The 71,191-nt window shown below is 45.8% G+C and overlaps 4 protein-coding genes across 5 annotated transcripts; all 4 read left to right on the top strand.

The window, feature by feature from the left end:
- Positions 1-18,378: 18,378 nt before the first annotated feature.
- LOC123624189 (leukocyte immunoglobulin-like receptor subfamily B member 3) lies at positions 18,379-40,943 on the top strand. Its single transcript, XM_045531823.1, is given in 22 exon segments — positions 18,379-18,492; positions 18,656-18,691; positions 18,879-19,163; positions 19,311-19,610; positions 19,838-20,134; positions 20,394-20,696; positions 28,482-28,532; positions 28,680-28,812; positions 34,875-35,030; positions 35,179-35,225; positions 35,416-35,700; positions 35,846-36,148; positions 36,376-36,672; positions 36,932-37,234; positions 37,555-37,605; positions 38,542-38,658; positions 38,969-39,044; positions 39,122-39,159; positions 39,406-39,458; positions 40,335-40,493; positions 40,495-40,527; positions 40,529-40,943. Coding segments are annotated over 22 exon segments (3,549 nt in total). The 5' UTR covers positions 18,379-18,458; the 3' UTR covers positions 40,721-40,943.
- Positions 40,944-45,183: 4,240 nt separating this feature from the next.
- On the top strand, positions 45,184-48,375 carry LOC123624677 (leukocyte immunoglobulin-like receptor subfamily A member 5). The gene is given in 6 exon segments (XM_045532749.1): positions 45,184-45,461; positions 45,612-45,735; positions 45,737-45,912; positions 47,592-47,642; positions 47,851-48,042; positions 48,211-48,375. Coding segments are annotated over 6 exon segments (786 nt in total). The 5' UTR covers positions 45,184-45,286; the 3' UTR covers positions 48,279-48,375.
- Positions 48,376-49,741: 1,366 nt separating this feature from the next.
- FCAR (Fc alpha receptor) lies at positions 49,742-57,842 on the top strand. The gene is given in 6 exon segments (XM_045532744.1): positions 49,742-49,827; positions 50,618-50,653; positions 54,326-54,610; positions 55,438-55,725; positions 56,888-57,012; positions 57,014-57,842. Coding segments are annotated over 6 exon segments (861 nt in total). The 5' UTR covers positions 49,742-49,790; the 3' UTR covers positions 57,104-57,842.
- A 5,038-nt stretch (positions 57,843-62,880) lies between these two features.
- Positions 62,881-69,153, top strand: NCR1 (natural cytotoxicity triggering receptor 1). 2 transcript variants are annotated; one of them, XM_045532745.1, is made up of 7 exons: positions 62,881-62,914; positions 63,212-63,496; positions 66,394-66,588; positions 66,790-66,837; positions 67,717-67,767; positions 67,908-68,114; positions 68,449-69,153. In XM_045532745.1, exons 1-7 carry the CDS (start codon positions 62,881-62,883, stop codon positions 68,463-68,465), a joined length of 837 nt encoding a protein of 278 aa, XP_045388701.1. In that variant the 3' UTR covers positions 68,466-69,153. The 2 variants fall into 2 exon arrangements, with proteins under 2 accessions (XP_045388701.1, XP_045388702.1); XM_045532746.1 differs by having other exon boundaries at positions 67,720-67,767.
- The last annotated feature ends 2,038 nt before the right edge of the window (positions 69,154-71,191 follow it).

Genomic DNA, 71,191 nt, shown 5'->3' on the forward strand with positions numbered 1-71,191 from the left:
ATCAAGTTTTCATAACATAAAGTTAACCATTCACCATTTAAAAGGGTACAAGCCAGTGCCATTTAGTACATTCACAATCTTGTGCAACCATCATCTTTGTCTAGTTCCAAGAAGACATCTTTTTCACCCCAAATGAAAACCTCACATTTATTTTATTAACCAGGGTCTCCCCAAAATAGAATCAATAAGATTTCTGTGTGGACACACATGCATGTGTGTGTGTGTGGAGAGAGAGAGAGAGAGAGAGAGAGAGAGAGAGAGAGAGAGAGAGAGAGAGAGAGAGAGAGAGAGGGAGAGAGGGAGAGAGGGAGAGAGAGAGGAGTGAAGAGAGAGAGAAGAGAAGAGAGATATTTGTTTTGTGTTTATGGACACAGGGAAATTCAAAATTTCAGGGGAAGACAGCAGACTGGATACCCAGAAAAGAGCTGATGTTGCAGTTTATGTCTGAAGGGATTCCGTTGCAAGAATTCCCTCTTGCAAATTTTTTGCTAGTAGATCACTAGGGGTAATAGTGAGTGGTGTTACTTCCATCTCTACCCTTTAATTCCTGGAATTAATTAATTAAATTCCATGAATTCTAGCTATGGGGAAATAGCAGTATATATTGGATGCTGATTCAGGTGCACATAGTCTTCTGGAGAACCTTGCCCCAGCTCTCCAAGGTATAGCCACCTGAGTCTTCAAAATTCCATTCCACTGTTCTACTGAGCATGTTGCTTCAGGGTGAAGGGTAAGACCAGGGATTCACAAGCCTGGGCCCATTGGTGCACTTTGTTTGCTGTCAAGTGTGTTCCTTGGTGAGAGGTGTGGAATGCTATGATGCTGGATAAATCTTTCTGTAAGTCCATGGATGGTAGTTTTGGCAGAAGCAATGTGTTCAAAGAAGGCAAATATATATCTAGAGTAAGTTTCAAATTCAGTAAAAGTAAAATATTACTTCTTCTATGATGAAACTGTCCCACCGTAATCAGCCTGCAAACAGGTACCTGGCTTATTACCCTGGGGAAGGGGGACATATAGGTGCTCAGTGCTGATCCCTGTAGCTGGGAGACTGGACCCTCTGTAGGGGCTGTAGCCAGGTGCGCCTTGGTGAGGGGAAGTCCATGTTGCTGAGCCCAAGCATAACCTCCATCCCTGCCACCATGGCCACTTTGTTCATGAGCCCATTGGATGATGGAAGAGATGTGTGGGGATGGAGGCTTACTGGTATCCACAGAACAGGCATCCTATCCACTTTACCCCCCAAATCTTCCTCTGTTTAGACTATCCCTTCGTGAGCATTCACAAGGGACAAAAATACCTTTATGTTTTTACCCATTCTTAAATGTCCATAAATATGCCTCTTCCTCAGACTTTCTTATTATCAATTTTTCATTCATGTTCTTTCCAAGTCCCTGCCCATTCAGTCACACCATTGGCCACAGCACATGAATCAGTATATAATCACATGCCTGGCCATTGCTCCTTCAAAGCAAAATGAACAACCACATGTATGGTTCAAAGTTCCACCCACTGGCAGGATATCACTTTACCACTGTCCTTCATGGATGTCCCAGAAAGAGGCTGGAGTGCTGTAGCAGATGTCCACTTTTGTGCTGTGCCTGCATATCCTGAAGAACCATCTGCAAATCAGGCTTGAGTCTTCTCCCCCTCTGTTAAGTGGTCATAGACACTTTCTATCAGGCCACAGGTGCAGGTGGAGAGGAAGAAATCTGTGTAGCAAGAGTAGACACCATGGTCATTTGGGCCACTCCTTCATGTAACTTATTTGTGCCTTAAAGGGGTGCTTCAGCATGATCTTCCATGTAACACTTGTATTTGATGATGACGTGTTGTTCTACATGCTCCACTTTATGGTTTGGTGGGTCAGGTAACAACCACTTCACGTTTCATGGTAACTTAGAGGCCCATGGTTAAGCGTTCAGTCTCTACTAAAGCTCAGCAGCAGACCAAGAGCTGCTTTACATAAGGAGACTAGTTATCTGTGGTGGCTGGTATGGTTGTGCTCCAAATCCTAAGTGCCTATGCTGAAATTCATCTACAGAAGCTGCCAAAGGCTTCAGCCAGCATCACCCTCTGCCTCTGACACCATCAGCACCATCATATCTTCTGGGTCTTATGGGCTGGGTGGCAGAGCAGCTTGCACAGCAGTGTGGATCTGTTGCAGAGCCTTCCCCTGTTAGGGGACCCATTCAAACTTTTTGGGTCACTTTGTAAATGGGCTTAAGTAGCAACATAAAATGAGCAATATGTTGCCTTCAAAATCCAAAGAGGCTCACTATGCATTATGCCTCTTTTTTTGGTTGTAGGAAGGACCAGATGCAGAAACCTGTCTTTTACCTAGGAGGAAATTTCTCTTCATGCTCCACACCACTGGTCCCCTAAAATTTTTACTCAATTGGAAGGCTCCCAAATTTTTGTGGGATTTATTTCTCACCCACTTACATGCAAATGTCTTATCAAGAAATCTAGGGTAGTTTCCACTTCTTGCTCACTAGATCCAAGCAGCCTGAATTTATAGATGTAATGGGCCAATGTGATGTCTTATGAAATAGCATGATGATCAAGACCCCTATGAACTAAATTACAACGTAGGGCTGAAGAGTTCATGTTACCCTGAGGCAGAACATAAGGCGTATTTCTGGCCATGCCAGCTGAAATAAAACTGTTTCTGGTGGGTCTTTATTAACAATGATGGAGAAAAAAGCATTTGCCAGATCAAGCTGCATACTGAATACCGTATTATAAAAATTTGCACAAAAATGAAATCACACCTGCTACAGCAGCTGAAATCATAATCTACACATGGTCAAGTTTACAATAACCTAATGCCATTATCTAAGATACATTTGTCTTTTGGCTAAATGAGAGAGTTAAATGGGGATGTGCTGGAAAGAACCACCTCTGCATCTTTCAAGCACTTGATGATTGTCCTCATTTCTGCAATTTTCCAGGAATGAATTATTGATTTTTCTTTAGTATTTTTCTAGGTAGAAGAAGTTATAACAGCTTCCACTTGGCATGTTCCACCATGATAACCCTCACTCCATAGGTCAGAAAACCCCTGTGGGAATTTTGATAGCTGTTGAGTATGTCTATTCCAATTACACATTCCAGAAATGGGGATATAGCAGCAGCATGGGTTTAGGGACCAAATGAATCCACTCAGAGAGAGACTTAAGCTTATACTCCATTGGCTTAAGTCTATGAATTGGCTGAGGGACTGCGACTCTCTGATTTGTATGATTCACGTTAGACTTTTGTTCACCGGACCTAAAAATTTTCTTCTTATATAGATCAAGTAAGAATTTAGAGGGTTTCCTATCTATTTCACTTCCTGGAACACCATGATCAACTAGTCCACACTGTAGGTCTGCATGACTCAGACTATTCTGTTTGCTACTTTGACTCTGCTGTCCATTATGGTAGCCACACCCACCTTGTCTTTGGTGGCTGAGTTCTGCCACTTGACCCCTGCCACTCTGGGATTCCATTGCTCCCAGTACATTTCAGTTTCCCAATTTGGTGGCATCAGTTCGCACTCCATGTTCTGGCCTAAGGAGAATGGCCTGAAAGAGCAACCATAGAGCTCTTAAAAAATGCTGGTGCTCCTCTTACAGACAGTATTCCCAAAAGGTGTATCGTTGGGATTCCTGATGTGTGGGTAAGTAGGTCTTAAATGATAAATCCACTCTAACACTCAAATTCCCCCTAAGCCTTCAAATCCTTTTCTTTACAGTAAACCAAAGCAGGTTTCAAATTTGAGTTCATTTACCGTGGGCCACCTTTTGCTCCACGTTTCAGCCAATCGACCAGGCAAGACGTTAGAACCATTTCTAGCTTCTTGAGTTGCAACATTAAATGCACAGTCTCTGCTTAGGAGGCCTATATCAATAAACTTTGCCTGACTCAAATTTATGTTCCTTCCACCATTATCCCACAGCCTTAGTATCCATTCCTACATGTGTTCCCCAGATCTCTGTGTGTATGAATTTTTTTAAATTAAGTAGTTCTTTAGAAATGTGGCATATGTCCTCATGGACCATGCTTTGTACGTGACCTTTAGGGGCTTGTTGGGTCTTGAATCTAGTTAAAGATTTAGAGGATAAGAGGGGTGATGAAGGAGGGCCTTGAGGAGAATCAGCATTGTCCTGCATAGCAACTGCCTCAGGGAAGGCCATTACTGTATCTTCAGATGATGCAGAGTCAATCTCAAATGGGGGACGAGAGGATGCTTCTCTTGGCAAAGAAGACTCATCAGAATTTAGGGGCTCAATGTCCTCAGCTTCATCAGAATCTTCCCACACATCCCCATTTTAACTTTCAAATCTGACTCCTCCCTAATCAATGTCCTCACTTGAACAGCAAACACCTGTGTGGCTGGAAATTTGATTTCTATTGAAACTCAGCCACTCCAAGGATGGGATTCTGGGTTTGATTTTCAGGAATCTCAGGCCAGTAGCCACAGATGATAAGAGTCTTTTTCAGAGAAGACATAAAAACCTCAGGTCATTTATGTTGCACTTGGACTGAGAATTCAGATCTCTGAGCTCGTCCTTTACTTTCCCCCACTTTGTCCAATCTCAGCCAGGCTCATTACACTCATTAGTTTGAAAAAAAAATGTTTGAATGTAATTAGTGTTTGATTACAAGGATACACTTGTGATATTTTGGATATCCCTATTACCACGTCATGCTATAAACTATCAGTGCTCTCTTTACTACCAGATGTAGAGTCATTAGTGTCTTTACATCTAATAATATTAGATAGCCAATTCCAAAAACATCAGATCCAATTCAGAAAACTTATTCTTGGGATTCTATTCCTCTGGAATCATTCCTGGGACCAAAATATGTGTTTGTAAGTGTTCTCCAGAGAAACAGAACCAACAGGGTGTGTATGTAAGTGCATATCTGCATCTGTGTATCTATCTATATATCTATTTAGGAGTTGGCTTTCATGATTGTGGGTGCTTGGTGAGTTCACAGTATGCATGACAGGGAGTCTCAGGTAAGAGTTACAGTTTCAGTCCAAAGGCAGTCTGCTAATACAATCCCTTCTTGCTTGGGGAAGATCACCGGATCTTTTTTTTTCCTCACAAGAAACTTACTGCATGTTCTATTTATTTGGTGCTGTATAGTGTACATCTTTCTTGGCTATATGTTGACTCAATGAGGCAGGTTGTTTGAAACTGTTTCTCCTTTACCTGATACATCTCATAAATCAAGAATCATGTTTGACACACACCAGATACTCAATGTGTGCATATGGAGATAGTGAATAAAAGGTTCTTCACTTCCAGCAAGTTCATTTCTAACACTGAGACAATTCATTCCTTCTTTTCTTCTCCTTTTTCAGGCTGTCTTTTATGAAAAATTCTCAGAATTGAAAAATAATAATTTGAGGGAGGGAGAACTCTGAGGCTGGCAAAAAACAAAGCTCAGCCTTATTCCCACCGTCCTTCTTTCATTGCTTAGATGTCAGGATCCTTGTCTGACGTGTTATTTCAACATTGGCTTCTCCAGGCATCTTAGCTATATATATTCTCCTGCTTGTTTCTCTGTATCTAAATCTCTCTCCCTGTATCTGTTTTTTTTTTCTGTTTCTCTTTCTGTCTATGTCTCTATCTCCCCATCACTTTCTGTCTCTGTATCTCTCTCTGTCTTGCTGTCTTTGTTTTTCTCCATTAATCACTACCAATAGCTACTAATAGCTTTCAGTAATTTGAACATTTCACCCATGTTTTTCTGAGATCATCTCAAATCCCCATGCAAACACTGTCAAAGTACTTAGAGATGAAATGATAATTACTTTCTTGCAAGGAGATGACATCATGGTGTCCCAAACTTTTATCTCTGAGACAAGATGCCCCTTTTTCACAGATACTCTGACCTTGGCCATGGCAGCTACTGCTCCACAAGAAATCACATTTGGTAAGTGGACCTCCTTTCTAGGTAGACTGACATATTCTTAGCAAATAGGATGTTTGTCACAAAATAAATATGGGGTGAACATATAATTCTTGTTTCCCTTTAGAGTAAAACCGAACATAAAATAAAAACATGAAGCAGGGATATTTTCTGAGAGTTCTTGAGACATAGTATCACCTCAACTTCCTGTTTTAGGGTGTCTGACATCTTTTGTCTACCTTCTCTGCTGTAGCCCCATCTGAAACACTCTCTCCAATTGGAAACACCAAACCTCGCAGACTTTATTTTCCTACTTGTAAGAGTGTTGCGAGGGTGTTCATCTCTTGCATTATACTTACACACCTGTTGCCTAATGGGAACTGCTACATAGGACCTTTACAAGATCTGTGGTGACAACATGTTGGGTAGCGTGCTGTGCTTTGCTTGATGATGCCAGTATATCTCTGAAAACTTTATGTGATGAGTGCAAAACCATACACCTCCGTCTCCTTTTTTATGCGTTCTGGGAGCAAAATGTACTTTATTGCACCAATAATTTTATGTGTATAGAAAAATTTCTGGAATCAGTGTGAAGAAGGTAAACACTATCTTTCATTTAAAGAAATAGAAATCTTCTTTTTATAAAAAGTGACCGAGTTTTCAAGGCTTAGAGAGCAGAAATAATCAGGGACTACGAATGTGTTAAGGTCGAAATGCAACTCTGAATCTTAACCAGATTTGAAAGTGCTTTGATAATCCCCAAACCTTTACTCCTGCTCAAGATCCAATGGGATCTCAATCTAAAGCTTCCTAAATCTGGGTTCCACTCCGTCCTTCAGCAGTGGACAGGTGGTCTGTTCTGACTGCTAAGATCCCAGCCACAAGAGCTGTGAGGTGAGGATTTTCCTGTCACGAGCCCAGAAAGTAAGATGTGCTTCATTTAGTCCCTAATTGTGCCTCCATAAAAATCACTTGTTATAAAAAGGGAGAGAGATCTATTTTTCCATGAATGATTTCAGTTCTTAAAGGGCACATGAGACACATCATCATTTGTGATCTAGGATTCACAAATATTTTCTCACCGTCATTATTTACCATAATTTTGTCGTTCTCACTCCTGCTCAATTGCTTTAGTTTAGTATAATTTAAATTAATTTGTCTGTTTTCTAATGATTTCACAGGCCACACCCTCTTTTCATTATTTGAATTTGTTGATCAATTTCGATTCTAAATTTGCTATTATTTTTCTATTTGTTGTCATAAAATATTTCTTTCCAAGAAAATTTTGAACAGGTTTGTGTGCATGTACTACATGAAATATATGTTCTTTTCTCACTCTCCCACTCTTCTCCCTGTCGTCTGTAACACTGGGTCCAAACTGTTATTGATTACTGCATATTCTTCCAGAAATGGTTTTGATTTTCTAAACCATCTATTTCTCATAATCTGTACTTTACCAGGATTCTAATATTTCCCACAATTTAATACCAGTTAAATCCAATTATAATTTAATAACTTGTTAATTATTTAAAAAGTAAAATATTATTGTAAAAACAAAATTTAAAAGTTCTTATTTTGATGAATCCTTATTTAAAGTCTTTGGAAAATATCTAAATTTTAGGTGATTATAAAATTTTGTGTCGTATTAAATGTGACTTAAAACTATATCTTTTACTTCACAGCATCACGTAAATGTAGAAGGATTCTACACTCCCCCCACATTAATTATTTCCATTATGGGAAACCATAATTAATTAATTTATTTTTGTCTAGACCTGAAAATACAAAGCTGCAATAAGAAGAATCATTATGCAAAGTGAAGCTATGACTTTAAATTAAACATTTAGCAAATAAATGTATTTTAAATAAAAATGTGTGTCTGTTAAAATTTATTTTGGATTTTCATGATAATCTCTGAGAAAAACATATATTTGTGGATATTTTTTCCTGATAAATGCTTGTTTACTTAATTTTCCTGCTTAGAATACATATCCTTTTTTACTTAACTTTAGAATGGTCATTTAAAAGCTTAATGACAACTTTCATTTTTCTACTTGGTGTGTTATATATTTTCCAATATTCTGAGTTTCACATTTTTGTCTATAATGTTATCGAAGTTTTACTATTTCAAATGTGGTAATGTTTTTAAATTATCGTACGGCTCTTTTTTTTTTAAGTTTGTCTGTGTTTAATCAATGAGTAGTATGATTGAGTGCATTTATACACACATAAATACATTTGCAAATAATTGTATTTAACAAACCCACATCACAGTTAATAAGTACAAACCTTATCTTTTCCATAGAAATTGAAAGCATCGGAAATACAAGTTTAGAAGATGAGAATTCAGGAAAATGTATAAGAATTCTACTTGGCAAGTATAGTTTGCCTTACTTTGAGAATTGTTGAAGTTTAATTAAATGAATCAGAAAACCAATCGAAAGGGAAAATTAACAATGGGAATCATAGTGACACTCAAAGAAACCATAGGTATAAGTAAATTATTATCATCAAGATGGTATCTATGTGCTATTTCTTTCATTGATTTACAGGATTTAAAATACATTCTTGAATAAAAGTCCTTTGTTGTTTACAAGTGCTATAAATTCTTTTTGTTTTAATTTCAGGATATTATGAGGGTACAAACGTTTTGGTTACCTTTTATGTCTTTGCCTCACCCAAGTGGGGTTTAGAGGCTTGCCCTTCCCCTCTACAATGCATACCATGTCCATTAGTTGTGCATTTACCACCCGCAACCCACTAATCCCTGGAGAATATTACTACCGTGTAAGCACCGTAGTGTTGATCAGTTAGTGCCAATTTGGTGGCGAATACGTGTGGAGGCTATTGCTCCGTTCTTGTGATACCTCACTGCAGATACCCGCAGTGTTGAGCCCATTATCCATGGCTCTTTTTTCTAAGTATTCACCTCCACTCATTTCAAAAAAATACATATCCTATGTGCTTACCATACTAGATATTAATTTGTATGCTTATACAAGGGCTGTCCAGAAAGTATTCAGCCATGGATGTCTCCATTGTTCATATTACATGGCTGGATACTTTCCAGATAGCCCTCATATGCCTGTATATAAATATGTTTAATGTCTAAATGACATCCAGTGGAAACTGGCTTTAGTTTTTTAACTTTCAAAATATTTTCATAACACATATTTAATAAATGTTCTTTCAACTCCTTTTTGAACTCATTTTTACTCAGATGCTTAGTTTCTAATATTTTTCATCCTTTAAGCCTCTAGCTCTCTATTTTCTTAATTAGTAGGTCAAACCAATCTTCTACCACTGCATCTATTCATTTACCTATCCGCCTATCAAATACTTCACATTATTTTGTAGACTGTTTGTTCTATATCCTTGGTTTACTATATAACCAAGTTGTATCTATAATTTAAAAATATTTGGTAAAGCTACTCCTTCTGTTATAATCAGTTTTATTTCTGTCTTCTTTTTCACCAGTATAAGACATTTGGGAATGTTGACACTTGGTTTTCTGTTATAAAAATACATGTTTATGTACACATATTTTGTTAGTCAAATTATTGAAAATATTTAGAAACTCCATACAGGATAGGGGTTTCTCTGTATTTCTTCAGGTCTTATTTTATATCCTTCATTTTCTTGTAGTATTTCTTTCATAATTTTTTAATTGAGTGGTTGATTTGTGCAATGACACACATTTTCTGAAGTAATCTTTTCATCAGAATTCCAACTATAATGCTGTGTCTAGAAAGAAAAATCTGTATTTTTTACCTAGCATTTCCATATTTTCAAAACTTACAAATATTAATAAAGTTTACTTCATTCTATTTAGCAATTATGCAACTGGATCATGCCCAAAGGTTAAAACAGTGATTTTGTGATTACCAAGATATACGTTCTTGCTTATACTTGTTTTCTTCTTCATTGTATTTACTAGCGATAAATTGCATTTTTTAAATGGTGAATTTTAGCGTTGTGGTCTTCTTTCTGAAAAGTTTTCCTGTGCTGCTAATTATAACCACCATAAAAAGGGTGGCCTTTAACACTGGAAAAATGCATTTAGTAAAGAGGCAGAGCCTCCTTGACACACCATAGGTTTGTCCACTATTGAGTTTGGGAGTGGGAGTTCATAAGTCTCAACTAAACAATAGACACATTTTGTTTATCTGCTTTTGATATTTTATAACATACATATTTAAGTCGTACAACTTGGTAATTATATATCAATATATCTGTAGTGAAATTATCACCATAGTCAAGATAATTAACATATCCATATATTTTATATATTTATAATTTGTGTGTGTGTGGTGGAAATACTAAGGATATACTCTCTTGGCAAATTTCAAGTATACAGTATAGTATTGTTACCAACAGTCACCACAGCATACATTAGATCTCCAGAATTTATTCATCATGGAAAATTAAAAGTTGGTATAGCTTGCCCAATATTTCTTCATTTCCTCCAACCCCAGACCCTGGTAACCACCATTCTACTCTCAGCTTCTACGAGTTTGACTATTTCTCACGTTTATGTGAGATCATAGGTATTTACCTATCACTATTTGGCTCATTTCACTTAGCATAACGTCATCTGGGTCCAATTATGTTATTGCAAATGATAGAATTTCTTTATTTCCAAAAGGTGAGTAATATTTCATGATTTGTATGTACCACATTTTCTTTATCCATTCATCCATGGATGGACATTTATGTTGTTTCTATATCTTGGCTGTTGTGAATAATGGTGCAATGGATATAGAAGTGCAGATATCTTTTTAAGATGTCAAGTTCAGTGTTTTGGATAACTATCCAGAAGTGGAAATACTGTGTCATTTAGTTCAATTTTTAACTTCTTCTTCTTTTTTTTTTTTTTTGAGACAGAGTCTCGCTTTGTTGCCCGGGCTAGAGTGAGTGCCGTGGCGTCAGCCTAGCTCACAGCAACCTCAAACTCCTGGGCTTAAGCGATCATCCTGCCTCAGCCTCCTGAGTAGCTGGGACTACAGGCATGCGCCACCATGCCCAGCTAATTTTTTCTATATATATGTTTAGTTGGCCAGATAATTTCTTTCTATTTTTAGTAGAGATGGGGTCTCGCTCTTGCTCAGGCTCATCTCGAACTCCTGACCTTGAGCAATCCACCCACCTTCGCCTCCCAGAGTGCTAGAATTACAGGCGTGAGCCACCCCACCCGGCCAATTTTTAACTTCTTGAGGAACCTCCATACTGTTTTCCACAATGGCTGCACCAATCTGCATGTCAATCCACAGTGTTCTGGGGTTCCTTATCCTCCACACTTGCTTCTTAACACTTGCCATCTTTTGCTTTTCTAGTACTAGCCATCCTAACAGGAGTGAGGTGATACTTCTCTAATGTACTTCTCTAATGATTAGTGTTGTTAATCACCCTTTTATATACCTGCTGGCCATTTGTATGGAAAAATATCTATTTGGGTCATTTACCCATTTTAACATTGGGCTATTTTATTTATTAAATAATTTATTTTCTTTGCTATTGAGTTGTATGAGTTATTTATTGAATACTGACTTCTTATCAGATATATGGTTTGCAGATAATCTCTCTCATTTCATAGGTTGCATTTTCATTTTCTTGATTGTTTCCTTTGCTGTGTATCTTTTTAGGTTGATGTAGTCTTACTTACTTATTTTTCATTTTGTTGCCTGTTCTTCTGGTGTCATATCCCCAAAAGGGTTATTAAATCCAATGTCAAGGAGTTTTTCCCTATGTTTTCTTCTAGGAGTTTTATGATTTCAGCTCTTGTGTTTAAGTCTTTCATCCCCTTTGAGTTGATTTTTGTTCATGCTGCACAATAAGGGTCCAATTTCATTCTTTTGTATGTGTATATTCAGTTTCCACAACATTATTTATTGAAGAGACTATCTCTTTCCCCATTTTGTATTTTTGACCCTGCAGGCTTCCTTCATTCCTTTTCATTCTGTTTTTCCTTTTTCTCTATTGACTAGGTATTTTTAAATAACCATTTTTCAGGTTTACCAATTCTTTCTTCTACTTGATCAAGTCTGGTGTTGAAGCTTTCCATTGATTTTTTTTTCTTTTTATTTTTATTCCTAGGAATCACCAACAAATTCCCATTGATTTTTGTTGTTGTTCAGTCATTGTATTATTCGTCTCTAGAATTTCTGTTTGGTTCTTCTTTATGGTTTTTCATTTAATTTTTCATTCTGTTTATAAATTGTTTTTCTTCTTTCATTGTGTTGTCCATCTGTGTTTTCTTGCAGGTCAATGGCTTCTTAAAGATGATGATTTTGAAATCATTGTAATGAAATTCACAGATCCTCATTTCTTTGGCATCATCCACTGGAGCTCTATTTTATTTTATTTTACTTTGGAGGTGTTATGTTTTCTTTTATTAATATCATTGTGTTCCTTAAACTCTTATATTGCTGTCTTTGCATTTGATGAGGCAGGCCCCTCTTGTGACAAGCTTCAGAAGAGAAATACCTTCACTAGTCAGCCCAGGTATAGATTTTCAGGGATCTGTCCAGCCTTTTCTGTGGATACTCTGTCCCACTTCTCTTGTTCCCTTTTGTGGGGGAAGTCTTAGGTTTTGTGTGCCTTCTTTCAGCCTGCCAAGTCAGGCCAGGTGCTGAGTGTCTCTTGTTTATTTTTCCCAGGGCAGTGTCTTGAGCTGTTTAAAGTTGTACGATATCTCCAAATCCTGCAGAGTTGAGCTGGGTGCTAATTATCCGTGTGATCTCTGTGGGGGTTGGTGAGTGTCCTTTGCAGAGGCTTAGGCTTGCTGGCTGCAGAGATTCATGTGAGCATCTTGGGAGTGCACACAGAGTGCAGTGGACCATGTCAACCAGTTGTGCGGGATGCAAACAAGGCCATGCCAAAGGTTTATGGGTGGGTCTCTTGGTGGGTTCTACAAATTATTTAGTAGGATCTGCAGCCTGAGATATGTGTGGTGGTTGCTGTGAATTCTTACGTCTTTCCCTGATCATAGGTTCCCCCAGACTATTCAGCCAGGACAATACCCTCAATGATATTGGAGGGGCAATGCTGAAGTAGGCCTCTTTGGCAATTTCCCCTGAGGCTGAAGAAGCTGGAAGTTCCCTCCACTCTTAGTACCCCTTGTGGGAGAAATTGCAGGTGGTGAGGGCTCTCTTGGCACTGAGCTGTGCCACATTGGGAGAAACTGTTCTTCTCACCCTTTTGAAGAATTTATTCTCAGTTTTCTTTTGCTTAAATGTGGTGCTAGAATCTCTTTACTGGACTCCTAGATTCTCACAGAAATATTTCAATTCATAGGTGGTGGTCAAAATTGATGTTTCTGTGATAGTACAAGGGCCAGAACCATCGATTCCACCATCTTAATGATGCCACTCTTTCTGGTTTGAATTTTAATTGTAAATTGTTTTAGAAAAATTAAAAGGTTTTGAAAAACAGTGTAGATTTGAGGGCATGGTAACACAAACATTCATTGAAAATTCAGAACTGACATACGATGACTCATTTGCTTGTGTCTTGCGTTCTCCACTTTGCAGTACTGCCCCGATGGCTGTATCATCAGCGGGGTCCACCCACCAATATACTCACCATTGACCTGCAACCCAAGGGTTTTGGCAGCCACTGATGTTCATTGCTTGTACACTGTCCAATGTGGCGACTGAAATTTTATTTTCATCAGTGTTATACATATAGGGCTTGGATATATTCCTTTGTTTGAATCTATGACAAATATTACTTCATGCTTATAAATGCCTCAGGCTTTGCCATTGGGAACATGTCCTAATAGCCCTTCTGTTCTGGTCACATGAACGCGATGATTTTTGGCCACTCCTGTACTTCATTGTATAATAGGGGGTTTTGAGTTCATCCCCTATACTTCCTTTCCTAATGTGGATTTGGCTATTTCTTCAGGAAAAAAATAAAAATTTTTGATGATATTTTAATATCAAATATTTTCTATCATAAACTCATATATTTTACTATATATAGTCAAAATTATTGAATTATGATAATTGCATATCATCATATACAATATATTATATAATTTGATTATTTCAAATATTTGTAAATGTATGATATAATATATATAGGGTAAAATATATTATTTATAAAACATGGAGTCAAAGAGATTTGCTTAAAATTCAGTGGAAACAATTCCTCTGCTTAGTAAAGCCCTAATACGAGATGAAGTTACTTTCATTTTTTCTAGGTTTTGTCTTTAGGTTTATTAATAATATTTGAATATTTTTGGTTTTATGTATATTTGAGAAAATATGTATATATTTCCAAACCAAAACAACAAATAAGACACAATTCATCCTGTTTCCACTGTACTGCTTTCTCTATCTCTCACAAGTACCCATTTTAAAAGGTTTTATTTTTTTCATTTTAAAATATAAAAATATAGGTGTACACACACACACACATAAGAGCATACCAATATACTATTTATCTCTCGTTCTTAGTTAAATAAACCTAATTGTCCATGACGTTCTTAGTTGTTTTTTTTTTTCCTCGCCCTCCCATAACTGTACGTCCTTCAGGGTTGGCTGTCAGAGAGCTCCCTCATCACATCCACAGCTGCCCAGTGCTCCACTGTGGGACACACAGGGATGCATTCAGGCTCTCTTTGATTGAGGTTGGGTGGGGTCCAGACATTGTGGTGTGACATAGGATAATTTTGCAAGAAATAGCCTTGTACTTACAAAAGACATGTTCTTAATGTTTGTATTCACTTGGAATAATCGGTTGTGTGAGAAAAGGCCTTTTCTGGATGCAATGTGATTAACCTAGTTGTCTTTTTCAGTCTCTAGATTCCTGTCTCATTGAAATAAAATCAAACTACAACATCTCCTCTCAATGGATGGATTGGTTGCTGTTAACGTAAATTGGGGCTTTACCTTTCTCATTCAGACTAGTGCTGGAATCCTTGGAAATTCTTCACTCCTTTGCTTTTACAACTTTTCTTTTCTTACTACACAGATACCGAAACCCAGAGACTTGATTCTCAGCCAGCTGGTCTTAGCTAACAACTTGGTTCTTTGCTCTAAAGGGATCCCTTTTAGAGCAAAGGGTTGCAGCTTTTGGGTTGGAAGGTTTCCTGGACGGGGCTGGATGTAAACTTGTCTTCTACTTACACAGAGTGGCCAGAGGGGTTTCCCTCACCACCACCTGCCTCCTCAGTGGCTTTCAGGCCGTTAAGCTTTGCCCCAGAATCTCTAGGTGGATGGACTTTCATATTAGATCCCCAAAGTGCATTGTTTTCTGCTGTTTCCTCTGCTGGGCCTTGCACCTGGTGGTACATAGCTATATTGTAAGGTACATAACTGGCCCAATGAAAAGCAAAAATAAGAGTATGGACAAAATATATCTGTACTGTTCCTCACTCAATCCAGGCAGGTTGCTATTCTCAGTAATTGCAGTCATATTCTTGTTCATGGATGGTACGTGTTTGGCCCTCATGGTCTGGACCAGCGGCTCCATGGTCCTCGTCCTGCACAGGCACAAGCAGAGAGTCCAGCACATCCGCAGCTGCAGCCTCTCCCCCAGAACTTCCCATGAAACCAGAGCCACACACACCATCCTCATCCTGGTGAGCATGTTTATCTCCTTTCATGCTCTAGCTGCTATTTTGTCATATCGGATAACCCTGATTCACAACCCAAGCCATTGGCTGAGGAGCATCTCTGTCCTGGTGGCTTCAGGCTTCCCGACTTTCAGCCCCTTTGTGTTCATTGTCAATGAGGCCCGAGTCTCACAGTCCTGCTTTGCCTGCTGGACAAGGAACAGAAATACTCTAGGAATGGTCTGTGACGTATAACTTTCCTCCAGAACACTGTATCATTTATCTAATCACTTCTCCCCCAGTATTTGTAAGCATATATTGTGCCAGTTAATGTGCAAGGATTTGGGGATTCAGTATTGAATAAAAATGATAACAACCATGGCTTCATATTGCTTATTAGACTACCAAAAAAGGAGCATGTTGTAAATTATTACCCAAATGTACGGTGGTCCCTCAAAAAAGTAAACAAAGAATTACCATATGATCCAGCAATTTCACTTCTGCTTATATATCCAAGAGAAATCAAAGCAGAGACTTGAACAGCTATTCATACACCTATGTACACAGCAGCATTATTCACAATAACCAAAAAGTATAAACAGCCCAACTGTCCACTGGTGGATGAGTGGATATACCAATGGTGGCATAGACACACGATGAAGTAGTATGGAATCTTAAAATGGGGTGAAATTGTGATAAACACATGCCACCCATGGATAAAACTTGAAGACATTTTGCTAAGTGAAATACGGCAGTCACAAAAGGACACACATTATGTGATTCTAGTTATTTGAAGTACCTAGAATAGTCAGTCCCATGGAGATAAAAGGAGAGAACGTTTGTTACCATGGGCTGGTAGGAGAAAGCATCAGGAGATGGTCTTTAACGGGTACAGAGTTTCAGTTGGAAGATGAATGAGTTTGGACAGGGATGGTAGTGATGACTGCACACCAACATGAATAAAATGTATACTACTGAACTGCACACTTCAAACAGACCCACCTACAGTCACCGGGCTGTTTCCAGAGACCCAGCTGCAGCCACCAGCTGATGTCCTGAACAGTCTTGCAGTCTCCCAGCTGGTCCCCGATGTGTCCTGTGAATCCCCAAGTACCACAGAGACTCTGCTGTAATTATCTGCTCAGCTGACCCTAGAGACCTTCCTAGAGTTCAGCTGCTGACCTTGACGCTGGGCTATATGTATACAACTGGGAGTTGAGCCCTGTTCTCTGGGTCTTGCTTCACTTTGTGCATCAATAAATAGTGTTAAAGCCCGAATATCTGGCAGCCCTGTGCTGGGTCCTGGGTGCACAGGTCACTCGGACCCAGTCTCTGCCTTCACAGTTGTTCAAAACTGAGTGGGGGAAACGAGAGCTACGAAGGAGGTGTCAGTATTATTTTTTCTTTCTAAAAAAAAATATTTAATTAACAATTATTGAATATTTTGAATGTATAGAATATGACGATTTGACATATGTATACAGTACATTGTGCAATGATTAGCACAGTCAAATTCATTAGCACATCCATCACCATCCATGCTGCACATTAGGTCCCTTGAGCTTGTTCACCTTTGGACTTAGAGCTGGTGTCAGTGTTTCCTGATGGAGCGTGTGTATCAGGGATGAATGAGGAGGGGCTCAGGGGAGGTGTGGCTGGGAGAAGGCAGAGAGCTGACCCCACCTAGCCACACCTATACGCACGTGCTCACACATGCACGCACGGGCTCACACACATGCATACACACACACTCACACATGCACACAAACACCCCACATTTGCACTCCATGCACGCTCGCACACGCATATGCATGCAGTCACACAGGACAGGAGAGCCCCAAGTCCACTGTGGGCTGGGATGTGTCTGTTAACTCCATTTATAGGGTCAGAGGCTCTCTCACCACTCAGATTAAAATTAAAATTACCGTGCACACCACTAGGGGGCGAGAGCATCCCGTTTGGCTTAGCTTGTGTGGGTGTCTTTCCAAAAATCGATAGCAAGTCTCTGGAAGGATCCCGCCTGGACAGAGCTGTAAATGGAAACATTTACAAACATCTCATTGTGCTCGATAAATATGTACAATTATTATTTATAAATTCTTTAAAAAATACAAAAATACAATGAAATAACGCAAAAAAGCAGGTATTAATTAAACGTTGTTATATATTAGAAAAAAGAACATGTTATATATTAGAAAAAAGAACATCAAACTGGGAGGTCTCTGTCCTGGCTTCTCTCTGTCAGAGTGGCTGAGAGGTTGGTTCCCGGGGGGGGGGGGGGCAGGGGACGCTGCTGCTAAAAACAGTAAAAGGGGAGGGGAAGCCTGAGAACGGGACTGTTTGGTGGAATGAAAACCCACAGTCCACGGCCAGGAGAGGAGTCATTTTTCTTCCCTCATTGCCCTGTATGTCCCCTTTGTGCCCACGGCCACAAGGCAGCTCAACGAGAACTGCACCGTCAGATGCTCGTGTGTCTCTGCTGGTCGGAGTCTGCCGTGGGCTCGAACCCGCAGCTTCCCTGAGGCATCTCCAGGGCGGTGAGACGACTGCCGTGGTGGGGACCCACGGCGCTGGGCTGAAGGAGGGAAGGAGGCCCCGTGGGGAGGCTCCGAGAGGGACAAGGGGGGCTCATCAGCCTCACCTGGGAGGGGCCAACGTAGAAGGCACTGGGTCTGTTTGCTGCTATGTCCTAAACTTCAGTAACATGAGGACAGATGAGGCAGAAAGTGGCTTGGGGGTCAAGGAGACCCCATTTCTGTCTGAACTGTCTTCAGACACTCTGGTGCCTGCCCCAGCCCCAGCCCTGGGGAAATGAGAACCAGGCTTCTGGGGGGGGGCAGTTCCCCTTCCTGTGGGGCTGCTGATGGGACAACCCCATGACGGGAAGGACCCAGCCTCCCTCTGAGTGGCAACATCCTATGTGTGTCTCTGTCCTGCAGGCACCGTGGTCTCCCCTATCTGCACAGCCGGGGCCGTGGGAGGAGACGCCATGACCCCCACCCTCACGGCCCTGCTCTGCCTCGGTGAGACGGGAAGAGGGGAGGGGAGACCGGGTCTGGGAGGGACCCCACCCCACAGCCAGGCCCTGCTCTAGCAGGAGACCCCAGGGGCTCAGGAGGCTCCCGGGGAGGACAGGGCATGCTCAGCCTTCAGGGGACAAATCTCTCACAGGGAACTCTCTTCTAGGGCTGACTCTGGACCCCAGGACCAGCGCGCAGACAGGTGAGTGTGTCCCCAACATTCCCAGGTCGCTCCTCCTCACTGGGGACAAGGGGTCAGCCCTGGGCAGCTGGGGATGCGGAACAGCAGTTCTGAGCTGACTGATGGGGACGTCTGGAGGGTCCTGGGCTGAGAGCTGGGATCTGAGCGGTGGGGATGTCTTGGGACCCAGCCTCTGATTTCCTTCCAGGGACCCTCCCGAAACCCACCCTCTGGGCTGAGCCAGACTCTCTGATCACTTGGGGGAGCCCTGCTACCATCTGGTGTCAGGGGACCCTGGGTGCCAAGGAGTACCGTCTGGAGAAAGACAGAATATCAGTGCCCTGGGACACACAGAAACCACTGGAGCCTGGGAACAAGGTCAAGTTCAACATCTCATCCATGACAGAGCAGTATGCAGGGCGATATCACTGTTACTATCACAGCCCTTATGGATGGTCAGAGTCCAGTGACCCCCTGGAGCTGGTGGTGACAGGTGAGGAGACAGGGGGATCCCAGCCCCAGCCTCTGCCCTCAAGAAGGGGTCTGCTCTCAGGGGTGTCTCCCTCTCACAGCCCAGCCCTGTGGGGGTGATGTGGGAGGTGTGAGCCCCATTTAACTCGGCTGCCTCCTTCTCTCCTAGTACCCTACGGAAAACCCACCCTCTCAGCCCTGACCAGCCCTGTCGTGACCCCAGGAGAGAATGTGACCCTCCAGTGTGTCTCACAGTTTGTATTTGGCATGTTCATTCTGATTGAGGAAGGAGAACACAAGCTCTCCTGGACCCGGGACTCACAGCGAACCTATGGGCAGTACCAGGCCCTGTTCCCTGTGGGCCCCGTGACCCCCAGCCGCAGGTGGATGTTCAGGTGCTACGGCTATTACAGGAACTCCCCACAGGTGTGGTCGGAACCCAGTGACCCCCTGGAGCTACTGGTTTTAGGTAAAGACATTTCATCCTATCGCATTCATTTTCTGAGACCCCAAAAATATCACTGTGAGCCTTGCTTCCAGGGAAGCGTGAGGTTGGAGGGGTGGTGAGGAAACAAAGGTTCCCGGAGCCACAGACCCAGAGTGTGAGAGACAGTGGGAACTGCAGGGCCAGGACAGGACAGGGGAGGTGTTGGGAGGAACCAGCCCCTGTAGCCCATGGCGTGTCCTTCCCTCCAGGTGTGTCTAGGAAGCCCTCCCTGCTCACCCTGCAGGGCCCTGTCCTGGCCCCTGGACAGACCCTGACCCTCCAGTGTCACTCTGATGTCAGCTATGACAGATTCGCTCTGTCCCAGGAGGGGGGAGATGTCCTCCCCCAGCGCCCTGGCCGGCAGCCCCAGGCTGGGCTGTCTCAGGCCGAATTCCCCCTGGGCCCTGTGAGCGGCTCCCACGGGGGCCGGTACAGATGCTACGGTGGACACAACCTCTCCTCCGAGTGGTCGGCCCCCAGCGACCCCCTGGACATCCTGATCACAGGTGAGGAGCCCAGGGGGGCAGTCAGGGACCCAGACTCTGCACAGGCCCTGCCCGGGGAGCCCCAGGAGGTGATGGCCTGGATGAGGGGTGGGGGTCCCAGGGACCAAGAAGTACAGAGGGAGACAGGGTTGTGAGGAGGGGGAGACTCAGAGATCACAGAGACAGACAAAGACACTGAGGGTCCTCAGAGAGAGGCCCTGGGGAGGTCTCAGCTCAGAACGAGGTGGGGGCTGCCCCCACCCCTCCTTCCTCTCTCTAGGACAGCTCCCTGACAGACCCTCCCTCTCAGTGCACCCGGGCCCCATGGTGGCCTCGGGAGAAAACGTGACCCTGCTGTGTCAGTCATCGAGGAGGACAGACACATTCCTTGTGACCAAGGAGGGGGCAGCCAATCCCCCCCTGCGTCTCAGATCAAACTACACAGCTCAACAGTACCAGTCTGAATTCTCCATGAGTTCTGTGACCTCAGCCCACAGGGGGACCTACAGGTGCTATGGCTCACTCAGCACCTCCCCCTACCTGTTGTCACTGCCCAGTGACCCCCTGGAGCTCGTGGTCTCAGGTGAGGACTCCGACCCCATCCTCTTTGACCTAAAAGGGTCAGCTCAGGCCCCTGCTCCAGGAGAGCTCTGGGACAAGAAATGAGGGGCGAGAAGGGGATGGGCCCCAGGGGAGAGTCCTGCCATGAGAGGTGGAAATAGCACCTCCCACCCCTGGGCACCCACCCCTGAAGTCTCAGTCAGGGTGCAGGGAAGGGAGGGTGGAATGACATGTGGGTGAACCTCAGAGGAAACGTGATGAGACTGAGGGTGGAGGACAGTGCCCCCACCCACCTCCTGATAGCTCCTTCTCAGAATCGGAACCTCCGGGTGTCCCAGCCCCTCCCCCCCAGGTCCTGACCCACTGGGTGATGGAATCAGTTACCCTGATCCCAGAGAATCTTCCAGACTCATCTCAATCCTATTCCCAATATTGAGGAGAGGAGTCTTCTCCCCAGAGGAGGACCAGGGAGAAGGGTGGACATTAAGGGTGGGGTCCACGTGGCTTCTGGGGCTCTGGGGATGAGGCAACTGTGACCTCTGTGGTGGTCAGAGGGGAGGGAGGTGTCCGAGGTCCAGGCAGGAAGGAGGGACCAGAGCTGATGGGTGGAGGGGGTGGGTCTGCCCCCTCCCCATGCCTGAGCAGGACACCCAGGAGCCATGTCAACTCACCAGAGAGCCAGGACCAGGGGAGGGAGCAAAGCAGGTGATTAGTCTAGGAGTCCAGTGGGAGGGACCCTGGGAGGGGGATGGAGTCGGCGTTGGCTCAGCCTCTCCTTGGGAGGAGAAACTTCTGAGACAGCCTTTTCCCCTCCTGCCCTGCGTTCCCCTCTGAATAAGGGGGACCTGCCCGGGAGTGACCTCCAAAGACCCTTCCTTTCTGACCTCCTGGGGCATCTGGGATGTGGCTCATCCTAGACCTGCTCCCGTCTCCAGCCCTCTCTGGGCCTGTCCTGCTTCTCCCAGTAACTGACTTGTCAGGGTTTAAAAACCGAGGAAGACGGGGGAAGGAGCACGTGATTTCTGTTCATTAGTGTTGGAATTTCATCTTAATATGAGGAAGCCACAATACTATGATAGCAGCAAAGATTTATAAAACTCCAATAGTTTAGAATCTCCTGTCTCTCATGTATCACACAACATCTTTTATATTTTCTACTAAGCCCACACCCACACAACTCCGCATGACGCCCAGGCCCCTCACCTGTCTGGGAGGTGTGCAGTGAGCAGGAGGAGGAGAACGGGCCGGGTCCGCAGGGTTTGGTGTCCAGGCCTGACTTGGAGACAGGGAAGATGCTGGGGCTGATGGAGAAGGAGGACAGGCTGGGTCTGTTAGAGGACAACTTGGTACCCCTATTTCTAATTCCCGAGAGACCCCGAGGATGAAGGGTCTCTGATCCCTCTCAGGATAGGAGGCTGCTCAGGTCTGGGTGGGATCTCACTGTGGTGAGGGTGGGGCCCACACCACACACACTCCTTCAGAGAGAGGCTCCCCAGGCTGTGGGTACCGCTGGGCACGGCCCCTCCTGTGTTCACTTGGTGGCCTCTGTGCTCAGTGCACAGATGAGACTAAGGAGGGACCTGCACCTGCCCATTGGGGCAAGTTAGGGAATCACTGTGCAGCACGTCGTGCGTGTAATTCATTTCTACTCCTCATTTTCTGTGCACACTTATCTCATGTTGCTCTCTCTTTTTATGAAATTTATTTTATTATATTTTATTTTAATTTCAATAGATTTACAGGATACAAGTGTTTTTAATTACATGGAAGAAATGTATAATGCTGAAGTCAGGCCTGATAGTGTACATATCACCAGACTAGCATACACTGTAACCAACAGGTATTTTTTTATCCTGTGTCCATTAATCAACCTTCTGATCATGTATACCCATTGCTTAGTTCCCACTTATAAGTGAGAACACGTGGTGCTTGTTTTTCCATTCCCGAGATACTTCACTTAGGATAGTGGTCTCCATTTCCATCCAAGTTGCGCAAAAGATATTATTTTATTCCTTTTCATGGATGAGAAGTATTCCATGGCTTATATACCGTATTTTCTTTAACCACCCATCGACTGATGGGCAATTAGGATGCTTATATTTCTTTGCAATTGTGAACTTTGCTGTGATAAACATTTGGGTGCAGGTGTCTTTTTGATATAATGACTTCTTTTCCCTTGGATGGATACGCAGTAGTGGGATTGCTGGATAGAATGGTAGGTCTATTTTCAGTTCTTTGAAGAATCTCCATACTGTTTTCCATAGAGCTTGCACTAATTTACATTCCCACCAACAGTGTAGAAGTGTTCCCTTTTCAGCACATCCATGCCATCTATTGGTTTTTGGCTTAATAATGACCATTCTGACAGGCGTGATATGATATCACATGGTGGTTTTAATTTGCATTTTCCTGATGACTAGTGATGCTGAGTGTTTGTTCATATATTTGTGGGCCATATGTAAACCTTCTTTTGAAAAAAATCTGTTCATGCATTGCATTGTGCCTACTTTTTGATGGGGTTGTTCGTTTTTTTCCTTCTGATTTCTTTGAGTTCTTTGTAGATTCTGGATATTAGCCCTTTGTTGGATTTATACTTTGAGAATATTGTCTCCCATTCTGTAGGTTGTCCATTTACTCTGTCAATTATTTCCTTTGCTGTGCAGAAACTTTTTTAGTTTAATTAAGCCACATTTATTTATGTTTGTTGTTGCTGTATTTGCTTTGGGACCTTAATTGTAAACTCTTTGCCCAGGCCAATGTCCAGAAGAGTTTTTGCTACATTTCCTCCTAGAAGTTTTATGGTTTTAGATCTTCCGTTCAAGTCTTCAATCCAGCTTGAGTTAATGTTTGTATGTGGTGAGAGATAGGGATCCAGTTTCACTCTTCTGCATGTGCCTATCCAATTTTCCCAAACCACTTCTTGAATTGCTTATCCTTTCCCCAGTGTATGTTTTTGTCTGCTTTGTTCAAGTATCTGCTGGTTGTAGATATACAGTTTTATTTCTAGGTTCTCTATACTGTTCCAGTGACCTTTGTGTCTACCATTATACCAGAACTATGCTTTTTTTATTTCTATAGCCCTGTAGTATAATTTCAAGTCAGATCATGTGATGCCTCCAGATTAGTTCTTGGTCATTAGCATTGCCTTGGATATTCAGTCTCTATTTTATGATTCCATATTAATTTAGGATTGTTTTTCTCTAGTTCTGTGGAAAAGGGTGTTGGTATTTTGATGGGAATTGCATTGAATCTGTAACTAATCACTTTGGGCGGTATGGACATTTTAACACTATTGATTCTTCCAATCCAGAAGCATGGAATTTTTTTCCTTTCTTTGTGTGTGTGTGTCATCTATGATTTCTTTCATCAGTGTTTGGTAGCTCTCCTTGTAGAGATCTTTCATCTCCTTGGTTAAGTGTTTTCTAGGTATTGTTTTTTTGCAGCTATTGTAAAAGATATTGATTTTTTGATTTGATTCTCGGCTTGAATGTTATTAGTGTATTGTAAAGCTACTGATTTGTGTACATTAATTTTGTAATGTAAAACTTTACCGAATTTATCTGTCAATTCCAGGAGTGTTTTGGAGGAGTCTTTTGATTTTTAGACATAATACCATATCATCCACAAAGAGAGATAGTTTGACTTCCTCTTTCCTAATTTGGATGCCTTTTAACTTTTATTTTTCATTATTACGGGTACATAATAGTTGTATATTTTATAGGGTATATGTGATGTTTTGATACAGGCATACGATGCGAATCAATGAAATTGGTAATTACGGTATCCATTACCTCAGGCATTTATCATTTCTTTGTATTTGGAACATTCCAATTCCACCCTTGTAGTTATTTAAGGTAGACGAGAAGGTATTGTTGATTATAGTCACTTTGCTGTGATGTCAAATATTGTTCATTCTAACTATCTCACTATGTTTTTCCACCCCTTAAGCAGACTCACTTTATTTTCCATCCCCACTACCATGCCCATCTTCTGGTAAACATCATTCTACTCTCTGTCTCCATGAGATCAATTATTTGTAATATTTAGCTTGATGCTTTCATCTTGCAGCTTGTAGGATTTTCGCCTTCACTTTGATTTTCACCAGTCTGATGACTATGTGCCTTGGAGATGTCCTATTAGTAATGAATCTTCCAAGAGTTCAATGACCTTTCTGTACCTGGATGTCCAGATTTCTAGCTAGACCCAGGAAGTTTTCCTCCATTATTCTCTCAGGTAGGTTTTCCAGGATTTTCACTTTGGTTTCTTCTCCCTTAGGGATACCTATAATTCTTATATTTAGTCATCTAACATGGTCCCATAATTCTCGCAGACTTTGTACATTCTTCTTAATTCTTTTGTCTTCATTGTTGACTAACTAGGTTAATTCAAAAGGCTTTTCTCAAGTTCTGAAATTCTTTCTTCTGCATCATCTAATCTGTTGTTAAAACTTTCCACTGTATTTTGAATTCCCTAAGTGATTATTTTATTTCCAAAAATTCTGTTATTTTTTAACTATGTATCTCTTTAGTAAGTTTTTCATTTCTGTCCTGAATTTTTGTTGTTGTTGCTTCTTTGTGTTGGTTTTCATCTTTCTCACTGATCCCACTGACCTAATTTGTGGTCCACATTTTGAATTCCATAACCAATACTTCAAACATGGCTTTTAGGTTGGAGTCCATTGCTGGAGAGCTAGTGTGATCCACTGGACGTGCTGAAACAGCCTGCTCTTCCATATTGCCAGAGTTTTTCTCCTGGTTCTTTCTCATCTAAAACCTCTTCCCTCAGCTCCAAACAGATACTGTTGTGGTGCTAGTGTTCTCTGCCAGGGTCTCTGCTGCTCAGCGTAGGAAGGGAGAGTTACCCTATCCTTTGACCTATGTGGCTATATAACCACTGTGGTGTTGCTGGCATATTGGGTTGGTTGAACCTCACACCCCTGGGAGACTATTCACATGCCACTGATGGTGGACTGGGCTGGGTAATCCCCAGTCCCCAGGCTCCTGCATGGTGTGCCTGAGTCCTGGGAGGAGCAGACCAAGGTTGAGCTGGCAAACTTGCTCTCAAGCCTCCCTGGGTCCAGGAGCTGGTTGTGATGGTGAGGGGCGGGGTGGTCTCCTGCCCCAGAAGAACACTCAGGCAAGGGAAGGATGGGTGCACTGTGAGCCTGTGACAGCAGGGCCTTCTTGAGATTAGCAGTGGCAGGGAGCTGTGGGACACACAAGGAACTAACACCTTCCTCTTTTGGCAATGACTGTGGTCTCTGTCCTTCTGGTATACAACAGCACCCAGATTGCAGCTCCCACACTGACCCAGCTGCAGCAGAGATGGGGGAGGCAGCTCAACGCGCTGTTTGTAGGGCTAGCAGACTGGTTGTGGGCTGTGGCTGAAATGCTCCAGGGGGCAGATGTGGTTGTGCCAGGGACTTGCCTCTGAGGATGACAGGCTGCTTGTAGAAGAGACAGGCAGCTTGCAACTTGGGGAGAGGACTCGTAGCCAAACCCTCCCTTATAGGAGGTGGTAGCTTTTGTCTTAGTGGCACACATAAGTGCTTGCTGCTCCTTTTTAGGTAGAGGGAGTGAACCCTAAGCTCCATGGAAGCCTGGGTGTGACAGGCAGGTGGTCTGTCAGAAGCAGGGTAGTGGCTCCCAGGTGCCCTGGGTTAATGGTCCCCTGTGGAACACTCACCAGTCCTGAGCAGGAAGAGCATTTAAGCCATGGCTTACTTTGTGGCAGGGGTGGGGCAGGAAGGAAGGCGGGGAAGGTCCTAAATTATGGGGAGTGTCTCCACTGGGGAAAGCATGGACAACATCACATCACAAGCCAAGGGCACACTGGTGCAGGAGTGTGTGTCATGAGTCAGAACTCCAGGAACACTGCTGCTTTCCTGTGTCTGCCTATTATTTTGTGATTGTCACAGTTTGAGCAGCGATTGGAGAATGTTTGTGTGTGATCCAGGGACAGGGAGGCTGAGGGGCTGTGACTCCCCTGGCTGGATAGAGCCACCTGGCGTGTGTGCAAGCAATATGGCACCTGCCATTTCAGCCTGGTTCCGTGGTGAGGGGAAGTGACCTTACATGGGCCTGCTGCCCAGTGATATGTCCCCAAGAAATTCTCAGTTCACTAGCGTCAGCAGCATCTGCATTTGTCAGGACAGAAAGGCTGTCCCACAGATGGGTAGCTGGCAATCTGCCACAGGTGTGAAGGGAGGAAAAGTCACCACTCCCACCTACCTTTTCTGTCAGGCTCCAAATCCCTTGGGAGTTGGTCTCTGCCAAAATGTCTCTCCTTCTTCTTCAGCTCCACCACTTCTTCCCATGGGACCTCCAGTAAAGACAGGTTCTGGCTTTTTCCCTTAGTATTTCACCTGGGCTCTCCTTTCTCACCTGAAACTTCTTCCTCTATTTGGGACAATCTGGCAACCAATGTCTGTAATCAGTCATCTTGTCACTCTCCCCTGTCTTTTTCTGAAACTTTTAAAGTAATGATTGAATATATAAATTTATAATTTTAATTTAAATGATGTGGATGTACGATTGAAAAGTAAGTCATTCTCCCATTTTCATTGGGACTTAATTTAATTTATACATTTGATTTGGAAAATAGTTTCTTTTTAATAAATCTTTCCTAACCATTTAAAATTGAGGCATAGGAAGGAACTGTAGTGTTTTTGAAATTTTATTTATAAGAATTTTGTACATTCACTCACATTCAAAGAATTGTTAAACTACTTCAATTATTTATAAGAAAGGTCTTTAATTCCTTTACGTTTTTAAAATAAGAGATAGGTATGTATGAGAAAGCTATTGGTTCAAGTATATTCACTTTATTAAATATTAGCTGACAACAGAATTCCTCCGTTCCAATTACTTTTCTATTAATCTCTTCTAATATACTGATAAAATTCATATAAGCCATAAGAAAACATAAATTTCATGTCTTTCCTCTAAATTGCATATTAATACATAACTACATGTTAAATAAATTTGGAAAGTTTGCTTTTTACATGTCTATGTATAATTATATAAATTACATGTGAATATATGTGTACATCTAAACATATTTAGATATATTCATACATATGCTTGATATTTTTGACATAATATGTTTTAACACCATTGTTATTGACCTTCCCACCTAGATTAATTCTTCATAAAAGCAGAAATATTGTTTGATGAGCCTGTGATAACACCACTCCTTAGAAAATATATATTTGTGTATGTGTGGGTCTGTGTGTGTGTATCACATTCTAGCTGTTCCCAAATATATGAAGTATTAATTAACAAGAGATTAAGGGGAGGATGAGTCCCCAGGTGACCTGGCTGAGGTGGGGTAAAGGGGAGGCAGCCCCAGATGTTCACCCCTTTGAGTTCCTGACATTCTGGAGCCCCTGAGGTCCAACCCTGCATCCATGGTGCCTGGGTCCTCAGTCACTAATAAGTGGAAATGTGCACATTCAGGGTAATTTCCTTATGTGGTCCTATCTCCCAGACAGAACAGGGAGCACAAAAGGACCCCGTTATTTCCATATTGGGGACCATTTTTCTTGCTGGTCCTGAGCACATAGGGTCCAGCAAAACTCTCCCAAAATGACTGAGAAGCAAAGTTTGGATCCAAAGAACACAGGAAGGCTGAAACAATTCAACAAGGAGGCGAGAGTGACCCTGCTACAGCAGAGAAAGGGCTTATTGAGAAACTGCATAAAAGTCACATCATGAGACATGAAGGAATATAGAAGGCAGAGCCCAGGGGAGAGGCTGAGCTCAGGTCTCTTCATCCCCTGCCCCTGCCCCTCTGTTTTCATCCTCAGGAGCACCTGAGACCATCAGCCCAACACCAAGTAAGTCAGACCCTACCGGTGGTGAGTGAGGAGAACCTCTCTGTCATGGGCTGGGCACAGAGGGTCAGGCACTGTCCAGGGGAGGACTGTGTCCTGGGGGAACCTCCAGAGATCACAAGTGACTTTGGTCTGCCCTGACTTCTGTGACCTTCTGTCCTCAATCTCCAGCCCCACCCCCCCAGGATTACACAGTGGAGAATCTCATCCGCATGGGCGTGGCTGGCTTGATCCTTGTGGCCCTCGGGATTCTGCTGTTTCAGGACTGGCACAGCCAGAGAAGCCCCCAAGATGCAACACAGAGGTAAACTCCAGAGACAACAAGGCACCATTCAGAGTGGTCAATCCTTGGAAGTAAATCTGATGATCTCAGGAGGTTCTGGAAGAGGATCTAGAGCATGTGCTGTCCGGACTGTCTGCTGGTCATTTCCAGAGGTGGGAATCACTGTCCAAGTGCAGGGACACCGTGTGTGGTGCGGAACCTGCAGCCTGAAGGAAACTTGCGGCCTTCCTGGTCCTTAATTGCAGCCTTTTGACCTAATTCAAATTTTGCAAAACAAATACTTTCTTTAAAAGGGATGCAACAGAGAAAGATGAAGCTTCTCTTGGTCCCTTTGGTGCTTAAAAAAGAACTGTCTTGAAATCAGAGGGGGCAGGATCCCCACACACAGCTGGGGCAATCTGTGGAGGACCATTAAACGGTGATACATTCCAGTACTGACTTTCCTTAACTGAATACCCTCCTTTTCCAACCTTCAGACGTGAAGCTACATTTCACATGGCAGTTTTGGCCCGCACCTCTGTACCCCTTCATGCTCTGGTCCACTGTCATGTAAACACAGTTTTCTTTATGTCTAATTTCCACATTCCCTGATGTACTCTATTCAGCCTCCATCTCTTCAGTCAGAGTTCCAAACCTGTTTCCACAACTGAATAAATGCAAGAAGATCAGATTCCAATCAGAAAAATGTCACAAAAATGAGGCACTGACACCCTGCAAACCCTTCACTCTTTATCAGATGCTGTCTACCTACTGTCTCCTAAACTATTATCACTTGGAATCATGACACTGGCTTTGGTGTGACAACTCAGTGGTATGTTGATTCTGAAAAAGACATTTTTTAAATGCTCTTATTTGTGGCCTTTTCCAGTCTCTGTGGTGTGAATATTTTCATGGCCAAATTCAAGGTGCCCATAGGACATCCCTGAATGCACAGTGGGAAGCGATGAATGGAATTGTCTTCACAAATGAATCTGAACCATCCGCAGCACATCTCACTTACACCACGTACACACCTGTATTTCCTCCCATTTGAGAGGTGATGATGGTTCCTGCACCAGTGACACCACACTCTTTCAATGACATTGTGGCACCGTAATCCTAGCATGTTCCCCTGAGAGGCAGGAGACACAAAAACGGCAGCATCACATGTGGGAAAGCATGAGGCTCACTTAGAAATCCAGTATCTTAGTGGTAGGGTTATAAATTACTTCAATCAATTTGTGGAGTATACTGGAAGTATCTAGTTAAAAGGAACAGATATTCAACTATGATCACGTAGTACACAGCCTAGAGGAAAATGTGTGCACATGCAGGAGGTTGCATTCGCAAGAACAGTGATAGGAGTGGCACTGATATTACATGACAGCCTTAAAACTCAAAGGTAAATCTATTTTAAAAGACAAATATGTGGTTTTTGTCCACCATGGTGTATTATATGGCAGCAAAAATGTACAGTCTACATCTTCAAAGAGCAAGGTATATCAGTCCTCAGACATGACAGTGAACAAATGAAAGAAGAATATAAAAGATGTCATTCAGGGCTAACCCGCTACGTAGAGGAAAGGGAAAAATTTTTTAGACAGGCATGCGTAAGATAAACCCAACAAATAAGGGAAGGAATTAATCCCATGTAGTCCAGAATGGTGGTTTTTCTTTGGGGTGATGAAGCGTCTTAGAACTGGATAGAGGTGGGGGCTGCACAACGTTGTGAATGGACTAAATGCCACTGAATTCTGTACTTTATTGGTCGATTTTCTGTTATGTGAATTTTACCTCAATAAAAAGAAATGTGAGGGGAAAAGATGTAATTCCCTATAGATTGTTTTTACTTTGAGAAGTTGCACCATGACACAGGATTTTCATTGGAGATAGGACTCTGACTAGGACAAAGATGCCCTAAATGCCACAGAGATTAGGCATTAACCCAATGATGAAATTTTACCTTCGATTTTCCCTTCACTTTGGCTTAGTGAAGAATCCAAGAAGAAACACCAGCACTCCTGCATCCTTTCCTGTGGTCAACTGCTATTCAAACAAGGATGTAATATTGCCCCAGAAGTCCCTAATTGGCCTGAAGAAAGTTTTAGGGACTTACAATTTGCCATCCCTACCATAAGAGCTCTTTGACCACATGTCTGTTGCAGCTATAACAGGTTGAAACCTGTCCATGTGCAGACACTGGCAATCCTCATACAATTGTCACAGTTGGGGTCATTATCACTTTCCCACAATAAGGAAAATAGGAAGGAAGATGCTGTCTGCTCAGGGTTGACAAGAAGTAGATGTTACCCCAATATCTTACATTGGAATCTGTGAATTTTCTCCAGTAAATGCCCTTTTCCCAAAGCATGAAAACAGAATCCACAGTCAGATGGAGAACTATGGGCAGGGGGAGAAGAGGGAGAGGGAGCAGAAATGACTCAGGGTTTTAAAGGAGACGGATGAAGAGAAGGTGCCACTACTTATGGGAATGAGGAAGTCAGAGGGAGGAAGTGCTTGAGAGAAACAAAACCACATACTCAGGTGAGGAGGGAGGCTGTGCTTCCTCTGCCAGTCAGTTAACTGTCTTACAAACATCTCCCAGCCTCCTTCTCCTCCTGGGGTCATCTGTCCTGTGACGGCCTCGTTGGCCCCTCCAGTGAACCAAGGCAGAGAGTGGAGCAGCCCTCAGTTCCTCACTCGCTTCTGCTTCATACAACACACAAACCCGAACAGCTGTGCCCCTGAGCCCTCCTTACCCAGGTCCCCTGGTCCATCACCACCATCCACGGTCAGCCAGAGACTGGAGATGTCTTGTCACATCAGCCTCCCTCCTGGTCCCCTACTCTGGGTCCTCACTCCCTGCTAAAGTTCATTATTCTCAAATTGCAACATTATCAGTGACTGACCCTTCGCTGAACGCAATCCTTTGATAAGTCTCTATCTTCCTCCAAATGAGACACCAGCATCTCTGCCTGATGTTCATGTTGTTGATGATCAAATCTGAGCTAAATTCTCCAGCCTCAGAAAACATGGCTTCTCCCTGTGAAGCAAACTCATCACAGGTAACCACCTGTCCCTCCCCAGACACACACATCTGGGATTTTAACATGTTTGTGTCTTCTCACAGTCTGATCACGGAGATAATTTGAACTAAGAGAAAGTCCTTTCCAACATCCTAAATACGATAAAGACACAAGTCTCTCTGCCTCATCTCACTCAACAAACAGTCACTGTACTTCCCACAAAGGGCTTTGGTAAGGGTTGCATGAGAAATCCAATTAAACCATTTAGAAGCCGGGTGCGGTGGCTGACGCCTGTAATCCTAGCACTCTGGGAGGCCGAGGCGGGTGGATCGCTCGAGGTCAGGAGTTCGAGACCAGCCTGAGCAAGAGCGAGACCCCGTCTCTACTAAAAATAGAAAGAGATTATCTGGCCAACTAAAAATCTATATAGAAAAAATTAGCCGGGCATGGTGGTGCATGCCTGTAGTCCCAGCTACTCGGGAGGCTGAGGCAGTAGGATCGCTTAAGCCGAGGAGTCTGAGGTTGCTGTGAGCTAGGCTGACGCCACGGCACTCATTCTAGCCTGGGCAACAAAGGGAGACTTTGTCTCAAAAAAAAAAAAAAACAACCATTTAGAATACCGAGGCGCACATCCACGTTATCTTGGGGTCGGATTACTGTTGGAGTTTTATCACTGTTCATTGTAAGTGCAATCTTCCTACCATCCGTTTCTGACTGATGGAATAAGAGACACGATGGAAGGGAAGGCCAGGTGGACGGCACTGGATATGCCTCTCCCCAACAGAATAGTGAAACCAAAGTAATTCCACATATCTGGAGAAAGTGCAAAGATCGGTGACTCCATCAGGACTTCCACATGCTCGCTCCACTCCCCTATTTGACCTGTGCAGAAAACAGATGGATTGTGGAGAATGGCAGTGGATTCTTGTAAATCAGACGGGGATTTCAATTGCAGCTGAGGAGGCTCAATTTCCTGTTGAAGCTTCGGTGCCACAGGTCTCCTGGCACTTGTGTGCAGCTACTGATCTGGGAAAAGTGTATCTTCTATGTGCATATTGCAAGGGCTCTCAGAGTCAGCAATGCATGTCCACTAACCAACTTCAGGGCTATAGTGGCTCTGCAGCTCTCTGTCAGCTGGTCAGCGGGGACCATGATCACCTCTCCACGGCACAGAACATCATACGGGTCCTTTACATCATTGATACGCTGATTGGACCTGTTCAACAGGAAATAGCAAATGCTCTAGGCCGGGCGCGGTGGCTCACGCCTGTAATCCTAGCTCTGGGAGGCCGAGGCGGGTAGATCGCTCGAGGTCAGGAGTTCGAGACCAGCCTGAGCAAGAGTGAGACCCCGTCTCTACTAAAAATAGAAAGAAATTATCTGGCCAACTAAAAATATATATACAAAAAAATTAGCCGGGCATGGTGGCTCATGCCTGTAGTCCCAGCTACTCGGGAGGCTGAGGCAGTAGGATCGCTTAAGCCCAGGAGTCTGAGGTTGCTGTGAGCTAGGCTGATGCCATGGCACTCACTCTAGCCCGGGCAACAGAGTGAGACTCTGTCTCAAAAAAAAAAAAAAAAAAGGAAATAGCAAATACTCTAGACAGTCTGTGAGACCATGTGTTCCAGAGAATGGGAAGTAAATCATCCTCAAAATTCAGGTTTCTGCTGCCTTACTAAAATCTCTAGGAGTCCAGCTGCCTGAGGCACGCTGAGGTAGGTCCTGCCAAGGTGAAGACATGTCACTCCATCTGACCTCTTACTCATAAGAGACAAGTCCAAGACCTATGGGCCTCTTCTTAAATTGGCAGGCAACATATATCTCCTTGGATACGCCACCTCAGCCTATGTATTATGTACCTTGAAAGGCTGCTGGTTTTAAGTAGGGCCCAGAATGAAAGGTGCACACCCTTTGTAATCTTTGCAGCAGGTGCAGGCTGCAGACAGCCTGAGCCTGTGACCCAGCAGATGCAGCGGTGTTCGAAGCACTGAAGCAGATGAGGCTCCCACACAGAGCTTTTGGCAGGAAGCTTTAGATGAATTTACAGCACAGTTGTCTAAGTTTCTGAAGCCACACTGTGCCATTTCTGCAGAGATGGTTCTCAATTTGTGACACAGTTTCTAGATTGCTACTGGGCTGCAGTAGAGACTGAACACTTGGCCTTGAGTGGGCAGGTCACCATGTGACATGAGCTGCCCGTTATGATCTGGGCGTGGACTGACCAACCAAACTCGCAACTGGCCAGGCCCAGCTGCTCTCCGTCATCAAACAGAAGTGCTTTATGCAAGATTTGGCCGAAGGAGTTTGTGAAGGCATGTGGTAGGCAGAGTAATGACTTCCCAAAGGTGTCCACGTCCTGGTCCTCAGAATCTGTGAATACGGTACCTTACATGGAAAAAGAGACTTTGAAGATGTGATTAAGTTAAGGATCTTGGGGCGGGGAGATCATCTTGGATTATCCGGGTGGGCCCAATGTGATCCCAAGGGGCCTCATACATGAAAGAGGGAGGCAGGAGGGTGACATCAGGGAAGAGAAGATGGAAGCAGAGGCTGGAATAACATCACTGCTGGCTTTGAGGATGGAACGGGATGAGAGTGAGGGAGTGCAGGCAGCCTGCAGACGCTGGAGGAGGTAAGAGAACAGACTCTCCCTGGAGCCTCCAGAAGGAACACAGCCCTGATGACAACTGACGACAGCCCAGGGAGACGCCCTGTGGACCTCTGACAGCCCGAACTGTAAGATAACAAATCTGTGTCATCTTAAGCCTCCAAGCTTGTAGAAATTTGTTAGCGCAGGAACAGGAAGCTACCACACTGGGTATCTGCTTTAGTCTCTGCAAACTCAAACTTTCCTTCTCTTGGATCATTGGTACATTTCCATGGTCAGGCACATGGCAAAACCCTATAAATATGTGCTGATACTTGGGCAGGGAGGAGTTAAGACCAGGGAGACAGCGCTCACGGATCCGGGGAGACCCCATTTCTGTCTGAAATGTCTCCAGAGAGCCCAGTGCACACTCTAGCCCTGGGGAAACCAGAGCAGGCTCTTAGAAAGTTCCTCTTCCTGTGGGGCTGCTGATGTGACAACCTCATGATGGGAAGGACCCAGCCTCCAAGTGGCCACACCCTGTGTGCCTCTCTGTCCTGCAGGCACCGTGGTCTCCTCCATCTGCACAGCCGGGGCCGTGGGAGGAGACGCCATGACCCCCACCCTCACGGCCCTGCTCTGCCTCGGTGAGACAGGAAGAGGGGAGGGGAGACCGGGTCTGGGAGGGACCCCACCCCACAGCCAGGCCCTGCTCTAGCAGGAGACCCCAGGGGCTCAGGAGGCTCCCGGGGAGGACACGACATGCTCAGCCTTCAGGGGACAAATCTCTCACAGGGAACTCTCTTCCAGGGCTGAGTCTGGACCCCAGGACCCACGTGCAGGCAAGTGAGTCTGTCCCCAGCTGTCCCAGGTCGCTCCTCTTCACTGGGGACAAGGGACACCCCTGGGCAGCTGGGGGTGGGGAACAGCAGTTCTGAGCTGACTGATGGGGACGTCTGGAGGGTCCTGGGCTGAGAGCTGAGATCTGAGGGGTGGGGATGTCTTGGGACCCAGCCTCTGATTTCCTTCCAGGGACCCTCCCCAAACCCACCCTCTGGGCTGAGCCAGACTCTGCGATCACCTGGGGGAGCCCTGCTACCATCTGGTGTCAGGGGACACTGGATGCCAAGGAGTACCGTCTGGAGAAAGATGGAAGATCAGTGTCGTGGGACACACAGAAACCACTGGAGCCTGGGAACAAGGCCAAGTACAACATCCCATCCATGACAGAGCAGTACACTGGAAAGTATCGCTGTTACTATTACAGCCCTTATAGATGGTCAGAGCCCAGTGACCCCCTGGAGCTGGTGGTGACAGGTGAGGGGACCCTCAGGGGTGGGGTCCCAGGCCCAGGATCTGCCCTCAGGGGTATCTCCCTCTCACAGCCTGGCTTTGAGGGGTGATGAGGGATGATGTGGGAGGTGTGAGCCCCATTGAACACGGCTGCCTCCTTCTCTCCTAGGATCCTATGGCAAACCCACCCTCTCAGCCCTGCCGAGCCCTGTCGTGACCCCAGGAGGGAACGTGACCCTCCAGTGTGTCTCACAGTTTGTATTTGGCATGTTCCTTCTGGTTGAGGAAGGAGAACACAAGCTCTCCTGGACCCGGGACTCACAGCAAACCTCCTACGGGCAGTACCAGGCCCTGTTCCCTGTGGGCCCCGTGACCCCCAGCCGCAGGTGGACGTTCAGATGCTACGGCTATTACAGGAACTCCCCACAGGTGTGGTCGGAACCCAGTGAGCCCCTGGAGCTACTGGTCTCAGGTAAAGAGATTTCATCCTACTTTGTTCATTTCTTGAGATCCCAAAAATATCACTGTGAGCCTTGCTTCCAGGGAAGCGTGAGGTTGGAGGGGTGGTGAGGAAACAAAGGTTCCCGGAGCCACAGACCCAGAGTGTGAGAGACAGTGGGACCTGCAGGGCCAGGACAGGACATGGGATATGTTGGGAGGAACCAGCCCCCGCAGCCCATGGCGTGTCCTTCCCTCCAGGTGTGTCTAGGAAGCCCTCCCTGCTCACTCCACAGGGCCCTGTCCTGGCCCCTGGACAGACCCTGACCCTCCAGTGTCGCTCTGATGTCGGCTATGACAGATTCGCTCTGTCCCAGGAGGGGGGAGATGTCCTCCCCCAGCGCCCTGGCCGGCAGCCCCAGGCTGGGCTGTCTCAGGCCGAATTCCCCCTGGGCCCTGTGAGCGGCTCCCACGGGGGCCGGTACAGATGCTACGGTGGACACAACCTCTCCTCCGAGTGGTCGGCCCCCAGCGACCCCCTGGACATCCTGGTCACAGGTGAGGAGCCCAGGGGGGCCGTCAGGGACCCAGACTCTGCACAGGCCCTGCCTGGGGAGCCCAAGTGGTGATGGCCTGGATGAGGGGTGGGGGTCTCAGGGACCAAGAAGGACAGAGAGACAGGGGTGGGGGGGGGTGGGGGGAGGCTCAGAGATCACAGAGACAGGCAGAGACGCGAGGGTCCTCAGACAGAGGCCCTGGGGAGGTCTCAGCTCAGAATGAGGTAGGGGCTGCCCCCACCCCTCCTTCCTCTCTCTAGGACAGCTCGCTGACAGACCCTCCCTCTCGGCACATCCGGGCTCCATGGTGGCCTCAGGAGAGAAAGTGACCCTGCTGTGTCAGTCAGGGAGCAAAATGGACACGTTCCTTCTGACCAAGGAGGGGGCAGCCGATCCCCCCCTGCATCTCAGATCAAACTACACAGCTCAATGGTACCAGTCTGAATTCCCCATGAGTCCTGTGACCTCAGCCCATGGGGGGACCTACAGGTGCTACGGCTCACTCAGCACCTACCCCTACCTGTTGTCACTGCCCAGTGACCCCCTGGAGCTCGTGGTCTCAGGTGAGGACCCGTGACCCTGTCCTCTCGGAGCTCAAAGGGTCAGCTCAGGGCCCTGCCCCAGGAGAGCTCTGGGCTGGGATGGGGTGAGGGGGTTCTGGGAGAGGCTCAGCCAGAGGGGTTCACCCCTCAGAGGGCAGGAGGCCAACAGGGGCTGTCCCAGGTGCCCCACCCCCTCCCACATCACCTGAGGTCCAGAAGGTGCCAGGTGGGTGGAGGGATGGCCTTCGGGAGGCCGCAGGGCAGGAATAGAAGAGTTTGAGTGGACGAGGGGACTTCAGGGCAGCCCCAGCCCCTCACCCTCTTCTTGCCCTCATTCCCAGGAACATTTGGGCACTCCGGCCCCCCAGCCGCAGGGCCCTCCTCAGGACCTGGTAAGTCACTGAAGTATGTTGCTTCGGAGGGAGCACAGCCTGCGCCAGGGCAGTTCTGAGTCTCCCCATCTCCTTCCCTCACATTCTCAAGGATGGGCTGTGTCCAGGGGGTGAGAGTCAGGCAGAAATGCGGGGGACCCCAGGCTCCCAGGGCTCTGGGGCTGGTCTGGTGAGGGGTGGGGCCCAGGCAGGGGAGATGTGGGCCCAGCCTGGGGGTGGGGCAGGGCTGCAGTGGGGAGCAGACAGCCCCCGCCCCCACGTCCTGACCAGGAGGCCTGAGGATCACCCCTGCCCCCACGGGGTCAGGCCCCAGAGCGGTGAGTGAGGGGCTCTGTGTGGGGAGGTGGGGCGGGGTCCAGGGGACACAGGGGCTGAGTTAAGCCATTGCTTCAGGCTCCTCTGGAGACAGGATGTGGACAAGCCGTTCCCTGTCTGGGCCTCAGTTTCTCTGAGTGCAAAGGGGAGAGGCCTGACCCCGACAGCAAAGCTCCCTCCAGTTCTGGCTTCTGCTGTGGCCTCCTGGGAGAGGAGGCCTCCCGGGGAAGCCTCCAGGACTCCGTCCTGCAGCGGCCTGTCCCACCCGCTGCCACAGTGGCCACGCTGCGCAGGGAGGGGAGCAGGGCCACGGTGTGGAACACGCAGACTCTGTCCCTTCACCTCGGGGCTCAGGTCTGGTGGAGGGAACAGGGCTGAAAGTCACCTCCCCAGGGTCACTTCCCACCTCTGCTGCCTCCTGGCTGGGCACCCTGGGGCAGGCAATTCATCTGGGCCTCAGTTTCCCCCACTGTGAAATGGGTGGGGGTGGGGGGACAATCCCAGGTTGCACGACTGGTGAGGGCTGGAGGTGATGGATGCAGAGACCCAGCACCTGCCTGCACACAGTAGGTGCTCAGTTAATGACATCATTCCTCCTTCCTGACGTCACTTGTGCCCAAGGTCAGGGAAGGTTCCTGGAGGTTCTGATAGGGGTGTCGGTTGCCTTCGTCCTGCTGCTCTTCTTCCTCCTCTTCCTCCTCCTCCGACACCGGCGTCGGGGCAAACACAGGTCATCGGGTGAGTCGGGAGTGGGGGACACAGGGGAACTGAGGGTGGGCTCGGGCACCAGCCAAGGAAGAGCAAACAGACGGGGAATGTCAGCTTAGAAAACCTGCTCCCGCAGTTTCCAATCAGACCACGCTGGAAAGCAGCGCGTAGTGTCAGCACGTGCACAGTGTCAGGGTTTGCTGAGCTTTCTCAGCCGCGTGCAGGCTGTGCAGCGTCTACGCAGGAGGGTCTCCAGGGTCCCCCTTTCCTCTCCAGCTGTGTGCGCAGGGCGGGGGGTTCTGGCCTGCCCGGGGCTGAGACTCTGTCCGTCTTCTCCCAGCCCAGAGGGAGGCTGAGCTCCCACGTCCTGCGGGGGCTGCGGAGCCAGAGCCCAAGGACAGAGGCCTGCACAGGAGGTAATTCTGCCCGAAGACCCCAGACTCCACCCACCCCGGCCCCCTCACTGCCCCTCACACCCCGTGTCCTCCCCCAGGTCCAGCCCAGCTGCCGACGTCCAGGAAGAAAACCTCTGTGAGAGGAGGGGGTCCCGGGGGGAGACGGGGGCCCTGAAGGTTCAGTGGCAGTGGGGGAGGGGCAGGCTGGGAAGGGTCTGGGGCTCAGGGGGAGACGGTCTGAACCCCACACGGGGGGCCTCGGGGACATCACAGCCACTCCCTGGCTCCCATGGCCCCATCTGGGACCAGAGCAGGGGCTGGTGGGGCTGAGAGATCCCAGGGGGTCCTGCCAGGGGACAAACCCCTCGTTCTGCCCCAGCAGATGCTGCCGTGAAGGACACAGAGCCTGAGGACGAGGTGGAGCTGGACAGTCCGGTGAGACCCCTGCCCTGCCCAGGACACCAAAGGCCTCCTGTTGCCACATTTAACCCAGTGGACCCTCCCCTGTCCTCCCTTCACTGGGCTCTCAGCGTCGTCCCACCATGGACCCTCCCTCCTGCCTGTGTGACCTCAGTCCTCCTGGCTTCCTGCCACCTCGTGGGCCCCTCCTCCCTGGCCCCTTTCCGGCTCCCCGTCCTCTGTCTGACCGTCTGGGTGTCAGATGCTGCCCCAGGCCTCAGCGGCTGCGTGAATCAATGCAGCACCCAGGTCCCCAGGCGCCCCTTCATTCATTCACCCAACAGTGTTCACAGGGGGCTCACTCCTGCTCGGGCTCCAGGGAGGAGCTGCAGACGCAGCAGGGAGCAAAGCTGCCCCAGCCTCCCTGAGCTCACCTGAGGGCCACAGACAATGCGCACATAAATGCACAGTGGCCAGGGGTGCAAAGGGCTGTTAGGGAACATACAGCAAGTGGCAGGGAAGTGCGTGGGGGCAGGCTGGCCAGGCTGAGGTTTCAGGGGAGGGCTGTGTGATCAGGTGTCCTCTGAGGAGAAGCCTGAGTGCAGAGGACCGTAGGAACGTCTAGTGCACCAGCAGCTGCAGCAGAGGAAACAGCAAGTGCAAAGGCCCTGAGGCAGCAGCCGGCTCTATCAGGACACGGGCCTGTGGCTAGAGCCAAAGGAGCAAGGGCCAGAGTGTGAGGACAAGAGGTCAGCACTGCAGGAAGGAAGCAGCCAGGCCCTCCAAGGACTTAGGAAGTCCCTGGAGATTGCATCAGGAAAATGACAGTTGGATCACCCTGACAATAGTGTGAAAATGTAACTGCAGGAGGTTGAGTGGATTCAAGGAGACCCCGTCACTGTCTCTCTCCAGCAGAGCCCACATGACGAAGACCCCCAGGGAGTGACATATGCCCAGGTGAACCGCTCCACACTCAGACGGGGAGTGGCCTCCCCTCCTTCCCCACTGTCTAGAGAATTCCTGGACATGAAGGACAAACAGGAGGAGGGGGACAGGCAGATGGAGAGTCAGGTGGGTCCTTTCCTCCCCAGGATCCCAGGCCTCCCCCCACCCCAACCACGTACCTTCCCTCTCACTCTCCCCCACTTCAGGCTGCCGCATCTGAAGACCCCCAGGACGTGACCTACGCCCAGCTGCACAGCTTGACCCTCAGACGGGAGACAACTGCGCGTCCTTTGTCCCAGGAGGGAGACCCTCCAGCTGAGCCCAGCGTGTACGCTGCCCTGGCCATCCACTAGCCCAGGAGGGACCCAGACCCCACACTGCGCGGAGGGAGACTCAGGGACCCTAAAAGCACAGGAGCTGCCCTCGGGGGACACTAACCTGTGAACCCCAGCCTGGACCCCTGACAAAGACCACCAGGAGGTTCTGCGAACTTCTGGGAGTCACCTCACTCTGCAGTCAGAGATAAATAGTATCCAGGTCTACATTTTGTAAATAAAGCAACAGACTTCTCAATAATCAATGACTTCAATGAGAAAATCGAAATAGAAGTGAATGTTTTATACTGATTGATAATATAAATATTACACATTAAACTATGAAGCTGAAAAAGTAAAAACCACGAATGAATAAAGTAGAAAAGAGAAATCTAAAAAATTAATGACCTTGGCTATCTTATCAAGAATTTAGAAAAAGAATAACAAATTATTCCAAAAGAAGGTGTAAGGAAGGGATTCATAGTGATGAGAGGAGCTACTAATGAAGACAAACAAAACTTGAGGAGCCAGATGCTATAGCTTCTGCCTGTAATCCCAGCTACTCCGAGGCTGACACAGGAGAACTGCTCAAGCCTAGAAGTTTGAGACCAACCTGGGATATACCGCAAGACCCCATTTCAATAAAAAAAAAAAATTTTTTTTTTTTGAGACAGTCTCACTCTGTTGCCCAGGCTAGAGTGCCGTGGCGTCAGCCTAGCTCACAGCAACCTCAGACTCCTGGGCTCAAGTAATCCTTCTGCCTCAGCCTCCTGAGTAGCTGGGACTACAGGCATGTGCCACCATGCCCAGCTAATTTTTTCTATATATATATTTTTTAGCTGTCCAAATCATTTCTTTCTATTTTTGGTAGAGACGGGGTCTCACTCTTGCTCAGGCTGCTCTTGAACTCCTGACCTCGAGCGATCCTCCCACCTCGGCCTCCCAGAGTGCTAGGATTACAGGTGTGAGCCACCTCGCCTGGCCTTAAAAAAAAAATTTAATGGACAACTCAATAAATCCAAAAAAATTTATTCTTGAAAACATTAATCACATTTATAAATCTTAGCTACAATAAGCAAGAAAAAAAGAGAGCAGACACACATTTCCATATGGAAATGAAACAGGAGACAGGCACTACAGACCCTGCACACATTTTCAAAAACTCAGAACATTATGAGCAAGTCTACACCAATATACTAGAAAATACAGATGAAATGGACAAAATATTCTAAACTATACTTAATGGACATAAGAATAAATAGAAAATCTGAATCGTTATACACACAGTGTGTGTGTGTATTATAGTATTTACATATATATAGTACTTTATATATATATATAAAACTATGTATATATAAAGTACATTGACTCTGTAAACAAAAATGTGCCCACAATGTAAACTCCAGTTCAGGAAGCTTTGTGATTTTTCAAACACTTATGCACTTAAGAAACACACACACACAGGTCTACACCCCAAACATAGACAAATTTTCCCTGATAATAGAAAAAAAGAAATTATGCCCAAACACATTTTTTTAGGGAAAGAAAAAGTTGATATCAAAACCTGACAAGGAAATTACAAAATGGGAAATTCATGAGAAGAGCTCTCCCATGAACTTAAATGTAAATCTCTAAACAAATATTAACAAATAATACTCATTCCTATATAAAATGGATAATACATCACAACATCATGAACACACTGTGCTTTCTACACTTTTTTATTTTTGTTTGTGGAAGGCAAGGGTAGCTTAATTTTTAATAAATCAGTAAAATTCAATATATTCACAGAATAAATTTTAAAAATCATCTCAGTGGGTGCAGACAAAGCTTTTTGCTTGAATATTTATTCATATACTTGTTGACCATTTGTATGTCTTCTTTGGAGAAATGTCTGTTCAGTTTCTTTGCCCATTTTTTCTGAGCGGTTATTTGTTCTCTTGATGTTGACTTGTTTGAGTTCCTTATATATTTAGGATATTATACCCTTGTCAGATACATAGTTTGCAAATATTTTCTCCTAGTCCACAGATTGTCTCTTCACTATGTTGATTGTTTCCTGTCTTATGCAGAAGCTTTTTAGTTTGAGCCATCCCATTTGTCTATTTTTGCCTTAGTCGCTTGTGTGTTTTCAGGGTCATATCCAAAAAATCCTTGCCCAGATCAATGTTGTGGAGCTTTTGTCCTGTCCATTTTGAGTTGACTTTTGTATACAGGGTGAGATAAGGGACAAATTTCTTGCTTCTGTATATGGATATCCAGTTTTCCCATAACCCTTTACTGAAGGGACTGCCCTTTCCCCATTGTGTGGCATCCTTGCAAATCAATTTATCGTAAATATCTGGGTTTATTTCTTTGCTTTCTGTCCTGTTCTATTGATCATTGTCTGTTTTCTTGTCAGTTTCATGCTATTTTGATTGCTATGGCTTTGTAGGAGAGTTTGAGAACAGGTTGTTTCATGCCTACAGCTTTGTTCTTTTTGCTCAAGGTTCATTTGACTACATGGGATCTTTCAAATTTTAGAATTTTTTACTATTTCAGTGAAAATGTCATTGGAATTTTAATAAGGATTGCATTGAGTTTATAAATTGCTCTAGCAAGTATAGACATTTTAACAATACTAATTCTTCCAATCCATGAACATAGGACATTTTTCCTTTTATTTCTGTATTCTCTAATTTCATTCATCAACGTTTTATAGTTTTCAGCATGGAGATCTTTAACCTCCTTCATCAAATTTACTTCCACATATTTGTTTGTAGCTATTTTAAATGGAATTTTTGTCTTGATTTCTTTTTGGATAGTTTGTCATTGGTGTACAGAAATGCTACTGATTTTTCTATGTTAATTTTGTATCCTGCAACTTTACTAAATTCTTTTGTCAGTTCTAACAGTTTTTTAGTTGAGTCTTTAGGGTTTCTATATGTAGAAGCATGTTGCCAAAAAGCAGAGACAATATCACATCTGCTTCTCCAATTTGTATGCTTTTTTCTTGCCTAATTGCTCTGCCTAGGACTCCCAGTACCATGTTAAATAGGATTGGCAAGAGTATGTATTTTTTAACAAGGATTCATCCATCCTCTTCCTTTAGAGAAGACAGGTTCTAATTACTCTGTGGCTGGACCCTGAGTGCTCACATATGTGTGTGTCTGGACATGTGGGCACCCAGGGGAGGGATGTTGATGCTCAAGGTTCCATGGCAGTGACAATAGACGGATATTTAAATGAAGGTCAGCTTTCCCCTGAAAATCATAGTGCTAACCTGCTCACTGTCCTTAAAGCTTGAAAGTAGAACCACAGGATGAGGAGGACAGTTCTAAGAAAAGAAACAAGGGTACCCACGAGGCAGAAATGAGTCAAGGGTTGTACCCAGGAAGATGGGGGTAGACACAGCAGCTAAAAAGAACTGGGAAGTCCAGGAGGAGGACTGTTTGGTAGAATGAAAACCCACAGTCCAGAGCCAGAAGAAGAGACATTTCCTTTCTTCCCTTATTACCCTGTATGTCCCCTTTGCACTCATGGCCACAAGGCAGCTCAACATGAACTGCACCGTCAGATGCTCGTGTGTCTCTGCTGGTCGGAGTCTGCCATGGGCACAAAACTGCACCTTCCCTGAAGCATCTCTAGGGCGGTGAGACGACTGCCGTGGTGAGGACCCGCAGCGCTGGGCTGAAGGAGGGACCAACGGAGGGAAGGAGACCCCGTGGGTAGGCTCCAAGAGAGAGGAGGGGCCCTCATCAACATCACCTGTGACAGGCCACTCATGAAGGCACTGGATCTGTTTCCTTCTATGTTCTGAACTTCAATAAGATGAGGACAGATGAGGCAGAGTGGCTCCAGGTCAACGGAGACCTTATTTCTACCTAAAATGTCTCCAGAGAATCAGGAGCCTACCCCAGCCCTAGCCCTGGGGAAATGAAAGTTTGGCTCCTGGTGGGAGCAGGGGCAGTTCCCTTTCCTGTTGTTTCCTGATATGCTAATGTGACAAACCCATGGGAGGGGGTGATCCAGCATACGGGTGGCCACACCCCATGAGTCTGTCTGTCCTGCAGGCACCGTGGTCTCATCCATCTGCACAGCTGGGGCCATGGGAGGAGACGCCATGACCCCCACCCTCACAACCCTGCTCTGCCTCGGTGAGACGGGAAGAGGGGAGAGGAGACCTGGTCTGGGAGGGACCCCATCCCACAGCCAGGCCCTGCTCTAGCAGGAGACCCCAGGGGCTCAGGAGGCTCCCAGGGAGGACAGGACGTGCTCAGCCTTCAGGGGACAAATCTCTCACAGGGAACTCTCTTCCAGGGCTGAGTCTGGGCACCAGGACCCATATGCTCACAGGTGAGTCTGTCCCCAACTCTCCCAGGTCCCTCCTCCTCACTGGGCAGCTGGGGATGTGGAACAGCAGTTCTAGGCTGACTGATGGGGATGTCTGGAGGGTCCTGGGCTGAAAGCTGAGATCTGAGGGGTAGGGACATCTTGGGATCCAGCCTCTGATTTCCTTCCAGGGACCCTCCCCAAACCCACCCTCTGAGCTACTCTGTGATCACCTGGGGGAGCCCAGTGACCGTGTGATGTCAGGGGACCCTGGATGCCAAGGAGTATCATGTCATGAAAGAAGGAAGCCCAGAGGCCTGGGTCATGCAGAGCCCACTGGAGCCCGGGAACAAAGTCATGTTTCCCCTCTCATCCATGACAGAGCACTACATTGGGCAGTATCACTGTTACTATCACAGCCCTGCTGGATGGTCAGAGCCCAGTGACCCCCTGGAGTTGGTGGTGACAGGTGAGAGGACATTCAGGGTTCCCAGCCCCAGGCTCTGCCCTCAGGAAGGTGTTCTGTTCCCAGGGGTGTTTCCCTGTCCCAGCCCAGCCTTGGGGGGGTGAAGTGGGAGGTGTGAGCCCCATTTGACACAGCTGCCTCCTTCTCCCCTAGGTTTCTATGGCAAACCCACCCTCTCAGCCCTGCCGAGCCCTGTTGTGACCTCAGGAGGGAAGGCGACCCTCCAATGTGTCTCACAGCTGAGGTTCGATGTGTTCATTCTGGCTCAGGAAGGAGAACACAAGCTCTCCTGGCATCTTGAGTCACATGATCACCCCCATGGGCCCTGTGACCCCGTTCCCTGTGGGCCCTGTGACCCCCAGCCACAGTGGGACCTTCAGATGTTATGGCTATCAGAGGAATGCCCCCCAGGTGTCGTCAGAATCCAGCGACCCCCTGGAGCTCCTGGACTCAGGTGAGAAAGGTCCGTCCTTGCCCAATGGTCCAGGGCCTGAGACAGGTCCCCAGCTGAGCCCCTGGTGGGACGATGGGGTGAGGGGAGTGCAGGGATGCAGAGTGTGTGAGACAGTTAGACCAGAGATACAGAGAGGGAGGGAGAGACAGTGAAAGCGGGAGGCTCAGGAAGAGATGGGTCCTCATGCAGCTCCTCTCTGGGCCTTGCTCCTCCCTAGGGACCAGCTTAAACGTCATCTCCACGTGGGACCTTCACTATGACACTGTCCATGATAGACCTGCCTCCTTCTCACCTGTTAATGTCTGTGTCTCTCTCTGTCTCCCTCTCTCTCCCTATACATGTATGTGTGTGTGTATATATGCATATACACACACCTACATTTACATATCTAGTTTTATGCAGTTATTTAGTACATTTTTATATGTATGTACACACACACACACACACATATATGTAGTCTTATTCTGTTCATGCTGCTATAGCAAAATACTTGAAACAGGGATGATTGATAAACAATAGGAATTTATTTCTCACAGTTCTAGAGACTAGGACGTCCAAGATTAAGACACCAGCCAGGCTTGGTGTCTCGTGAGGGCCTGGTCTCTGCTTGCAGGATGGCGCCTTGAATGCTGTGTCCTCCAGAGGGGATGAATTCTGTGTCCTCACGTGGCAGAAGGGACAGAAAGGCAAGAAGGCGGCCTCACTAGTTCCCTCCAGCCCCTTTACAGGAGCACTAGTCCATTCACCAGGGCACAGCCCTCACGACACGGTCACCTCCCAAGGCCCCACCTCCTTATACTGTGGCCCTGGGGACTAAGTTTAAACACGGATTTTGGAAGGGACACAAACAATTGAACCATAACATATACAATCTGCAGCTTAAAATTTTCATCTATCTAACTAACCCTTTTCACTGCTACATGCCTACAGGTTTGCTCTTGGACTACTCAACCACATTCACACTCTAGGCATTCAGAAACATGCTTAATGATCCACTGACTTGACACTACCAATTGGAAAATATATCTGCATATATGTGTGTTTATATTAGTATCTATACATGTGCATGCATGTGTGTATATGTATGTTTACATATGCAAAAATGTATGCACATGTAACAAACACATATATTTATTCCATTTTAGGTGTTTCTAACTATTGGAGGAATTAGTTGAAAAAAGCTTAAATGGGTGATGAGACCCCAGGTGACCTGGCTGAGGTGGGCTGAGGCAAAGGCAGCTCCCTTGTGCCCCTGACATTCAGGAGCCCTTGAGGACCAAGCCCGCTTCCACGGAGCCTGGGTGCTCAGCTACTGATGAGTGGAGACTCTCATCCCTAGATGGATTAACTCACATGGTCCTGTGTCTCAAAACTAACCAGGAACATTCAAGGGCTCAACTAGTCCTGTGCTGAAGAGAAATTGTTCCTATGTCTTGGGGCACAGCCAAATGTGTTCCACAGCGACTCAGAAAAGAGACCTGAATACAAATAACACTTGGGGACTGGGAGGTTCCACTGAGGAGACCACAGGGGGCTCTGACACAGCAGAGAAAGGGTTCATTGAGGATCTACAGAGAGTTATGGCATGAGAAGTGGGTAACATAAGAGTCTATCACCCAGGCAGTGTTGGCTCAGGTCTCCATAACTCCTCACCCCACCCCTCTTTATTTCATGCTCAGGAGCAGCTGAGACCATCAGCCCAACCCCAAGCAAGTCAGACCCCACGAGTGGTGAGTGAGGAGACACTCTCAGTCATGGGCTGGGCACAGAGGGCCAGGCCATGTCCAGGGGAGGACTGTGTCCTGGGGGAATCTCCAGGGAGGTGCCTTCCGGAGTCAGCCCTTCCAGGTGAGGGTGACTGAGGACTTAGCACTTCCTCTCAGAGCCTCCCCCTCTCCCTGCGCCCCCGGGGAGTGGGGATCTCCGTCACCTCCTCAGCCCGTGCACAACACATCCTTGTGAAATCTGTACAATGGCCAGTCATCTCAACTGTGCTGGAGATGCTTCAGGGAAGATGCTACGTTACGCTGCACATCACACTCGGATCAGCAGGGACGCATTTGACATCCACCTGTGCAGTTCAAGTTAAGCTGCATTGTGTCCACAAACACATAGGAGAAATACAGGAAAGTAAGAGATGAAAAGTGATCCTCTTCCTGGCCCCTCAGTTGTGGGTTTTCTTTCTATAAAATGGCCCTATCATGGACTTCCTCCTCCCCTTTATTTTGCAACAGAATCCACCCCATCTCCTTGATAATAACTCTCTGAGTCATTCTTACTTCTCCATTTCCTTCACAGAACTCTCATCCTCATCCTGTGGCTCATTCTTCAAACTCTGGAGACAGCGAGTCAAGTTAGAGCTCTGATTTCCAGGGGAAAACTGATCTTCATTTAAGTTTTTGTCTAACATCCCTTCCCTCAGTGACTTAAAGAGTATGGTCATGACAGAATTTTTTTTTTTTTTGCCAATTTTTAAGTATTTATTTTTAACTAAGTTTATATGAGAGGCTAAGTTATGATTTTTTTCCTCTTAAAATATCCTTGTTAGGTTTTCATGGTAACCTATTACAATTTGTTGAAAAGTGGTAATTCTAGAAAAACATCTGTAAGAATAGTGTTCTCTCTTAGTTAAGTGTTTGGAAGAATGCACTTGGGAAAGTTGCTGGACCTGAAGTTAGTTTTCTGTGAATATTTTAATTTTCAGGTGGATTTTATTTAATAACTCAATGATTCTGATTTTCTATGTATCCCAGAAGCTGTTTTTGATGATTAATTTTTTGTGATATTTGTTCACATCATCTAAATTGGATAATTTCTTCATGATGTCCACTGATAATCTTTTGAAATCTACAGGATCTGTAGTCATGTCCCTTGTTTAATTTCTGATATTGATAATTTCCCTGGGGTAGAATTCTCATCCCTCTTCTGTGGTCTTGCCTCCAAACTTTAGGGAACGAGATGGCTTAGTGCCCTGAGTTCGAAGGGAAAGCTGTGTAGCCCAAATTTCGAGAAAGAAACAGACACACTACCTGGCTCCCCAAGGCAGAGCTCATGAGGATGGGTATCTGCCATGCAAGCTGGGAAAAAGAAAGCCCTGACCTTGCAATGATTCTTACGGGGCCGATGTTAGCTGACATATCAAAAGACACGAATATTCAGGGAACTCAGAGAGAAAAGCAGTTGGTACTCACTCACACGGTCTTTGCCATGAGCCTCTACTGAGTATTCACAATAAAGTTGGGGACAGAGAGACACCCCACATTTGTGGTGCTGACATGGTTAACGTCCACTCTGTATGGCCTGAAATCTCACCCCCTGCCCAGGACCTTCTCCCATGGGGAGCCAAAGCTGCAATCCTTTAGAGAGGAGGGTAGGTCAACAAAACCTCCCAACCTCAGATCCCAGGTAATGACCCATTGGGCCTGGAAGAGACCAGATGTAAAAGGATCCCTACCCTTAGTGGGAGTGAGGAAACCATCCTGGACCTATGACCCCAGAGAAATACCATTAAGACATGCACATTTCAGGGGACGGACAGGAAACTTCTGTCCTTTTCATATGGATGTGGGATCTGGTTCAAGATGGATTTGAACACCATTAGACACTGGTTTGAGAGAAACACTCGTGTCTCATCTGAAACATAAAGAGAAATATAGGTCTTCTCTTGGAGAACAACCCAGAATAATCCAAGGTCAAACCAGAACTAAGTTTTTTGGGAAGTAACTGTTCTCATTCCTATGGGGCAACAGATGTAGAAATTCTCTGATGAGGGACTCTTGATGTCATACTTCCTGTGGATCTTACTGTCTTATGAGTATCTGTCATCCTGCTAATGTACACCAACAGGAGGCTAACCAGGCCAAGGCTGTGTCAGCATCATGGCCTGCAAAGATACCACCACCCTCCTCTGTCTTGGTGAGTTCAGAAACAAAAGTGGGTTGTAGGGAAGTATTGGAGGATCTCCAAACAATCAGGGTCTCTCTTAGCATGAGGACTCAGTGATTTTAGTGGCTACCAAGGACATTATTACCTGCTTACTGGAGAGACAGTCTTTGCCCAGGATAGCTATAACTCTGCCTTTGCCCAAGTCCAAGCTAGTTTGTGGGTCTCAGTTGTTTCTATTTAATCCGTGATGTGCTCTCTGGAATCCACGATTCCAGAGTTCCTATAAAGGAGAGACTCAGGGGCTGGAATCCAGAAGATAAAATTAAAAGATGAGGCCAGGAGTAGTGGCTCATACCTGTAATCCTAGCACTCTGGGAGGCTGAGGCGGGAGGATCTCTCAAGGTTAGGAGTTCAAGACCAGCCTGAGCAAGAGTGAGACCCCCGTCTCTACTAAAAATAGAAAGAAATGAGCTGGACAACTAAAAATATATAGAAAAAAATTAACCAGGCATGGTGGCACATGCCTGTAGTCCCAGCTACTCAGGAGGCTGAGGCAGAAGGATTGCTTGAGCCCAGGAGTTTGAGGTTGCTGTGACCTAGGCTGACGCCACAGCACTCTAGCCCGGGCCACAGAGCAAGACTCTGTCTCCCCCCCCCAAAAAGAAAAATTAGAAGATGAGCCTCAAAATTGTTTTTGCTGTGGAAGAAAAGTAATGTGTGTGAACTGCACGTTATTTTGCATGTCCATATGTGCAATGATTCATAATAGAGGTTGGAAACTGGACGGTTGATTTTTTTTTCATGAATCTGTCTCTTCCAGTACTCTGTCTGGGCCAGAGAATTCAGGCACAGGAAGGAAAGTGTTCCCTAAATCTCCCCAGGCCCCTTAGTCCCTCATGGAAGCTCTGGGTTAGAAGGACTAGGGGGATGGTCTGAAGCCCAGACAGATTCCACTTTCATTCTCCACTCTAGTTGTCTCTGCCATGTTTCCCTTGCATAATTTCTATCTCACTTTGGTATCTCCAGGCCCTTCGGAATCATTAACGCTCAGACCTGGATTTCTTTGCCTCTCTGTTGGACTGTCCGCGAAAGATGAATGCATTTACCAAATGCACGCTGCTGCAAAAATGAGGAAGTCAGGATTCCTCTTTGCCCAGCTTCCTTCTCTATTGTCAAATCTATTTTGTTTTCACAACCTGATTTCTCCAGCCTATTACCTTCACTTCATTTAAAGCTGCCTCCGTCCAGCCCTGCTGTATGTTCTGTGTATTCCACAGTCCTGCCACAGTACTGCACAGGAGGTGGTACTAAAGTTCAACTACATATTCTGCCACCCCAGCTCCTGCCTTGGCCTCCTACTGGGTGTGAGCCCCGTGTGCACCGTGTCTTCTCTCTTCTAGCTCTAAAGAATGTAGTCTGAATTTTTTGTGTCTTTCAAATACAAATATGTTTATCTCTCTCTTAAAACTCCTCAGTAGTCTCTTTTAAGATAAGTCCACCAACCTATCCAGGCCTACCAGTCCCTGCCCACCCTGGTTTGTGTCTACTCTCTCCATTTTTTTTTTTTTTTTTTTTTTTGAGACAAAGTCTAACTCTGTTGCCCAGGCTAGAGTGCCGTGGCGTCAGCCTAGTCACAGCAACCTCAAACTCCTGGGCTCAAGCAATCCTCCTGCCTCAGCCTCCCAAGTGGCTGGGACTACAGGCAGGAGCCACCATGCCTGGCTAATTTTTTATATATATATTTTTAGTTGTCCATATAATTTCTTTCTATTTTTAGTAGAGACGGGGTCTCACTCTTGCTCAGGCTGGTCTGGAACTCCTGAGCTCAAACGATCCACCCGCCTCGGCCTCCCAGAGTGCTAGGATTACAGGCGTGAGCCACCGTACCAGGCCTGTGTCTACTGTCTCAATACATCTTCCACTCTCTTTCTGAGCCTCTGAGCCCCTGAGCCTCACCCACACTGGCCTTAATTTAGTTTCTCCTTGTCTCATTATACATTACTGAATCAGGGCCTTTCCTCCCATTTCCCCTTCTATCTGCAATGCTCCAAGCCTACCTATCCACACTGCTTAGGCAATTGCTCTTCATCCTCACATATCACCTGAACTTCCATGCCTGTTATCAGATCTCCAAGTGCTATGTCTTTATACTGCAGACCATATATCCACAATTATATACTTGTGTATGTTCAATTAATATCTGAAATTTCCACATTATCATTGTCTTAAAGACATTAACCAAGGTCAGGGTTTCTCAACCTTGTCATTATTGGCATTTGGGACCAGTTAATCCTTTGTTGGTGGGGGGGCTGTCCTTTGCATTGCAGGATGTTTAGCAACATCCCTGGCTTCTACCCACTAGATGCCAACAGTACCTACCACTCCAGTTGTGACAACAAAAAATGTCTCCAGACATTAACCGATGTCCTCTGTAAGGCACAATTATCCCCTGCTGAGAACCACTGGTTTAGGTCACAATAGCAAATTAACATGAACATCTCTGCATATACTTTGGAACAACAAAGGCATGGATGTGTTGTTTGGTGAATGGCAAACTCCCCTTTTATCCCCCTTCACAGAGCTGTAGTTGAACAGGTTACTGTTGGATCTAAAATAGATGCAAAATCATTTGCTACAAGTTAGTCGGCATGAATGTATCAAAGTCAGGAAGCTAACCAGAATTTTCTTCCCTCCCAAAACCTTTGAAAACACCTTTCTGTCCTAAATCCTGTTCCTGGAGCTATTCAGTTTCCAGATCCCAGTCTTCTGGCCCTATCCCACAGAACGAATCATCATGTTTATCAGCACCTGGTGTTAGTTGTCCCTCACATTGAATTCTCTGGCAGCTCTAGGATAGAGAGCTCTCCCCATCTTCAGAGGAGAGAGCTCAGAATCGGGAGTGAGATTCCTTGTTTCCAAACAGGCTTGGCCAGTCTTCGGTTTGTGGTCTTAAGAAACTGACATGGTTTCTCCGAGCCTTAGCAGTCCCACTGCAGAGTGGAGAGCAGAATTGGGCATTGGTGAAGAATACCATGGAAACAAAGCACCCAGGAAACTTCATGGCAGATTAGTGGTAGCCAGGGGCTGGGGAGGAGAGAATGAGGGGTGACAGCTTAATAGGCATGGGGTGCCCTCTGGGGGTGATGAAGATGGAACTAGATAGACATGCTGATTGCACAACATTGTGAACACACACTTTAAAAATGGTTAATTTTATGTTATATGAATTTCACCTCAATTTAAAAAAGTACATAAAAAGGAATTTTGTTCCTCAAAAATCTAAACATAGAATTAGTATATAATCCATCAATGCCACTCCTACATATAGGCCAAAAGAACTGAAAGCAGGAACTCAAGCAGATATTTGTACACCAGTGTTCATAGCAGCACTGTTCACAATAGTCAAAAGGTGGAAACAACGCAAATACCCATTGACAGATGAATGGATAAACAAAAAGTGGTGTATACAAACAACGGAATATTATTCAGCCATTATAAGGAATGTGCTGGACACGGTGGCTCACGCCTATAATCCTAGTACTCTGGGAGACCAAGGCAGGAGGATCGCTTGAGGTCCGGGGTTCGAGATCAGCCTGAGCAAGAGTGATGCCCCATCTCTACTAAAAATAGAAAAAATTAGCCAGGCATGGTGCACACCTGTAGTCCCAGATACTTGGGAGGCAAAGGCAGAGGGATGGCTTGAGACCAGGAGTTTGAGGTTGCAGTAAGCTAGGCTTATGCCACGGCACTCTAGCCCAGGAGACAGAGTGAGATTCTATATCAAAAAAAAAAAAGGAATGAAGTTCTGAGACATACTACAGCATAGATGAACCTTGAAGACATCATGTTAAGACAAAAAGTCAAACAGAAAAAGACAAAAACTGTATGATCCTGCTTATACGAGGTACCTAGACTAGTCAAATTCATAGAGACAGAAAGGTGTCGGGCAGATGTTGGTGGGGGGACAGATGGGTGTATACATACATAATGAGTGCCATGCGCACTGTCGAGGGGATGGACACGCTTGAAGCTTGGAATCAGGGTGGGGGGGCAAGGGCAATATGTGTAACCTAAACTTTTGTACCCCCATAATATGCTGAAATTTAAAAAAAAAAAAAGACATTTATTTCTAGGTGTCAGAGTTAATTGTTATAGTCTGTTTTAATAAAGTAAGAGTTAATACCTTTAAAACAAAAAAGAAAGTGGATTAGAGGTTAGCAGGGGCTGGGGGTGGGGAGATCGGCAAATGATTGCTTAACGTTAACAACGTTTCTGTTGGGGGTAATGGAAACATTTAGAAACAGACGGTGATGGTTGCGCAGCATAGTGAACGTAATTAATGCCACTGAATTAATGTATAAGATGGCAAATGTTATGCATAAAAAATACCAAAAACAAAAAACTATTTTAAAAAGGAAAGCATTACAGGTCCTTCACACCTTAATTTATTTGTAGTCCCCCCACAGAGAAGGAAAGAAATAGTTTCCCCAAGTCGGGCCACCTGAATCTGGGCTTTATTTTGTTGCAGGGGACTTTCCCATTCCTGTTCTATCTGACGAGCCAGGTTCTGTGATCCCCTGCAACGCCTCTGTGACGATCCGGTGCCAGGGGCCTCCTGAATCTTACCTGTACAGACTGGTGATCCTAAGAAACTCCACGTACACAGAGGTAGATAAAAAACTGGGAATTAGTAAGGAGGCCGAATTCGTCTTTAGCCGCGTGGATGCAAACACAGCAGGGCGCTATCGGTGCCGATACAGGAAGCGGTTCAGCTGGTCAGAGCACAGCGAGGCCCTGGAGCTGGTGGTGACAGGTAAGAAGACATCCAGGGTCTCCAGCCCTCAGGTGGGTTTTCTTTTTCCTTTATATTTAATCGATTTTATTTTTAGAACAGATTTAGATTTACAAAAAAATTGAGAAGATAACGATAGAGAGTTCCCCTGTACCTGGCACCTTGTTTCTCCTCTTGCTGTCATTTTTTTATTAGTACGGTACGTTTCTCACCGCTAATGAACCAATATCGATACACCGTTCTCAGCTAAGGTCTATAGTTTATTTATTAATAGATTTCCTTAGTTTTTACCTAATGTTCTTTATCCATCCCAGGATTTCGTTGAGGATTTCACATTGCATTTGATTGTCATGTCGCTTTAGGTCCCTCTGGGCTGGCACAGTTTCTCAGACTTTCCTTGTTTCTGACGACTTTGACAGTTTTGAGGAATACTGGCCCATTAATTTTTTTTTTTTTTTTTGAGACAGAGTCTCACTCTGTTACCTGGGCTAGAGTGAGTGCCGTGGCGTCGGCCTAGCTCACAGCAACCTCAAACTCCTGGGCTCAAGCAATCCTTCTGCCTCAGCCCCCTGATCAGCTGGGACTACAGGCACACGCCACCATGCCCGGCTAATTTTTTGTATATATTTTAGTTGTTTGGCTAATTTCTTTCTATTTTTAGTAGAGATGGGGTCTCGCTCTTGCTCAGGCTGGTCTTGAACTCCTGACCTTGAGCGATCCTCCCGCCCCAGCCTCCCAGAGTGCTAGGATTACAGGCGTGAGCCACCTCGCCCAGCCATAAATAACTTTTTTAAAAAAGAGAAAAAACGAAAAAAATCTTGCTAACAGCTCCCTCTCTTCTGTTTTAGGCTTGTACGACAAACCCTTCCTCTCTACGGATCAGGGTCTGGTACTGATGCCGGGAGAGAAGATTTCCCTCAGGTGTGGCTCGGCACACACCCCATTTGATAGATTTTCACTGGCCAGGGAGGGGGAAGCTTCTGTGCCGCAGCACCAAAACAGAGGACACCAGGGAAACTTCACCCTGGGCCCTGTGGACGCCGGTTTCGCAGGGAACTACAGGTGCTACGGTTGGAAGAGCGGCAGCCCCTACCTGTGGTCAGCACCCAGTGACACCCTGGAGCTCACTGTCACAGGTAGGTGCATCCTGGCCCAGCCCTGCATCCGGGCTGGCTTCCTTGTCACCAGGTGGGAATGTGAAGGGCACACTGAAAAGAATAGGGTAGCAAAGACCCACTTACTCAAGGACTATGAGACAGAGGGGCTTCTCACCCAGCCCACATCCTTTCCAGAGCCCTCCAGGCAGCATCCTTTGAAAACATGGTCTACTGAGAAAGGAGGGACCAACATTTAGAGTCACACGTTTAGCAGCTGTGTTGAGACCGTAGATACCAGACACAGCCCAGGCCAGTGCACCTCTCTTTTCACACGCTCAGTTGCCACTGGAAATCCTTACACCAACCTAGAGTAGTAGAATCCACCATGAGTGATTGACTGGGGCCCGGGGCTCATGGGAAGAACTCTTTTAAAAACTCCATTATGAGCCCGGGTGCGGTGGCTCACGCCTGTAATCCTAACACTCTGGCAGGCAGAGGCGGGAGGATCCCTTGAGGTCAGGAGTTCCAGACCAGCCTCAGCAAGAGAGAGACCCCGTCTCTACTAAAAATAGAAAAAATTAGTCAGGCGTCATGGGTCGCACCTGCTCTCCCAGCTACTAGGGAGGCTGAGACAGGAGGATCACTTGAGCCCAGGACTTTGAGGTTGCTGTGAGCGAGGGTGATGCCACAGCACTCTAGCCCGGGTGACAGAGTGAGACTCTGTCTCAAAAAAAAACCCCTCCATTATGAGCCCCATTTTTATACTGTTTGCATACATCACTCTGCTTAGAGGGAGAAAGCTGGAGTTATGGCAGAAGAAAGCAACTGCCAATCACTGGGCAGGGTGACCACTGTCATTGCTCACATCCACCATCAAGTTTCTGGCTATATGGAAGTGTTGCAGAGATATTATTAGACATTCAGTGAAATCACCAAGTGAGTAGAGCATGAGAAAACACCCAACCTCCCCATAATCACCTCCTTCTATGTTTATGGGAAGCACAGTTTCTTGTCCTGGGACACCAGCTGGCAGACTGATAAGTACAGGGCTAGCGAACACATGAGCTCATTGAGGAGGAGGTTGAGTGGAAACACATTTTGGGAAGCAAATAGGGAAATGAGCTCCCATGTCAGGGTTCTGGGTATGGGCTGGAATGGAGTGTGGCCAACAATTATTCATCTCTTTGAATTACGTCTCTAGACTCCGTGAACCAAGATTATACAGTGGGGAATCTCATCCGCATGGGCGTGGCAGGACTGGTCCTTGTGGCTTTCTTGGCGATACTGGCTGAACATTGGCACAGCCATAGGGTGCCACACAAGGAAGGCTGGCCTCCACCTGGCTGAACCAAGCTGGAGGAAACAGAAATGCCAGACAGAATGGACCCTTGGACAAACCGCTAGTGGCCACAGTTAACACCTGGAGCTGAAAGTAGAAATGAGTCAGGACTTGTGGAGTTCTACAAAGCTACTTGAAGAACACAAGGGACAAAAAGGCACTAACAAGCTTGGATCCATTTGCGAACCAATCAAGTAGTGTTTTCTTATGTGGATCTGATGCTATTTGCTTCAGGTGCTTTCTCAACAGTAGTTGTGATTTTCTATCTTTATCTCCTGATGTTTTATATCCTTTTTATTTTTCTTAATTTTCTTCTTTTCATATTTTTAAGTGTGTCACCACCAAATATAAGTAATTGGTAAGCATGCCAAAAATATTCAGTAACCTCCCTCCCTTTATTTTTAAGATATCTGTTTTGTTCATCTGTGAATGGACAAGAGTGAAAGGCACATAGGGGAATTACTCTATTTATTTCATAAACCCTGTTTCTCTGGGATTTTCATTCAAGGAAAATTTAAACACTGATGTGTTTCACTACAACCCATTAATTTATTTTTTCCGTTTAGTTTTCAGAATAATTGGAGGTCTATATTATTTAATCAGTATAGGACTTAAGATTTTCCACTGTGCCCCAAAGAGTAGGAGGCTCTGAACTGAGTGTAGCAACATAGGTAACTCACTGAGGGCTGCGTCTTTATCTTCAGACTGGAATTTTTCATTCATCTGGATTCCGCTTTCATGAAGCTAGTTCGTCAACATGGAGCGTTTGTTCCGTGAGCAATTTTAAAACAATAAATCTTCCGTATTGAACCCAGAAGGAATTTTTGTGTTATTTAGTGTGACGCTGGCTCCTGTAAAAAAATAAACTCTAGGGCCAGGCGCGGTGGCTCACGCCTGTAATCCTAGCACTCTGGGAGGCCGAGGTGGGAGGATTGCTCGAGGTCAGGAGTTCGAGACCAGCCTGAGCAAGAGCGAGACCCCATCTCAAAAAAAAAAATTAAAAAAGTAAAAAAATAAACTCTAAATAGCTTTGTCTTCAATCTAAGACTAGGTTCTGAGATTAAGTTCTGCCCTCTTATCTCACCGTCCACATCTCTCCTTTTCGACCCTGGTAACTCCCACTGGCAGGGTCCAGTTATGGGCATCTATAAAATTCCAGGGCAGCAATCAGAGTAGGGGAGCTTTTAGAAGATTCTAAGCATGGTATTAGCGGCCCAAAAAGAGTGAGCATCTAACCAACAGCGGTCTAGATATCATGCTGAGACATGCACTTATTTGTCAATATGGGTCATCTCTCGTAGAAAAGAAAGGACTTCTTAAGAGGCAGATCCAGGCCGGGCGCGGTGGCTCACGCCTATAATCCTAGCACTCTGGGAGGCCGAGGCGGGTGGATCGCTCGAGGTCAGGAGTTCGAGACCAGCCTGAGCAAGAGCAAGACCCCCATCTCTACTAAAAATAGAAAGAAATTATCTGGCCAAATAAAAATATATATAGAAAAAATTAGCTGGGCATGGTGGCGCATGCCTGTAGTCCCAGCTACTCAGGAGGCTGAGGCAGGAGGATCTCTTGAGCCCAGGAATTTGAAGTTGCTATGAGCTAGGCTGACGCCACAGCACTCACTCTAGCCCGGGAAACAGAGTGAGACTCTGTCTCAAAACAACAACAACAACAAAAAAAAAAAAGAGGTGGATCTAAGAGCCTTGATAGCAGAACAAGGACACTGGAGAACAAGGGGCTGGGAAGCCAATCCCAAACCAGGCCCTGATCAGAGCACCTTCCCTGCCCTAGAGTTGGGAGCCGGGCAATATGTGACCAGCTGAATTTCATTATTGTGATGGATTAGTGATTGTTAAGTACTTCTTGTTCCACCTCCTTTTTACCTCTATTTCTTTTTAATGTACACATTAGAGTAAAACAAAAATACAGAAAACCACAGTCAAAAAAATGGATAACTTAAAATAGTTTAAGGTAAATTCCCTGGTAACCATCATTTTAGTCAAGAAACAGACTTTTTCAGCCAGGCACAGTGGCTCACGCCTGTAATCCTAGCACTCTGGGAGGCCAAGGCAGGAGGATCCCTTGAGGTCAGGAGTTTGAGATCAGCCTGAGCAAGTGTGAGACCTCATCTCTGCTAAAAATAGAAAAAATTAGCCGGGTGTCGTGGTGTGTGCCTGTAATCCCAGCTACTTGGGAGGCTGAGGCAGGAGGATCGCTTGAGTCCAGGAGTTTGAGGTTGCTGTGAGCTGGCTGACACCACAGGATTCACTCTAGCCTGGGCAATAAAGCAAGACTCTGTCTCAAAAAAAAAAAAAAAAAATAGAATTTTTCCTACAGCCAAAAGCCCCTCCACGTCCCTCATCCCAGTCACAGACCCACCTTGCTACTGATGTATCCTGACACTTAGAGTGATCACTTCTTTGCATGTTTTAAGTCTCTATCAAATGTTCATCCCTAGATGCTATAATATGGACTTGCCTATTTTTAACTTGATATATCTTTCAGGTCTTCTTTAATCTATAATATTTCCCTCCGTCCTTTTCATTTCTAAAAAAGGAGAATGCTGGAATAAACCCTGTGGTGTTGGGGTAGAGTAAGAGAAGGATTATGAACTCATGTCTGTGGGTGTGATATGGGTAGATGATGGATAGACAGGTAGATAAATGTAGGTGTGTATACACATAGGTTAGTATGAATACATATATTTTCTATCTATTTCCACTGAAAGGGCCTAGAAGTAGTGACATTTTATTAATAATGAATACACATCACCTAGATTTTGATTTCTAAATATAATTCTTCAATGAAAGAAATTAGAATTCCTTGGATAAGTTGTCTATTGAGGGCTGGGGCAGGGAATACATGGGATAGACCTGGAGTATCTTGTGGTGTGAAAAACTAAATAGGTGCTCAGAAAAGGATGGGAGTTTGTCAAAAGTGACAGGATATAACCTGAAAGATCTCCTGATGGAAAAATCTGGGAAAATTTGAGCAAAAAAAGAGATAATAATCTTGAATTTAAGCCCATAGAATAAAGCCCATTTGTTTGCCCAAAATAGATAGAACTTGTCTTATGTAGTAGTCCCCCATATCCTTGGGGATACATTCCAAGAGCACCAGCGGATGCCTGAAATGAGAGATAGTACTGTACCATACACACACACACACACACACACACACACACACACACACACACACATATATATTTACACAAGTTTCTTTTTCCTTCCTCATGATTTGACATATAAAGATTAGTTCTTACTGTAGATCTTAGAAAACTTAACATATGATTTTTTCTTTCCTTATTAAGTTGAGAACTTTCACTTTTCGCTTCAGGAAAGCACTTTCTGGCTTCTCTTTTTTTTTTTTTTTTTTTTGGAGACAGCGTCTCACTTTTTTGCCCGGGCTAGAGTGAGTGCCGTGGCGTTAGCCTAGCTCACAGCAACCTCAAACTCCTGGGCTTAAGCGATCCTCCTGCCTCAGCCTCCCGAGTAGCTGGGACTACAGGCATGCGCCACCATGCCCGGCTAATTTTTGCTATATATATTTTAGTTGGCCAGATAATTTCTTTCTATTTTTTTAGTAGAGATGGGGTCTCGCTCTTGCTCAGGCTGGTCTCAAACTCCTGACCTTGAGCGATCCACCCGCCTCGGCCTCCCAGAGTGCTAGGATTACAGGCGTGAGCCACCGCGCCCGGCCCTGGCTTCTCTTTGACATATCTAAATTTCCAGCATTGCTACTCTTGCACTTTGGGACCATGATTAAGTAAAATAAGAACACAAGAACTGTGAAATCGTGACAGTCAGTCTGATAACCCAGCTGGCTACGAAGCGACTAACAGGTGGGTAGCGTATGCAGCATGGATATGCTGGACGAAGGGATGATACACATTCACAGTGGGACAGAGATGGACAGTGTGAGATTTCACCATGCTACTCAGAATGGTACACAATTAAAAATTATGAATTATTTTTGGAATTTTCCATTCAATATTTTTGGACCATGGTTGACAGCAGGTAACTGAAACCACGAAAGCAAAACTGTAGATAAGGTGGAACTAACTGTATTGCCTTTGTGGGGAAAAAAAAGATATTTAAACACTGGAGTCCCAGACTGATGTCTTCATGGGCCATGGGACACTTAAGTTGGGAACACAGAAACACTGCTTCTGTCCTTACCTCCTCCTGAAGCTCCCATCTAGCACGTGCCCTACAAATTCTGTTTGATTTCATCCTCTCACTCTTGCAGCGAGCTGCAAATGATATTCAGAACCACCCTAGACCTGTCAGTATAACATCCCGGATATTGTGCTGTTTCTCACACCATCTACATCTGATAGCCTTTTCTTATAAACATAACATTAAATGTATTAAGCGAGAACCCACCCTACGTCTGTGGCTGAACCAAAATCTCTACATAAAATTTCCCATTGTTTGGTGGGGGAGAGTGAAATTGTTCTATATTTTAATTGGGGTGGTGGTTCCATGACTATGCGCATGGATCAAAACTCCTAAAACTGAACATCTAACAAACACATTTTACTGTATGGAAATAAAAAAGGAAATGGAAAATATTCAACAACAGCAACAACAAAAAAGAACAAAAAGATAGACTGGGGAAAGATTGTTCTCATAGAGTGTGTGAGGCAGAATATCAATTGGCATAATATTTTGTTTTCAAAAATTGTTCAGACCCTTTGAAAAAAGAACAGTGGACACATTTTGGGTTAACGATACATTATACTATTTACGACTTCAACACTTAATTCTACCTTATAACAGACTGAAGGAATGTACTTATATAAGAAAAGGGACATATTTGTGATTTTTAAAATAGCATTTTATCTTTGTGAGGTATCACAAGAATGGAGGAATAAGCACCACATGTACTTGCCATCAAATTGGCACTAACTGATCAACACTAAGGTGTTCACACAGTAGTAATATTCATTGGGAGTTACGAGGGGTAAACTCACAACTAATGGACGCAGTGAGCATTGTAGGGGGGAAAGGGCATGCCTCAAAGTGTGGCTTGGGTGTGGCAATGTCATAACATGTAACCAAAATGTTTGTACCCCCATAATATCCTCAAATAAAAAAAAAAGAAAATAGCATTTTAGCAGAGGTGGGTGGGGGAGTAAATAAAAAAGAAAAATAAATAAATAATAAATAAATAAATAAATAAAATAGCATTTTACTGAAACATTATAACAAATCTTTGAAGAAGATAGTGCTATTATTCCATTCTGATAAAACTAATGAACTTTTCCAAGCATATGCATGCTGTACACAGGGGAGCCAGGTTAAAACCACTCTTTTTATTTTATTTTTTTAGAGACAGGGTCTCACTGTGTTGCCCAGGCTGGAGTGCATTGCCTGTCTGCAGACACAATCACAGCACACCACAGCCTCAAACTCCTGGGCTCAAGTAGTCCTCCGGCCTCAGCCTCCAGAGTAGCTGGGACGACAGGTACGTGCCAAGAGCACCTGGCAAAACCCTTATTTTTATGATTCTTGGGTTTTTTTTTCTCTGTACACTATCCCATGCCCTGGGCAAGACTTTCACACTGCAGAATTTAGAAGTTGACCCAGAAATGAGTTTCAGACTGAGCAGATAATTGTCAGAGGAGCCGGTTAGACCACAGGTGTGGTCAGATGTGTCATAGAGCCCATGGCCTTTCCTTAGGCCCATGGTCAGAGGCGAAGGGAGAGCTGTGAAGCTGCTTATAAAAAAAGTTAACATGAAAGCCCCATGGCAATTGGCGTTGGGCTTCACCCACCACATCCTGTGCATCTGCCTGGACCGCTGGACTCAGTCCCCACCCAGCTGCTCAGAGTTATCCTAGCAGAGCCTGTGCTATGCCTTCTACAGTCACCACCCTGCTCTGCCTTGGTGAGTTCTTGCATGGAAGGGAGATGGAATCTGGGGTGGGGGCGACAATGGGTCTCATTAGTCCTGTCTTCCAGGGCTGTGTCTGAGCCAGAGGATCAGCACCCAGAAGCGTGAGTCCTTCCTCCAAAGCCCCAGAGTCACTCTTCTGGGGTCGGACTCAGGATCCACCCACCTGAGAACACCTGGGGGGAGAGGCAGGGGCTCCGGCTTGCTGGGAGGGCTTGAGGCCGGCAGCTGGGTGGAAAGCAGGGTGGGAAGGGGGTTCGTCTGGAGCTCCAGCTTTTGATTCCCTTCCAGAGACTCTCTCCAAACCCATCATCTGGGCCAAACCCAGTTTCATGGTTCCAAAGGGAAACTCGGTGACCATCTGGTGCCAGGGAACGCATGAGGCTGTTGAGTACCGACTGCATTTTAGAGGAAGCCTTTCTGCCTTTGAGAAACCGAAACCACCCAGACCGATGAACAAAGTCCAGTTCCGCATTCCAGCCATGACCTTGCGCACTGCAGGGCAGTACTGCTGCTTCTATCAGAGTGGGGAGCTCTGGTCAGAGTCCAGTGACCTCCTGGATCTGGTGGTAACAGGTAACTGTCCCATTTCCCATTCTTTTTTTCTTTTCTTTTTTTTTTTCTTTCTTTTTTTTTTTTTTTTGAGACAGAGTCTCACTCTGTTGCCCTGGCTAGAGTGCCGTGGCATCTGCCCAGCTCACAGAAACCTCAAATTCCTGGGCTCAAGGGATCCTCCTGTCTCAGCCTCCCAAGTAGCTGGGACTACAGGCATGCGCCACCATGCCCGGCTAATTTTCTATTTTTAGTAGAGATGAGGTCTCGCTCTTGCTCAGGCTGGTCTTGAACTCCTGACCTGAAGCAATCCTCCCACCTCGGCCTCCCGGAATGCTGGGTATACAGGCATGAGCCACCGCTCCCAGCCTACTGTCCCATTCTTCAGCTGCCGAGTCATCTCCTCAGCCCAAATCATGCAAATCATTTATGAATCCCTTTAAGCTTTTCCAAGCCCGACTCAGACCCTGCTTGAGTCAGTGAGAGGTGGGGAGGAGACATTCAACCCTGATCACTTCCTACAAGGGTTATCTTCAGAGAGTTGTCTCTGTGTCCTAGGAGCAGACTTGTCTTAGGTCAAGTTCTCCAAGGTACAGATCAGGAGACGGATTTTTTTTTTTTTTTTTTTTTTTTTTTTTTTTGAGACAGAGTCTCACTCTGTTGCCCAGGCTAGAGTGAGTGCCGTGGCATCAGCCTAGCTCACAGCAACCTCAAACCCCTGGGCTTAAGTGATCCTCCTGCCTCAGCCTCTTGAGTAGCTGGGACTACAGGCATGCGCCACCATGCCCGGCTAATTTTTTCTATATATATTTTTAGCTGTCCATATAATTTCTTTTTTTATTTTTTTAGTAGAGACGGCGTCTCGCTCTTGCTCAGGCTGGTCTCGAACTCCTGAGCTCAAACGATCCGCCCGCCTCGGCCTCCCAGAGTGCTAGGATTACAGGCGTGAGCCACAGGAGACGGATATTTGTATGCAGGGGTATCACTGAGAGTGTCTTCAACAACAATACCTGTGCTGGAGGAAGGAAGCAAAGTTGGGCAGAAAGAGATGTTGAACTGGGTCATGGTTTCAACGCAGACCTCAGCCAAACAAACAGGGTGCTCTGGACCTGGGATGGCCCCTCAGAGTACTCTGGGAGGGAGGCTACGGGCTCTGAGCCTTGGAGCTGGAGAAGGATCACTCCCAAGGAGGAAAACAGGCTTGGGTCAGACAGCTCCCTCCAGCCCAGGGAATTGGTTCTCAAACTTAAGCAAGTATTACAATCACCTGGAGGGGCTGTAACAGCGCAGCCAGGTTTTGCACACGTGTGTTCATGGCAGCGTTATGCACACCAGCCAAAAGGTAGAAACAACCCAGTGTCCACTGATGAATGAATGGCTAAACAAAATGTAGTATACACACACCATGGAACATTATGCAGCCTTAAAAAGAAGGGAAATTCTGACACATGCTACAACATGGATGAACCTTAAGGACATCATGCTGAGTGAAACTGTGGCGAGCTGCAATAAAGAAAAACACTGTGTGATTCTACTTATATGAGGTTCCTAGAGTTGTCAAATTCACAGAGACAGAAAGTAGAATGGTGGTCGCCAGGGGCTAAAAAGAGGAGGAAATGGGGAGTTGTTGTCTAAAGGGGATGGAGTTTCAGTTTTTCAAGATGAAAAGAGCTCTGGAGAGCCAGGCTGGGGCAGGGGGATCACTTGAGCCTGGAGTCTGAGGCTGCAGAGAGCTATGATGATGCCACTGCACTCTAGCCTGGGCAACATAGCAAGATCCTGTCTCTAAAAATAATAATAAAATTAAATAATAAAAAATAAAAAATAAAAAAGAGTTCTGGGCTGGGCGCAGTGGCTCATCCCTGTAATCCTAGCACTCTGGGAGGCTGAGCCGTGTGGATCATTTGAGCTTAGGAGTTTGAGGCCAGCCTGAGCAAGATCAAGACCCCATCTCTATTAAAAAAAAAAAAGAAAAAAGAAAAAAGAATTTTTAAGAATATAAAAAATTAAAGAAAAAAAAGAGCTCTGGAGATGGATGGTGGTGATGGTTGTACAATGAAGTGAATATAGTCAAGGCACTAAATTTTTCACTTAAAAATAGTTAAGATGGTAAATGTTATGTTGTATTTGACCACAGTAATAAATAATAATTTTTTTAAAAACACCGATGGGCCGGGCACAGTGGCTCACGCCTATAATCCTAGCACTCTGGGAGGCCGAGGCGGGCGGATTGTTTGAGCTCAGGAGTTCGAGACCAGCCTGAGCAAGAGCGAGACCCCGTCTCTACTAAAAATAGAAAGAAATTATATGGACAGCTAAAAATATATATAGAAAAATTAGCCGGGCATGGTGGCGCATGCCTGTAGTCCCAGCTACTCAAGAGGCTGAGGCAGGAGGATCGCTTGAGCCCAGGAGTCTGAGGTTGCTGTGAGCTAGGCTGACACCACGGCACTCTAGCCTGGGCAACAGAGTGAGACTCTGTCTCAAAAAATAACATAAAATAAAATAAAAAATAAAAACACTGATGGCTCCCCTGAGTTCTGTCAAGCGCCCAGGTGAGGCAAATGTTGTTGCCCCCAAGGGCCAAACCACTGGTGTAGAGAAATTCCCAAAGTGAGATTCAGATCCACACTCCTGGGCACTAGGAGACTTAGTGCCTCGGTGTGGAAGCAGAGATGGGGAGGACATGTTCATGACCAGGACAAATATAGGAAGTAGAAGAAGGGACCGAGACTCTGGGGAGTGGTGTCTGGTCCTAAGGACAAGAGACATGGCAGATGTAGGAGGCGGGATAATGATGCTCTTTATCTACCAACCACCTCCTCTCACAGGCATGTATGACGACGACACACCCACCCTCTCGGTTCATCCCGGGCCTACGGTGACTTCAGGAGAGTATGTGACCTTCTATTGCCGTCTAGGGACAGCAACAAGCCTGTTCTTTCTGCTCAAAGAGGGAAGAGCCAGCCACATAGAACACAGACATGGGAACACCCAGGCGGAGTTCTCCGTGGGCCCTGTGACCACAGCCCACCAAGGGACATACAAATGTTTCAGTTCTTATAATAACTACGTGTGGTCCCTTCCCAGTGAGCCCGTGGAGCTTCTGGTCACAGGTGAAGAAACCCTCAGTTTACCCCCTTGTCGTACCTGGAGTTGTAAGGGACCCCCAGACAGTGACAGGAAGGTGCCAGAGGGACATCCATGTCTGGATGCCCAGTGGGTTGCCCCTGGGGAAGAGTGTATAGAGAACAGATGGGGAGGCCACAAGAAACCCAAAATCCTTAATTTTTTTTTTTCTTTACCTCCATTTCCAGGAGATGTTGGGAACACCACCCTTGCACCTACAGACCCCACCACTTCTGGTGAGTAACTGGTACTTCTAAGCTCAGGGGAGGGATCCAAGCCTCCTAGTGACATTAAAACTGTGGTCTGCATTCAAAATATCCAATGAGTGCACAGTGTGTGCCATGAACTATCGCTGTGAGAGTCAACCAAATATCCTTGTCTTTGAGACACTTAGATTCTAGCAGAAGGAAACAGACTATGAGTCAAAGTCGGGATAAATAAATGAATTAATATATAGCACAAAAGGAGGAGATGATGATATGGAAAAAGACAAAGTAGAACGGGGTTGAAGTGATGGGGGGGGGCGCGGGCAGGTAGCAATATTAAATAGGGTTGTCCAGACTGGTCTCACAGGGAAGGAGGCCTCTGAGCAAATACATTAAGATAGGGGGTTAGTCCTGTGGCTATCTGGAGGAAGAAGCTTCCAGAGAGAGAATGGGCACTGCCTGTGCCCCAAGGCAGGAAGATGACCAGGGTGATAAAAGAATAGTATGAGGCCAGCAGGATCGAAAATGATGTTACAGAGCTCATGGTGCAGATGGGTCAGGGCTGGGGTAGCGCATTGAGGACCTTGAAGAAAATGGTAAGACTTTGAATTTGATTATGGGTGAGGAGAAAGAAATGATGCCGACATAATGAGGAAAATGAGGCTCAAATAGAAGATATGACTGATGCAAAGACACACACTCCTTAGTCCTAGAGCTGAATCTTTGTCAGGTCTGTCTTTGGACTGTTCCACTCTTTCGGAACCCATTGGGATTCCTCTGCTCAGTGGGGGGCGGAACCTGGAAAATCTGTAGACTGTCCTGGGGAGACATCCAAGGGAAGGAGAGGCTGGGACGGAAGAGGTCAACACCATCACCTTTTCTTCACTTCTTCGCTTTATTTATCACCAGCAGACTCTTGGGAACCCTACCTTTTAACCCCAAAGACAGGATTCCGGGGAGGTAAGTTAACACCTGGGCCCAGAGGCTCTAAAGAAAGGAGCTGGGCCAAGATTGATGACCTGGGAGGAGATGGGAGATAGATGGAGTGAGGTGGTGTCCTCGGGTTACTGTCACGGATCGTCGTGTTCTTCTGACCCCAGGCTATGCCTTCTGGGATCATACCACTCAAAATCTCCTTCGGATTGGCCTGTCCTTCCTGGTCCTGGTGGCTCTAGTGTGTTTCCTGGGAGAAGACTGGCTCAGCAGGAAGAGGACCCGGGAGGGAGCCAACAGCTTCACATCAGAAGTGCAGGGGAAGGCTGAGAACACAACCTTGAAGAACGACCCAAGAGCCTCAGTGGCCACAGGTGGGACTGAAAGCTGATCCTTGACCTTGGGCTGTGCAAACTCTGTGTTGGACCCAGGAAGAGGGACTCATGGCAGGAAACAAGGGACAGCTGCATGAGTTTGGCAAAGCATCCTGGATGCGGCAGGAGGTGGGATAGAGATGCTAAATTTCTTCTGTAGGCACATCCCATTGTCCCTTTTCTGGGCTGTAAGTATTTTTGTGCCCACTTACTGCAAACAAAACTTTTGACTGCTCTGGCCTTTTCTGAAAATCTCTCTCGTTTTTTAACAGCACGGCCATGGGAGTATTTCCTTTCTACTTTGGTCTTTACTTCTTCTTTCCTTTCTCTGCAGGATGCCATTCAAAATAATTAACAACCAATATAGAACAGGCAGGTACCAACTGGTTCAGGAGGCATCGTGGCAACAACAGACAATGGGGAAGCAGGCTGTTCACGGACAGTGCAGCTACATACGTGTGTCCTGACTGGATCTAACCATGCCCACCTCCCTCTGTCCCATGGCACCACGGGATTCAGTCTTCTTTATCTGTACCTTGCCTTGTTCTTCAGGTCTCTGAACAGATAATCCCCTCCTCCCAGAAATTTCCCCAAATCCTCCAACCTGACAAAGATGCCACTTGTATACACTCAATGCACCTGTTATTTCTCTGTAACACACTTGAACCCTGATTACTGCATACATATGCATGTTCCTGTCTCTACTGTGAATTCGTGTGAATTAAATCAATGTCATGTTTAGTGGCTAAGTTCACAGTTGCCGCTACTAAAAGAATTCTCAGGAAATATATGTTGAATAAATTAATATAAAGGGGGCTGGTGCACAGCTTGGAACTTGAGACTTCGGACTAAGGGTGTTGAAATGCTGTCTGGGCACCACCAGACCTTTCCCCCTTGCGCACGGCTACTTACTGACCCATTGACACACTCATTAAATGGGTCCCCACCCCTCCCATTATTCTGACATCTTGTGTAAGTCACATTCATTCTCTATTTCTTTTTTTTTTTTTTTTTCCTAGACAGAGTCTCACTCTGTTCCCTGGGCTAGAGTTCCGTGGCATCAGCCTAGCTCACAGCAACTTCCAACTCTTGGGTTCAAACAATCCTTCTGCCTCAGCCTCCCAAGTAGCTGGGACGACAGGCATGTGCCTCCATGCCCAGCTAATTTTTTTCTCTATATATTTTTAGCTGTCCAAATCATTTCTTTCTATTTTTAGTAGAGACGGGATCTCGCTTTTGCTCAGGCTGGTCTAGAAATCCTGAGCTCAAGCGATCCTCCCACCTAGGCCTTCCAGAGTGCTAGGATTACAGGCATGAGCCACCACGCCCGGCCCACATTCATTCTCTAAATCTGAGTTTTCTGTTAAATATCAGGGAATAATTCCAACTTCAAAGAGATAACATGATGATTTAATGAGGTAAAGAATAGCAAGAAACCAGCAAAAGCTCCTACATATGCTAATCATTGCATGGTAATGACTATTATTCCTAGTACTGTAAGGAACTGAAAATTGTACCATATCATCATGGCCATGGAAGCCACATTAATAAATGCACATTTTTAACCTTAACAGTCATTAAGTGGTTTTTTTATTTCAGCATATTTTGGGGGTACAAAGGTTTAGGTTACATATATTGCCTTTGCCCCACCCATATCAGAGCTTCAAGCGTATCCATCCCCCAGACAGTGCGCACCGCACCCATTAGGTGTGTGGATACCCATCCCTTCCTCCCCTCCCATCTTCCCAACACCCGATGAATGTTATTACTATATGTGCACTTAAGTGTTGATCAGTTAATACCAATTTGATGGTGAGTACATGTGGTGCTTGTTTTTCCATTCTTGGGATACTTCACTTAGTAGAATGGGCTCCAGCTCCATCGAGGATAATACAAGAGGTACTACATCACCATTACTTTTTGTGGCTGAGTAGAACTCCATGGCATATATGCACCACGTTTTATTAATCCACTCATGTATTGATGGACACTTGGGTTGTTTCCAATCTTTGCAATTGTGCTGCCATAAACATTCTAGTGCAGATGTCTTTTTTATAGAGTGTCTTTTGTTCCTTTGGGTAGCTGCCCAGTAATGGGATTGCTGGATCAAATACTCTGGTTTCTCTTCAGATCATATAAATCTTTTGCCTTTTCATTAAGTGTTTTGATCACAGATGTGAGGTGATGAGTTCTGCCTGGTATAAAGATCTTTCTGATTGCACAGAAGAGAAGGGAACATAAGAAAGGAAAACACAGAGAAGAGCTGAGACTGGCTCACCTATATCTGAGGTGGACAGCCAGGAAGACGAGGCTCCCATAACCAATGCTGGAACCCAGAGGGGGCCCAGATGTGATAGGTGCATGGCCTTGAGAGGTGGTAACAACATATATTCTCCATCTGTGTTGTTTTTCAAGATTGCCTTGGCTGGGCGCGGTGGCTCACGCCTGTAATCCTAGCACTCTGGGAGGCCAAGGCGGGAGGATTGTTTCAGCTCAGGAGTTCGAGACCAGCCTGAGCAAGAGTGAGACTCTGTCTCTACTAAAAATAGAAAGAAATTATATGGACACCTAAAAATATACATAGAAAAAATTAGCCGGACATGGTGGCGCATGCCTGTAGTCCCAGCTACTCGGGAGGCTGAGGCAGGAGGATTGCTTGAGCCCGGGGGTTTGAGGTTGCTGTGAGCTAGGCTGACGCCATGGCACTCTAGCCAGGGCAATAGAGCGAGACTCTGTCTCAAAAAAAAAAAAAAAACAACCATGGTTGCTGAGCTCCCCCCCCAGAGTTACTGACTCTGATGCTAAAAATTGATTCATCGTTCAGCCTGCAGCTCAGATTTCCTTAGGCATCCCGTGTTTGATCTGGTGGCTCTCCCTGGAGGGGCAAAATCACCTCCAGTTGAGAACTAGAATTAGAGGAAAAGGGTCAGTTTTATAGGCAAGAAGCTGGGGGAGGAGTTTTTTAGAGGGGAAGAAATACATCAGAGGAAATGCTGAGAAAGTTACCAACCAGTCCAAAACATGGAAATTGCATATGAACTTTTTTTCCTAAATGTTATTTTACTGCCTTTCACCCA

Source organism: Lemur catta, chromosome 19 (genome assembly GCF_020740605.2).
Source record: "Lemur catta isolate mLemCat1 chromosome 19, mLemCat1.pri, whole genome shotgun sequence".
Taxonomy (NCBI): domain Eukaryota; kingdom Metazoa; phylum Chordata; class Mammalia; order Primates; family Lemuridae; genus Lemur; species Lemur catta.

Coding starts and splice junctions, on each gene's coding strand:
- NCR1 (XM_045532745.1), top strand. CDS start 62,881: ATGCCTTCTACAGTCACCACCCTGCTCTGCCTTG. Junction 62,915..63,211: donor CACCACCCTGCTCTGCCTTG/GTGAGTTCTTGC, acceptor ATTCCCTTCCAG/AGACTCTCTCCAAACCCATC. Junction 67,768..67,907: donor AAAGACAGGATTCCGGGGAG/GTAAGTTAACAC, acceptor TTCTGACCCCAG/GCTATGCCTTCTGGGATCAT.